Genomic DNA, 69,991 nt, shown 5'->3' with positions numbered 1-69,991 from the left:
TGTGTGTGAACATTGTTTAGCTGGTAAGACTTGTAGGAAGCCTTTTGGAAAGGTTCCTAGAGCATCTTATCATTTAGAGCTAGTCCATTCTGATATTTGTGGACCTATGAATGTGAAGGCACGCCATGACGCCTCTTATTTTCTCACTTTTATAGACGACTACTCATGTTTCAGTCATGTCTATATGATCTCTCATTGCTTTGAAACATTAGATTGTTTCAAGCGCTTTGAGGCTATGATTGAGAATCAGAAAGAAAGAAATTTAAAAATCCTACGAACTGATCGTGGTCGAGAGTACTTGTCTAAAGAGTTTCAGGGAATATGTGAGCAAAAAGGGATACACTGACAATTAACGATTCCTGGCACACCACAACAAAATGGTATTGCAGAAAGGAGAAATCGTACTTTATTAGAAATGGTTTGATCAATGATGGTGCAAGCTAACCTACCAATATCTTTTTGGGGGGATGCTCTTTTAGCTGCTGCCTACATTGAACCGTGTGCCTTCTAAGTCCGTTCCTTCAAACCCATATGAATTATGGAGTGGCGCAAAACCAAATTTGGAACATTTGCGGCCTTGGGGTTCTGCGGGTTATGTTCACACATGTGGCGCCCTCGACCCCCACATGTTATTTTTGTGAAGTTTGTGACACCGGAATGATGACCACACGGATCACGTACCCCAAAGACCAGTGCTCAGAGTGTGTACAACATGCAATAAGTGTACAAAAATAATATTCACAACAGAAAAATAAAAGTATTTTTTTATTAAGTATCAGAATTGTTCAAAACCAATAAAACATTATTACAAGATTTATAGTCATCCGACAGATAAATTAAAGATAAGAAATAATATAAGGGAAACAAATCCCATAACGCTGATCAACATATCAGCAACTCAAACCTCTGACAGAGCTGATCCCTCGGGTTCATACTCGGGCTCTGCATCAGACTCTACAACACCATAAGACGAAACCGTAGGGTAAAACACCACAATGAGATTATAACATCTCAATAAGTAATTAACCAAAACAACATCCAAGAGATTTAAAATACATTATTATAATCACACGTCCTCAAACAGACAAATATGCAAAAAATAAAACCACATTCTTTTTTCAAAAAATACACTTTTAATAACTCACACAAAAAATCCCATTTTGGCCCAATCATAATCATTATTTTATTATGCATGCACCACCGTCTGCATGCCCTGGCTCTCATCGTCATACCATGGGTAACGTCCGTGCATGAGACTTCGCAACGAACGATGCCCAGTTTCGCGTCCTGCGCGTATATGGCCAAGCATCCTTTAACCTTGCCAGCCAAAAGGTCACGGAATCGGTATGAGAGTGTGACTGTCTCGTCCGTTCCTGTCGTCGCCCTGCGACAACTCAGGAGACGCCATGTCAGTCTATTACGCTTCCGAGTGACCAAATGAGCTCCACCGAGATAATGCTTCATCTCGGCTTGGGGTCGTGATATACACGCTCCCACATAATTAGTTTAAATTCCAAACAGACAACATAACTTCACAACAATATTTTATTAAAGACAATGAATATACATTTCAACAGTTATTGGATAACATATTAAATATCTCATTTACAAATTCACAATAATTACAAAAATACAGTTTACAACCAACTACACGCGTAATCCCGTCCTCCAATCCGGCTCAAGGTCCAACATCAACACCAACTACAAATATTCCCAACACTTCAACGGCCCAATGCCCAATTCCAACAAATCAATAGTTTACAATAAAAGCCAATAACGCTATTTTAAAACTCATGAATTTGCGTTGAAAAATTACATACAAGAAAATGGAAAAATTCTAGAAGATCGCTTGAAAGGGGTGTTGTTCAAGGTGGCGGCACAACGATGGTAACAGTGATTCAAGAACAAGACAGTGGCTTTTTTTAGTTTCCCTCAAGGAAAAATTCAGTCTATGAAAAAGGATGGAAAACTCAACTAACGGCAATTACCAAAAAAATTCACAAACGGCAGTGTGAATTTTCACAAACTCTCGGATCACCAACAAAATTTATAGAACAAAACTCTAAACACACAGAGATGCAAAAAGCTTATACGAGAGAGGGAGGAATAAGAACTAAAAGGATTTAATAGAGGAAACCCGTGGCCTATTTATAGGCCAAGTATGGCGGTTTGAGTGCCTGTGTGTGTTGCACGATAGAAGAAGATTAAAACGATAGCACAAGTTGTGGAGGAGATGTGTGGCAGTGACGGTCACGTGGTGAAGTGGTGGCTTGACAATAGTTGAGGGAAGGCGTTGCCGAACGACATGAGGGCAACCATGGGAGCTCGAGGTGGAAAGGGGTGGCCGCATGGAGCAGCAGCTGGACAGCGAGTCCTTGGAGCCACAATCGAGCGACACGGAGCTGCCATGGAAAGGTGGTGGTGGCTCACGACAGCTGCTAGAATAAGAAGAAACCAGAAGAAAGGAGAAGAAAAGAAGAAGGAAGAAGAATGCGAGATGCACGGCGCAAGGGAAACAAGATGGAACCCTAAGTTCCTGACCAAAACGGTGTCGTTTAACACTTAACTTGCACGGGCTGGGCTCAGATCACACGGGTTGGGTTGACTAAAATCACACGGGTTGGGCTTTAGAGCTTTCCTAACTCACACACCCACGGCCCACAACCAGGATCACACAAACACAAGCCAAAAAAAAAACACAACAATTTAAAAAGTCCAACCGAAAATACACCAAATTAAACATAAATAAAATAACACAAATAAAATAATACAAATACAATTAAATAAAAACTAGGGATTTAAAACACATGAAAGTTAAGAATCTCACAACACCACTTTCCATAAATATAAAAAACTTGGCCCTAGAGCAAATAAGTATATCTTCATAAGATATTTAGAGACCTCAAAGGGCTATGTGATGTTTAGTGAACATCCTAACGGAGGAATGACAGAAATAGAGTCACGTGATATCACATTTATCAAGAATGATTTTTCCAATATTGGTGAAGTAAAGAATGATCTTGAACTTTTTGAATTGCAAGAACTCGAGGGAGTTACACAATCTTTAGGCAAGGGTGGAGAATTATCACATCCTAGAATCGCAAAAGATAGTGGAAGTGAATTGCCTCTTAGTGAGAGAATACCACTAGAATGTAACTCACAAGAGTCTCAGTTACGAATAAGTGAACGTGGAACCATTCCTCGTCATCGTTTTGAGATTGAAAGGGAATCTTTCATGTGTCCTCCATGTGACTTTAATGAACATTCTTCTTATGAGGAAGCACTAAGTTCACCTGCTTCAAATAAATGGATGGCTACTATGAAAGATGAGATGAGTTCTATGGCAAAGAACCAAATTTTAGAGTTAGTTGATCTTCCACCTGGGCGCAAATCTATTGGAAACAAATGGGTTCTAAAAATTAAGCGTCAGACAGATGGATCAATTGACAAGTATAAGGCCTGACTCGTGGCGAAGGGCTATACTCAAAGAGAGGGTATAGATTATGAAGAAACATTCTCCCCTGTGGTGAGATTTGCTTCCATTCGCCTTATTCTAGCTATAGTTGCACATCTAGATTTGGAACTTTTCCAAATGGATGTGAAAACTGCATTTATCAATAGAGAACTAGATGAAGAGATCTATATGGATCAACCTGTTGGTTTTGAGGTTGAGGGACAAGAGCGCAAAGTATGCCAGCTGAAATGTTCCATTTATAGCCATAAATAATCGTTTAGACAATGGTACTTCAAATTTCACGAGGCTATTACTTCAATTGGCTTTGAAATGCTAGAAGAAGATCATTGTGTGTATGTCAAACGTACAAGAAAAAGTTTTTTAATTTTGTCTTTTTATGCGGATGACATCTTATTACCTGGAAATGACATGGAGATAATTGTCGCCACAAAAGAATGGTTGTCCTCTACTTTTGAGATGAAGGACATGAGTAAAGCAAATTATGTGATGTGAGTTAAAATTTCAAGGGATCGATCTAGGAAGTTTCTTAGTTTGTCTCAAGAGACTTACATTAAGAAAATTTTAGAACGATTTCGTATGCACAACTCCAAACCCATAGACACTCCAATTGAGAATGGTTATACTTTGAGCCTAGAACATTGTCCTAAGAATGATGAGGAAATGAAAGGAATGACCAGAGTTCCTTATGCAAGTGCAATTAGAAGTCTGATGTATGCTATGTTGTTTACACGACCTAACATTTGCTTTGCGGTTGGATTAGTTAGTCGTTATCAGAGTAACCCAGGACTTATTCATTGGCAAACAGTTAAGAAGATTTTTCGATATTTTTGTGGGACAGCAGACCTTGTTCTTTACTACCAGGGTGGAGACATGAGATTGAAGGGTTATAGCAATGCTGATTGGGCTAGTGACAAAGATGAGCAAAAATCGACTACAGGTTACGCATTTATGCTTAGTGAGGGAGTTATTTCTTGGTGTAGCAAGAAACAATCATGCATTGTTTTGTCCATGATGGAGTCAAAGTACGTTGCTTATTCAGCAGCTGTATAAGAGGCTGTTTGGTTTAAGAGAGTTTTCCAGTGCCTAGAGGTTACGGCTCTTGCAGATGAAGCTGTTAAGATATACAGTAATAGTATGGCAGCTTTGGCATATGCCAAGGATCTCAAATACCATGGCAGAACCGAACACATAGATATTCGTTTTCATTACATTCGAGATGTTGTTACGCGAGGTAAGGTGATCCTACAACATATCTCTACTAACAAGATGGTAGCTGATCCTCTCACTAAGGCTACTAGTAGAAATGTTTTCCAAACTCATGTTAGGAGTTTGAGACTTCATCGGATTTAATATATGTTGTATTAAGGATACTTTAGACTTTATTGTATATTTAACATTGTTAGTATCTATTGCAGTGAGATTATTGTGTTTATCTCATATTATTAAATAATTGATACTAAGTGAAAAACACACATTATAAAGAAGTCACCAGGCAAAGATTAGTCCACTCACATGGATGATCACCTTGGCGCTTGAGTAGCGAGCAAGATGAGACAAGTTGATTACTTTGGCACTTGGAAAGCGAGCTAATAAATATCTTAATGCTTTGGAGTATTTAAGATAAATTTAAAGAATGTCGCCTTAGCTTGGCTAAGATGAGACTTACAAGAGTCGTATATGAAGTATTTGCACAAATTCATAAAGCCTGATTAAAGCGGAATATGAGATCTTAGACAGGCGCTAGATGAGTGACTGTGTTAAAAAACTCAAGTTAGAGCGCCTTTGTAGCGACTAGACTAAGATTCCTACGGCATTTGAACGTGACAAGCCCAATTAAGTGGGAGTTTCGTATCAGCGGGTGGGCTTTTAATTTTACTTCGTCATGTGCTATCTAGTATGGCTTTACATATATTTGCAGTATTGCAGGTTCCTCAATCTATTATTAAAGAATTAAACCGAATGTTGAGCACATTTTTTTGGGGAGAGATTAATGGTAAAAGAAAAAAAAAGTGGGTGGCATGGGAGAGTATTTGTAAGCCAATAGAGAAGGGTGGTCTTGGTTTACGGAATTTGGGGGATATTCAAAAAGCTTTGCACATGAGGTTTGCATGGAATCTTTTGAAAGGAGAATCTCTGTGGGCTAGTTTCTTTAAGGGAAAATATGTGGGAACTTCGAGTTGGTGTCTTATTGATATGAGAAAAGGTACGAGGTTTTGGAAAATGATTGTCAAAAGTATTCCAAGTGTTTTTAATAATGCTAAGTGGAGAGTTAGAGATGGAAATATTTTATTTTGGTATGACAAATGGAGAGATGGGGGTCCTCTAATTGATGAGTTCCAGATAGTGGGTAATCCGATGTTGAAAGTTAAAGAGTGCAAGTTGTCCAATAGTTGGGATGTGGAGTTTTTGAGTACATTGGTTGGTCAGTATAATGTGGACAATATTGTTGAGGCTTTGGCTGGGTGTAAGGGAGGATCTGATGTCTTGATCTGGATGAAGAATGACAGTGGGAATTTTTCGACCAAATCCGCTTGGGATTACATTCGAGTTCAAGGATCTAGTATGGAGTGGCATCCTTGGGTATGGCATAAATTACTTCCACTTAAAGTTTCGGTTTTAATGTGGAAGGTGTGGTACATGGCATTAAGTGTTGATGATCGTCTTCGGCGCATTGGGATCCAGATAGTTTCTCGCTGTGATTGTTGTGATGAAGGTAATTATGAAGATCAAGATCTTGTGCTACTTACAGGTGAGTTTGCATCGGCCTTATGGCATTTTTATGGATCTATTTTTGGTATTCCTATTGGTCGTACTTGGAGGGAGACAGTACAAATTGGTTTCGAAGGGCATATTCTAATTCTCAACTGGGAATAATAGTGGGGATTTTACTGTCTATTATTACTTGGCATCTTTGGATTAGACGTTGTGCTGCTCGTATGGAGGGAAGGTTTCAGTCTATTTTTTCGGTTCAGCTTTCTATTAGTAGATGGATGGGAGTAGTAGTTCGAGATATAAAAAAGGTTAGTAATTGTTCCAGACATGATTCACAGGTATTACAGTCATTGAATATTCCTGTTTTGGTTCCTGTTAGAAAGCATTTAAAGCTAGTGGCTTGGCAAAAGCCAGCTCAAGGGTGGTTTAAATTGAATACAGATGGGAGTAGTCTTGGTAATCCAGGTTCTTCAGGGGTGGGCGGTATCATTAGGAATGATCGTGGTCTTATGGTTTATGCTTTTAATTCTTATATTGGTATCAAAACTAGTAATAGAGCGGAGTTGTTAGCTGTTCTTCAGGGACTCAAAGCCTGTAAGGATTTGGGGATAAATTTTGTGGAAATTGAATTAGATTCGCAAGTGGTGATTTCGTGGTGGAATAGGAGAAGGTGTGGTGTGTGGTATTTAGAAGATTTTTGGGAAGATACATTGGCTCTTATGGATTCTATGGTGTGCGTTGTTCGTCATGTTTTTAGAGAGGGAAATAAAGCTGCGGATTGGTTGGCTCGGAGTGGTGCGTCGGGTCTTAATTCTGAGTGGAGATTTGTTAGGGAGGTGCCTAGGGTGCTTTGTGGTTTAATCCGTTTGGATATTTTGGGATTGCCTTCATTGCGTTGTCGTTAGTGTCGTGTTCATGCGGAATGTTTTTTATTGGTTGTCCGTTTTAGTAGGTTTGTAAGTTTTGTTTGTAATTTTGACATCTGGTAGTATTGTTTGTAATACTAGGTGTCGGTCTGTAACCACGGTATTCCTCCGCCAAAAGTGAGGGCTATTAATAAAATTTGGGAAGGGGTCACTCATGGACAGGTGACTTCGGCTTTTAAAAAAGTGGGAGTTTCGTCATAACATACATTTTATATTGTATGTGCCGTAGACGACCATATGAGGGAGTGATTGGATGAGTTCCTGCTCTATCACTATGTGAGCCCTAATGGATCGTTAAATAATCTATTCATATGCCATTGAACCTGAAACTATGTCATGAAATGAAAACTTGATGTTGCTACTTTAGCATATTTTCTTAGGGCCATGAATAATATGGTCTCGTAGAACATGTCTAGGAAAACAGTCAAGTCTAATTGAATTGACATGAGTGTCTATGAAAGATTGTTTAGATTCTTACTTGTTATTTTATGTCTCATAGCCTGGGCGATTGTGTCGTTTTAACTCGATATAATTATGAGCATATTATATATGTGAGATCAAGAATTGCTTTGAGTTATAAACTTGTGAAGGATTAAGGACACTTGATCTAGTGAGATCAAATCATCCGGGGCATAGACGAGATATAATGAGTGATGTACTATGTTAGTATGATGGTGACTTAATATAGTACTCCTACCATTTGTCTTCTCGTCAAGTCGCACGCTTCATTTTCTGTATGAGAGATAATTGATTGAGAGAACATAAGGAGATTGTTAATGGACATAGCACCCATAGTGGACTAGTGGGAGATGTTGGTAATGGGTAAATCCCATAACCAAGTAGTGTCCACATGGGTAGGGAAGTTATTTGTTAACTCCCCACTACTATCACAACTCAAGGGAAGTTATTTAGCTTCCACATATTTAGGGAAGTTAATTAACTTCTAGGCATGTCTCTTTTAAGATAAGAGGACGTACATCATTTAATTGTATGTGAAAAACAGTCCTACAAGAAGACAAAAAACTCTCCATCTCTCTCTTCATTTTTTCCTAGAAAAATCATCTAGATCTCTTGATCTTGAAGCGTGAAATTTTCTAAGAGACTCTAGTAGTCTCCTAAACGACGTAGAAGTGCAAACAACAAAGTAACGTAGGCTGTAAGACGAGCAATGATCCAACCTTGTAGAAATTTCGCTACTTAAGATAATTCGATTTAACCTTTATTTAACAGTTTGAGAGAGAGAGAGCGAAAATAAACAGTAAAGGCATTCTTTAGAAGAAGAGGAAAGCAAAGAATTTTCAAAAGCTCTCTCAATCAAAATGAACTAGACGAACACACAAATGCATTTCGATTAAGGGCAGCAAAGATACACATACGAGAATACGATGAAGATTTCAAATAATTTACTATCCTAAATGCTTCTTGACAATTCAGAGTGGTAGTCATAACATGGTGACTTCATAGCATTAAAATGCTGTGATGAGCTGTGTAAATCCCAGTATTAAATATTGTGGGTTCATGTATTGAGTCTATAAGAAAATGGATGGAATATCTGTCTCAGAACTGTAGAACTGTTCCGAATAGAAAATTGTAGAAAAAACTAATCCACCAGAACTCTCAGTATCGAGGAGCAATTGTAGCACTAAGTCGTTGAAATCTCCATGGCAAGATCTACATAGGGGAGGGAGAATCTCATCGAATTAAGCAGCCAAGAAAACCCTGCTACCACCAAGAACATGTAGATACAAAGCAAGACACGTGGTAGCAATAAGAAAAGACTTTGCACCAAAATATCTGATAACTTCCAACCCTCTCTCCACAACCTCCACATGAACTACATCAATAATTTTTTTCAAGCCATCTAATAGCTTCCAAAAAAGAAACTCCGCCACGGATCTCACTGTTTCAAATGTCACCGTCCCAGTCACGTCAAGCACAAACTTCCTATTACTGGGCACTGCCAATATAGATGAAACCTTGCCAACCCACCCAGTATCCTGAGTTCCATAAATCGAATTCCCTACTTTCAGCTGCTTTGAAGATTCTTCTCGATCAAAACGCTCATCTTTGATGGCAGTTGTACTAATGCTCTGATCAACATTTGAGCAAGAAGAATTTGAACCCAAACTTGAACTCGTCAATACTTGGTGAGATGTTCTTACAAGTGTCTCCACCGCACCATTACAAACAGTAACCAGAATATCCCTCACTTTGGCTTGATGCTTGGGATTGGTTAATCCGCTAAACATCTCCTCATACAAGTTAATATCCATTGTTTTGTCTAGATAAACAGAAACTGCCATGCTTACAAAAACTTGAATGCAATTTGCTATGAGTTCTTTGCATTTATCAGAGCAGACCGCATTTAGCCATCTGGGCTCGTCTGATAAACTAGAACCGGGTTGGGACACACTAGGACCATCCATGGGTCCGCCACTGGAGTAAAATCCCAAAACCAGGTTTCTCGCAAAGCTTCCAACAACAACTGAAGCAAAACCGGCCCCAGCCGTAGAGAAAAGCCTCTCCAAAACCCTGTCAGCAAAGCTCGAATTCGCCGAACCTGTATCGGGCTCCCTGTCAGTCATCGCCTCGGACTTGGAACCCCGCAAAATCCCAACCGTGAAAGCCTGCGTAACCCTAACCAACGATTCCGAGAACTCCTCTGACCGCGCGATTTTGGAAACCTGCTTCAGACTATGAGGAATTTGGTCGGAATCGGATTGCAGAAACTTCTTCAAGTCCTTGGAGACGATACCAATTGTCTCTGCCGAATCCGCGAGCATCTCAGCCATGGAAAGTAGGGCTCGAAGGAGCTTAACCAGCCTCTTCCTCTTATTGATCACAGAGGGTAAATGATAGACCTTGTAAACTCCATAACCGGAGACGCCTAAAGCGGCAAGAAGAATAAGCCATTTCTTTCTCCTCTTAGAAAAATCGAAGCCCCTCTTCACCAACCCGAGATCCATAAACGGCAAAGCGACCAATCAAAACCTAGAGCTCATAACAAGGTTGAGATAACCAGAAACTGGGAACCGTAGAGCAAGTGAGAAACATTGGACAGTAAAATCTTACAGGGAATCACATCTCATCCTTACAACTTTATCATCTGATTTTCGAGGATAGAGGAATTTAGATACCTGACGGGTTTCGGTTTACGATGCGCGCAAGACTACAGAGAGGGGTTCGGATGCCAAGGTAAAATGGACAAGCTTATCTAATCTGAATATGTATATCTATATTATTAATATATATTTGTTTGTATGCATCTAAAGAAGATAAAATGGCGGAATCTGTGATTTGATGCTTCAAAACTGGAGAAAAAACGGATACAGTAAATTATCCAAGTCTTTGAAGTTTGAAGCATGCATCATAAATTCACAGAAACAGAATAGCATGCATCTTCGCAAGCTGAAAAGGCCTCATTTATTTAAAATAAGGCTTTGTTGTACATCAGGAGATTCGTGTGACAACAAATACAAGGATATTTTCAATGCTTGCACGGTTATCTAACCGAGTCCTCGCACGTTTGTCTTCAGATAAAACAACAAAAATAATTTGATCATCAATGACAACTTGACAACAGCTTTCTATCTTTGCTGAATCACTAGGACTGCGTTTGTACAATTCTCACACAACCAACCAAACATTCAATCATGTACAAAAAATACTTATGTTGTGACAACTCTTGATTATATACTTGGCCTGAGACAGCTGAGGAATTTTCTTGAAGCCCTTGAGTTTTCGCATGTCATGACTGTCCAGCACCATCTTTTGTCCAATCAGCAGAACTTATATGCACAATCGTGGAGTTTCAAAGATTCCTAATCCTTTGAAACCACGCTCTTTGATTTTATGGGTAGACTGCAATACTCATCATCCTCTAGATCGCTAAAAGATATGTCATCCTCATTCCCCACGCAAATGGCAGCTCCACTAAACCTACCAAATTCAGAATCATCCTCTGGCCAGTCATCCTCATCGTCTTCTAAATTCTGTATCTGTAGTTTGGAGGATGGACCAAACAGTAAATCCTTATTCTCGGTGTTAGTTCCCGGATTCTCTGCAATAACAGACTTATCAACAAATTGCAGCTCGGTGCTTTCGACTGGATGCTTCTCAGTCTCAACATCTGTTGCCACAGAGGAGATAGAAGGTTCAAAATAAAATGTGCCCCATGGTATGGGATCAAAATCTTCCTCCAGTATATTAGCATTGTCTTTTGAATAGGAAGTGCTTCTCGCGGACCAGTCAGTATCCACCTTTGTTTGCTTCTGTAGCTCCTGCATCCACATTGCTCTGGCAGCCACAACCTGCAAGAAATAGGTTAAACCATTGAACCTCAAAAATATTATGCAAATGCCTGTGGAAGCAAACCTTATCACCCAAAGATTGCTACAATAGCATTTCAAATATTAGATATAACATTTCGACAAAACAGCAGGGGAAAAAGGGGAAACCCTTGCAAATTTAAAAATGAAACATGCAAAACACTTATAACAAATCATAGACACTGACCTGCAGAACTATCAACAAAAAACCAACATATTTTTCTTCTAATAAGCAATTCATACTTCAAGCAACTACCTTTGACAGGCAGGAATACTTTAAACATTCATTGAAAAAACTATACACGATAGTACACAAAGCAATTGCCAAGCTGCTGCATGCTTCATGAAATTACAGCATACTCCCCCACCCCCCAAAAAAAAAAATAATAATAATAACTATGTAGAACCAAAGCATGCATGTAAATGGATAGCATTTATGTAGATCAAGAAACTTTTTTATTTTTTTTATTGGCACTAGGTGTCCAGAACAGCGTTCCGACTAATCCCGGGGATGTACAGGCCCTTGGCAAGGAGTTTCCTGCAAGTAGATCTCGATTAATTCAAGGGAAAAATCCACCAGTCCGATGGCCCCTAGAGATTATTGGCACCCAAAGGGATTTGAACCTTAGGCCTATGGGGAGCATACCCCTAAGCCCAAGACCAAGAAAAAATGTAAGATCAGATTATCACACTTGATATCTGAAGTGTGACAATCATGATTGTTTACCAACAATCTTACAAGACCCTTAAAAGAGCTTAGAAAGCAGAGGTTTTATGTGCATGCCCATGAACAGAACATCTGGAAAGGTCAGAACAAATGGGTCTACTGAATCCCATTTAAGTAAAATTACAAACTAAGCATACTCTGGTCTGCTATGCAGTAAAGAATGTAAAATTACTGTTTCATAATAATGTAAAATTATGAAAGAAGCCATCAACTGAGGCCCACCATAAAGTGACTGAAGTGGACAATTTATTACCCCATCTCAAAAAAGTAACAAAATAAAATGAAAAAGATTAGGTATAAATCAATCAACTGATGAGGTGCTCAAAATCATCAACAATGACCCTATAAAAGATATATTTATCTCAAATGCAATATACATATAATATATATATATATATATATAACAACAAGAGCTAGCAACAATTCCAAATCGAACTAGAAACTTATTGGGGACTCAACAACATAATGAATAACTACATTGAAAAAAAAACACTTACCTGGGATGTGGACAAGATATCTGCATCGTGTTTATTGAGTCTAGAGTGAAGAAGCACAAAGTAGACTTTCCAAAAATAACTCTCACTCATATGGCAAGGACAAAGTTCAATTCTCAGGGCAGCTAATCTTGGAGCAAGATCTTGGATGGCCAAAGCATGCTCTTGTTGGGCATCAGACATGTGAAAATCTAAAACAAGAAAAAGAAATATAGAAATAATGTAGGATGAATAATCAAAGCATGCACTTAAACTGCTACCACTAAAGCAACTGAAATAGAGCATAGATGAAGATACTGCCAACAAACTCAGATGTATATGGAAATGCAAAGAGGACAATTTCAATTCAATTTAACACAGTTGTGTAATAAATCATATTGAACCAGTGCAACATGGGCTCAGCAAGTTCTTGTATCGATTAATGAAACTGATGTCCTCTGGGAATTCTAATGTTAAAAATCAAAAGCTGGCCTAGGGAAAAATATCCAGGCATTCACTAAACAATGATATGTACTAAAGCTTACCCTGCAAAAAAATAGGAAGGACCTAAGGTATCAGATAATCCACTGTATCAACATCCAAACCATTCATGGCATATAATTCCTAGAATAAAGGTACCAGCTTTCTCTTCTCCAATTACAGCACAAACTTGAAAAGTGCTGGATCAGATGATAACCAAGCAAAAACATATAGAATGAGCTTTTACCTATGTTAAAGCACTAGTTATACAAAATTAACGTCATCATTTACAATGGCTGAAGTCATAATGCAAAAAGCCAGCCATCTGCTTCATAATTGTGAATGACTAATAATCAAGCTTCTTGGCCACTACAGTTATGTTAAGGCATCCTGCGCACCAGGCCGCAGCTAATCTTAAAGGCCTAATCTCCTCAACACCACCAATGGTAGCACAATGCTGCTTGTTCAACATGAACACCTAAGACTCACAACTACGAATGTAAATTTGTAAAGATTGATATTATACAATTCAAAAAGAGAGCAACTTCCTCTCGAGTGTCAAAGTTCCTAATGTTACGGATTCAATTCAGAAGGAATTGAGTAAGGAGATTACGATTCCAATAATTGTAGAGGATAACCATTTGTTTTGCTTTGCAATAAATATGAACTACAACACAATGAATTATGCATAAATATAGGAAAAGTTTGAGTTGCTGAATCAGCCATTGACTAAACAAAGCCCTAATTTCTATTCGAAGGAGGCCAATGTTCACAATCCAAAAGGGTTTAAGAAAACACATTGACACAAAATGCGAATCGCAGAATACGCACATACCATCCAAGTCCTCCTCCTCATCAATTGGAAAATCCAACCACGTCTCGGGATGCATAGCGATATTCCTAGCGAACGCCAAAACCTCCTCGGTAATCCCAACGGCTCCTTCTAAGCCACGCTCCTTCAGTAGTTCCTCATTTCTCTCGGAGCCAAAGGGGAGAAAGTTCGAGGCCATATTGGAGATCTCCGTGACTCCGCTCCTGAAGCTCCCCTCGATCTCCGCGATATCGTTCCGGATCCTGGAGGCCGCATCATCAGACGGATCATCTTCGCCTCCGGACCCGGACTGATCGGACGGCTCGGATTGGCGGAAATGAGAGGGACTGGAGAGTTGCGATGGAGGGGGAGCGAGAAAGGTGGCCATGCCCCAGATTTGGCGAGTGAGGGTTTGTTTGAGCTCGGAGAGGTCGTCTTTGACGCCTCGAGATTGTGCCTCTTCTGATTGGATGTCATTATCTTCGGGTTCGTATTGATCTTCTTGTCGCTGGCGTGATGGTTTGGTGGATGAAGATGGTGCCGGGTCTGGATCGTCAGCTCTGTAAGGTACGACGTCGTAGTCTTTCCCGTCGCCGTCACCGTCGCTGTTATCTTCGTCGAGACGGAGGGAGTTGGCCAGAGAACGAGCTAACCATGACATTTTCTATTTCTCTATTTTTTATTTTTTATATTTTTGGATTTAATGGGAGAAAGTGCCGGAAAAGTGTGAGGGACGTTAGAAAGGCAATTGCGACGATTCACAGACACTGTCAATTCATTTTATTTTATTATTATAATTTTTTTAAATTTTTATATAAAATATAATAAATAATTTAATTTTTTAAAATATTAATAATATTAAAAAATAATATTTTATTCATCACATCTAAAATTATTTTCTCTCTTTAAATTTAATCTCATCTCATCTAACTATCTAAATAAATCATAATTAAACTAACTTCGCCTCTCAATAATTGAGGGAAAAAAACTGTTGGAACTAAAAAAAGAAAAAGTGTAATTGTTAAGTAACATTCAAATTACAAGACAACAAGATAAGAATGTAAAGTCTTACATATTCCGAAATTCAAATTGAATCGGAATTCAAAAAAGATTTCAAAACCCTGCACAAGCTCTTCATGTCGGCCCAAGATCAAATTCTTTAACGTAGTTCAGTCAGAAGTGACCCATTTTAAGTTCCTTCAAAAGCTGAGCCAAGGGCCCAAGCCCATGAATGCTTGGGCCTATTTCACGTATACGGGCCTGCGGCATTATTTAACGTGTTTTCTTTCACTTTGCAACGAACTTTGAATGACATTTTGTGTCTAATGAGTGGGGGTTGATTCAAAGATACGCATATTTAGCTTTGTCTTGTTTCCTGCTCTTCTTTTCAGGTGGACAAGATTTGAGGTTCCTTTTCCTTTCCACGGTCATGGGGTTGGCCGTGTGCACAGAGTCGTGACGACAAAAGTGGACATTGAGGGCCCTTTGAACACCACAAAAAGTTAAAAACACCAAGATATCCTACCCATATTAATCCTTTTCCTACCAATCAAATTACATCTTTTGCAGTGGCAACAAATCTTAACAATTGGGAAGGGAGAGACATGGTCAACGTTCCATGAGAGTATTTATTTATGAAAAATAAATAAATATCCTATGGAAAACACTTCCTACTCTCGCACCCTATATAAAAAAACTGTAGAATGTAAGAATAAATAGTAACTGATGCATAATAAATATATTTTTTCATTCATCAAAGAGTAGGATGATACCCACAAAATTTATTTAAAAAATCTTCACTTGTGAGAGAGAAATAACGAAAACACGAACTCTTTGGCAGTCCCTTTCGCAGCATGAAAAACTCCTACTGGGCATTTTGCACCCAGCTGAGCCAGCCAATCTGGTGCTCTTACATTCAATTACTTGATTCTTTCAGAATATTTACTGTGCTATAGTATAGATATCTTCTAAGTTTGAATTATTCTTCTGCTTGTGAAAATGGTTCGGGCTGGAGCTCAGATGCATCAAGCCAACCTTTTTTCCTTTTTCATGACGCCGTCTTTCCAAAAACAAATGTTCAGACTAATCAGTGCGTAGGGGTGCTCGTATGTTTTGGAGCAATTACAAAAGCTCATTCATTCGGCTCACTTTTCTCTCCGTTCCTGTATGATAATACGAATAAACGAACTCGACAAATGACAAAAGAGTGTCTTTCTTCTCTTTCCACTTGAATAAACAGAGTGTTGGCACCAGACGAACCAAGGAATAGGAGCCCCCATCACCTCTCGTCTCTCTTTCTCTGTCTCAACTTTTGTCACGTTTCATAAACGAACTGACAGGCAAATAGAGAGACAAATACAGAGTTACACAATAAAAATTAGGATGGGAGTGGATAATTCAAGCCCAAGTTATCTTAGTTCTTTTGCAGTTGTCCAAGCTTGGGGAGACTTAATTAAGCGTAGGAAATATAAATGGGTGTACATGGACTTTGTGTTCAATCCTTGGCAACCTTTACAAACTCTAATACAGTGAGATTCAGTAAGACATCCCCCATCAAACGAGTCCCCTGTAATCCTCAGAAGACGAGAAATTACGTTTTTAAACTCATGCCTGTATTCTCAGTTTTTCACATCCTAGCCCCAACTCAACTCCACATAAAATAGACGCCGCTCTCTCGAGGATTGGAGCAATCAGCAACCATTTAAAGGTCGATACTAGAGTATACAAACAGAAATAGCACAATTTGAATGAATACTTTGGAGCTTATTGGCAATATTCAGTAAAAACTGCCGGTTATAGACAAGGATTTATACCTATGCAATAAACGATGTAGAGCTCAATCCACATTTTATGTTACTTGGATTGGAACAAAACTGATAGACACTAATTTCTTAGTATACACAAGAAAGGAAAGGGTGCCTCAGAAACCCAATGAATCTGAGTATCAAATTCAGCTGCTTCCCCAAGTTCTTTGGTACCTTGGTCCATCAGGCCAAAGGGAAAAAGAATTGAGATGTATATCAACAACTTGTCATTATCCTTTCATTGAATCGTTCTTGTAAGCTTACACTTGGAATTGAAGATATTGGCTGTGTGATTTAGACTACACAATTTCAAGAGCTCAGCGGAATGTTGTTTCATAACTGGATTGCAACCACTCTGAATTACAAGTAGCAGCTCAGCTGCCAAACCTGCCTCCACAGCGAGGCACATTCTTCCGCGGCAGCTTGCGAAACAGCCCACAGGATTGACAGTGCAAACCGAGTGCATCTCTCTGAAACCTTCATCATTTCACACCAAAGGGAAAAAGAATTGAGATGTATATCAACAACTTGTCTAATCCGTTCATTGTATCGTTCTTGTAAGCTTGCACTTGGAGATGAAGATGGTAGCTGTGTAATTTACACTACACAATTTCAAGAGCTCAGCAGAACGTTGCTTCATGGCTGGATTGCAACCACTCTGAATTACAAGTAGCAGCTTAGCCGCCAAACCAGCCTCCACAGCTAGTGAGGCACATTCAACTGGGGAAAGCTTACAAACAGCCCACAAGATTGACAGTGCAAACTGAGTGCAGCTCTCTGAAACCTTCATCATTAATCTCACTACATTGGGTATGGTGTTCCGGCAATCCTTTAAAGCCATTCTTCCTTCCGGAAGAGTGGACAGCACCTCTAGAACATAAAGGGACAATTCCAGACACTCATTATTAAAACTAGGCAGGAGCTCAACCACTTGGGGAACTGCCCCAATGCTCACAACAGAGACCCTAACTGATTCATAGGAACAAACCGACTTGAGCAAACTGAGACCGGCGAAGACTCCGTTTGGGTGTCTTTTGTCCTTCACCAACCTCAACAAACCGACCAGAAGACTCAAGCTTGAGATTATCTCTGACCCAAAATCCTTCCCGGTCATCAACGTCTCGATCAACTTCGTGCAATTGATCTTTGTTTCAATGGATCCCTCATTCAGCATATCCACCATTAACGATACCTTCGCGGGTTGCATCAAATTGGCCTTCGACTGCGAGTCGAGATCTAAGTTCACGAGAATCCCAATTACCTCTGACCCAACTGCATGCGAAGTGAAATGGCCCAACAGAGAAGAAACCAAAGATATACCGTTGTTGTCCGCCACAGTCTTCTTCGCCGAATCATGAGCGACCACGACCTGCCTCAGGTCTTTAAGAGCTTGAACTCTAGCTTGGCCCTTAACCTTCTTCAAAGTCTCCAAAAGCTCCAAAGCCCTGCCTTGCACATCTTCCGACCTCTTCTTCATCGCCAAATACTTCTGGGAAAACCAACTGTAAATCAGCTGGTGCAGAGTCGTATTCGGCGTGACCGAACCCTCCCACAGCTCCTGCATCGTGGTGGGGCAAGTGCAGTGGCCCAAAGAGAACCATCTGAGAATGTTGGATCTCTCGTAGGTCTGGCCCGTGCAAAGGGTCACGGGGTCTTGCATCGGCTCCAAAGAGATCGGGCAGATAAACACCGAGGGCACATCTATGGCTTCGAGCTCCGCAATCATCTTCTTCAAATCAAGTTTCTCGGCGACACCGCCACCGAAGAACGCGCCGTCTCCGCCCAAAATGCCATCTTTCACCGCGGTCTTCAGATCTAACACTTGCCCACCACCGTCAGCATCGAACTTCCCGTCTCCCCCATCCCTTCTCCGACTAGACGGCTGGTACATCGGCATTTTTTCGAACACCCTCTACGCAAATGCTCAAATAAAATTTGACACAGAATTACAGATTATCGACAAGAAATAGGAGACAGAGAGACCCTTAAAATTCTAAGAGACCCATCACATACAAAGGAAAAGAAGCGTGTGGGAAAGAGAAAGGAGGAGAGTTGCGTTCTCTCTCTCTCTCACTTTGCCTTTCACTCCCTTACGATATCTCACTCATCGACAATCCACGAGCGCAACAATGCCCGTCAAAGGGGACATCTTTTCTCCACCCTTGGCTTTCTTTTCTCTTTTTTCTCTCTTTACCTGATCTCTCTCTTTCTTTCCCCGGTCAAAAGGGCCACATTCCTCTTCAATACCATCATCCTCATCATCAACAAGGAAATGATGGAGTTGTAATCTTCTTCCCTAATACCAAAGCTCACTTGCTCTTCAAGCTCAAAGAAAAGTGTGAAATCATCAGCCCCAGATCAGTGAGAAAATAAAAACACCATTAAAAAGTGATAAAAAAAAGTGCATCAAATCCACTCATACAATAACAGTATCCACACCTCGGATTACCAATTTGTACAAAACAAAAATAGGACTGATATTCAATGCCCTAGAAATTGTGTTGGGAGGATAAACATTTGATGAAAAGTATATTCTTTTGCTTTTTTGTTTATTCTTTTTCTGGGAGTTGTGGCCACTTGGGGGGTTAATCTAGAGGAGCTGAAGGCGCAGCCCGACTTGGCTGTGACTGTGAGACGGTCAAAGGCTCAAAAGGATAAATTGATGTTCCCCATTCGGCAGTCAAACAAACTACAGAATACGATCCACAAGGCATATTATTTTATATAAGTTAATTACTTAATAATTTTTCTTATCCCTTTTTTTTCAATTTTTTTTTTAATAAAAATTTTCTTTCTGAAACTTGGTCCGGATGTTCTTTCAAAGTACATGCAAGCTCAATTTTTTTTTTTTTTAAAAAAAATGAATATATATTTTTAAAACAAAATTAGCAATTCTCATCCCTCGTGATAAAGAATAACCGTAAGTAATTATGTTTAAATTATTATTATTATTATAAATGGAAATTAGAATGAGGTTTATTTTTTATTGATTTGATTATATAAAATTAAATTATCTCATAATTTCATCACATCTCATTTCATTCAATTATTATAATTTTTTTAAACTCACATATAAAATATAATAATTAATTAATTTTTTAAAATTTTAAAATTTTAAAACAAAAATAATATTAAAATTTAACTTTTAATAATATTTTATTTAATTTTTAATAAAATATTTACTTTCATCTTATCTAAATTACGTAACGAGTGGAAAAAAAATAAAAAAAAAATAAAATCCGATTCCACATTGGTTTTTTGTTGTTTTAATGGGCGTACGATTTCCACGCATTGGAATAGACTTCTGGGACGACTCAACAGATGTTGCGTTTAATGAATCTTTTAGACCATATTAGTAGGGTCATACACTTAAAGCCTTATCTGGGGACAAGTTCTTTTGTGCAACCCTCTTCAAATTTACATCCATTAAATATCAAGGAAAATACTAGATTTTGGTAAATAAAAAATAATTGAATAAAAAATTCTAAAACCTTTATAATTTCGAAAAAGAAAATAAATTTTCAAATCTATATTTAAAATATGTTAACTTTTTACTCGAATTTTATATGAAGTGAGAATTTCATAATCTATATAATCTTATGTGATAAATATGTTAAAAGAACCGGAAAAAAAAATTACCTTGGAATGATGAAATAGACACACTTTCCGAGGTCCCAGCTGCTTTTATAATACGACCAGAAAAAAGGGGCAAAAAAAAATTCCATACTATTGCAATATTTATAACTACAGAAAATAAAGTGCTTAATTTGAATAAACCGGGTAGTCCAAGGCGTAGAAAGGAAGACAGATCAAAAGTGAGGAAAACGCACGGCACCCACTACCACGTGCAAGTGTCTGTCATTGGCCCCTTAAAGCAAGCAATGACTCAATTCCTTCAAATATTTTATATAATTTCAAGATATATATATATAATAATAATACATAAACCTTATATTATTTATTAATAATATAAAGTATATGGATTTTACAAATTATTTTGAAATATAAATTTATAGATATTCTCGTCCCAATATACAGCTCACACTGATTGGTCTAACCAGATAGGATCTTCTTTATTTCACATGAAATATAAAATATTTAAGTTATTTTTAATATAAAGTATTTTCAAAATATTCATATCTTATGCTAAATATTAATAAATATTTTGCAGAACAGTATTCTAGATTTTACGATGGGTACACGCAAGTCAAACATCAGCATTCCAGCAAATCTGGTCAAATGATGCGCTGGCACTTTACGAAAGGAAAGCTCTGAGTAGGCCCACCACACGGGCTTCCGGTCATTACACTTCCTTTTTATGTACATTGTACAATATTCGCCTGTAGCTTTGGAAATTTCTGGAATAAAATATTCGTAATTGAATTGTTGGAAATTAGTTTGCAACTTCCTCTCAAACAGTGGCAATTAAATCCATAATTGGGACAACAGAGTACGACGGGTTACGATTATAATTATTGTTGCGCAGTATTAAAGCCCTAAAAGCCCATGAGGTTCATAAAACCCATTGGGCCCCCACGTGATGAAAAATGGGCCGGAGTCCAATAACTACACATTCTAAGCAACGACCCCACGCGAAATATCCTTCCAACGCGTCTAGAGAGATATGAGAGCATTCCGGATGGATTATGTAAAATAGCCCAAGATATCCATCCAACGGATAATTTTATAACTGATTTCCAATTCATTACATGTATAAATTTTTAATTTATTTCTCTCTCTTCTTTTTAGCTTTTTATTCACTGTCGAAAAGCCACTTTATTTCGTTTCAACCTTGTAAGTTTATTCCACGCCCTCTTCCCTTCCTCACAAGACTGGTTATGCTGCTCGTCGATCTTCTACGGTCACGATTTGCGAAGGGCTTCAAATCTACAACATAGTTCAAGCATCCCGTTATGTGCCTGAGGTAAAGTTTCTAAAAAAATTCTCCCCGTAGCTCCTTATTTTTTGAGTGGGTTTTGGGTTATGCTTCAACCTCTTCTTTCTTAATATCTTGATAATACTTTTTAATAATTATCGAAAATGAATATTTTTGTAATATATTTTGAAAATATTTTTATTATATAATCTTTTATTTTTATTTTTTAAATTAATTTATATTTTGGTCTAACTTATAAATTTAGATTAATTTAAAATAAAACATCATTATATGACATTGTATATAAGGAGATATTGTAAATATCAAAAGATAGGAGGATATCATTAGTAGTTAGAGAAGATATTTGAAATGAATAAAAAATATAATATTTAAATGATATAAAGAAAAAATAGATATGTTAATGTATAGTACACTATAAACAGTCCCTCTTTGAAACAAAGTTTCTGTTCTTACGCTTTTAACGGCAACAAATAATATGCAGACACGTCAGCAATCCACATACAAATCACATGAGCTGCATCACATGGTAGTAAAATCAAATCTATAGAAATCGTGTGAAAATTTTCTTCTGAAAACACAAACCTAATCCACTACCCACATTGCCTCACCTCTCAATCTCCACATCGCCACACCTTTTCAGACTGCCGCACCTCTCCAACCCGTTGCCCCCTTTAGCTCGTAGCACGAATACCATCCATAATCAGTGCACTGCTACCCTCCAGACAACCCACATATAGCATTAATTTGCATCATAGACAATAAAGTTTTTTCATAGGAATTTGCATCAAACAAGAAATTTGCAGTTAACATTAATTTAAAGTTTAGAGGAATTTAAGCGACAAAGGAAGAAGCGACGAAGGCAATACTAGAGATTAAAGGTAAAACGAAGGCGACCGTAGTACGCAATCCACTCATTCCATGAGAATCGATTATGGAGAGCAAGTATTCTACAGAGAGAGAGAGAGAGAGAGAGAGAAGGTATGGGAGATCAAAGCTCGTGGTTTCCAGAGAGAGAGAGAGAGAGAGAGAAGGTATGGGAGATCAAAGCTCGTGGTTTCCAGAGAGAGAGAGAGAGAGAGAGAGAGAGAGAGGGGGGGGCTTGATGGGAGGGAGGGAGGGGCAACCCATCTTAGGGCATTATTTGGGAGAAATCGGTTAAACCAGCTGAAATTAAGGCCTCGTTTGTTTTGAGAAAACACCTCATCTCATCTAATCATTACAACATTTTTAAATTTCAATACAAAATAAAATAAACAATTAAATTTTTTCAAATCTAAAAAAAAAATATTAAAAAATATATTCTAACAATATTTTATTCAATTTTTTAACTTTAATCTCAACTCATCTCATCTCATACAAATGAGCCCTAATCTACTATAAGAGTTAGTATGTAAAGTTAAAAAAATAAATAAATAAATTTTGATGATGTATTTTAAATGATATGATGAATAAGCCATTGAGAATGTTCTTGAGAAAACAATTATAGAAACGAGCATATAAAAGGGGCAACCCATTTTAGGTATAAATATTTTTAGAGAGTACATCTTGGCAACCTTTTTTTATACATATGACTATCATAGGTAAAAAATTAAAAAAATTTATATATTTGGCTTATAAATTCAATTCCTGCATTGTAACACCTCGTCTAATTAATCATTAGGATTAATCTTTAAACGCCCTTAGATTAAGCTTATGATTTTGGGCTTTAAATATTTTTTATTTTTATTTTTATTTTTATTACTATTACTATAATATTATTTTGTTTGTTTATTTTATTTATTTATTTCTATGGAGATAGTTAGATTTATTTAGACCATGACACTTAGTGTTATTAATTATTAAGTCTGAAGGATTAGAGAAGCAAGCCCATTAGAAATCCTATTAAGGTCTCTAGAACTCTAGGACATTTATGGGCTAAGCCTTAAAAGCCTTAAACCAAGCCTCATAGAAGTACAAGTTTTGGTAGGATAACCTTGGCCCAAGTATGAGGAAGGCATAAGGCATTTTGGGCCAAGCATGGTATAGGTTTGATTCATGGCTCAATTATGCCAAGATAAGCCTTGCAAGCCCTATCTTTGTGGATCTTGAGGCATCTCTTAATCCCTCAAAATCTAGAAACAAGGCCTCTCATCCACTCAAACTAAAAGCCAATTGACCATTAACCCACACTCATGGCCCTTTTAAGTCCCCCAAGGCCCAAAATTTTGTTTTGCTTCCATTCACTCTTTAATTTGAAGCCCAATACATCATACAATGAGTTTCCTCAAGCCCATGTCATATCCTAAGTATCCAAATTAAGTTTTGAAATTGGCTTAAGACCATTAATCAACTTAGGGTAGGTTTGGGGGGTGGGATGAGACACAAAATTCTCATCTCATCTCATCATTACACCTTTTTCAAATCTCCATACAAAATATAATAAATAATTTAACTTTTTCAAATCTCAATACAATAATAATACTAAAACATAATATTTTAAATACTAAAACAAAACACAAAATTCTCATCTCATCCCCCAAACCTACCCTTACTTATGATTAGTGATCTTTAAATTATGTTTTAGAATTTGATTTTCTTTCTTAATCTTTTTAGCATTTTTTATCTGAAATTTTCTTGTTTCATCATTCAATTGCATCATTCTTAGATCATATTAAGACCCTAGATAAACCTTCTCACATGTCATTGGAAGAAATGACAAATCAAAACCCCAAACTATACCAATCGGCACACATGTGTGCCCTTTGCGTGTAATAGACTGTTTTGTCCTTAAATTCAATCTTTTTGTGCATTTTTCTCAAGCGTACTATAGTCTTTAAAAACCTCATATGATCCCCTTTAGACCCAGACCAAGCCTTGGACTAATTTGGTTTTTAAAACAAAGAAACCAAACCAAAACACCAAAATTGATTTCACCTTGGGCATTAGTTGGATGGGAACCCAGTTGGTTGAGTTTCAACCCCCATTCTGCCCATGGCTGAGCCACCACCCCACGCCACCTCCATCAACACCTAATCCCCAAGAAGCCCTCATGGTTATCATGAGCTTTCGACCAATTTTTCCCACCCAAAGAAAGCACCAAACCACCTTCATTTCAACATTTGAGCTGCCACTTCATGATCACTTGGCATCCAACCAAGAACCATTTCCTCACCTGGAAAGCCTTCCAGGAATGGCTTATGACCTGCACAAAGCAGCCATGGAGAAAAGACAAGAGGGTGAGTCAAATCCATAATCAAAACCGCCCAAGAAACCACCTTTGAACCCGTCAGCTTCATGCTTGATTTTTGTTTTGTTTTTCTTCTCTTCCTTCTGCACCATGACCTAACCAACACCCTTAAGATCAATGTAGCACCTGAACTGATGAAGTCATGGTGATTTAGGGCACTATTCACTCTGCACAAGTGAAAAAATATGATGAAATGCAAGTAGAAATTTCAGTTTCTTACACCACTGCCCATATCACCCAATCCCTATAGGCTTAAGCCAATGTCTCCTTCTCCTTGGCTGCCTAGCTGCCTATAAAAAGCCCATCCACCCGCTCATTTCTTACACACCTCTTCTCCAAGCTCCTCTTGAGTTGTTAAGAGATCTTCTTCCCTTAGAGTACAAAAGAATAGAAACCGAGTGAGTGTTCTTGAAAGTTTTTGTGTTGGGAGCTGTAGAGGGCCATCAAATTTGTAATTTATCTTGTCCTATATCTTAGTTTACATTTCAAGTTGTGATTTTAAGTGTTGGAGTAATTTTTGGATGAATTTAGAAAAGGTTACCATGCTTAATTCAAAACCGGGTTCATTAAGAATGATTTTTTAAATGTTTAAATTGTTTTAAGTGAAAATTTTAGCTATGGCATGTCTTAGCATATTTTGATATGATTTATTAATGTCTTAGAATGATCATAGAAGGTTTTATTTTTTATTAGAATCATGTCATGATAGGTTTTAATTATATCTTGTGTTGATCATCAAAACATGCATGTGTTTTAAGTAAGTTTGTGATTAAGGCATGAAGTTTGATTTATTCTACCTAGGCTTGATGATTAGGACCCGTTTGTTTTCAGAGATGAGATGAGATGAGATGAGATTAAAGTTAAAAAGTTGAACAAAGTATTGTTAGAATATATTTTTTAATATTATTTATGTTATGGGATTTGAAAAAGTTGAATTTTTTATTTTATTTTGTATTGGAAGTTGGAAAAGTTGCAATGATTAGATGAGATGATATGAGATATTTTCTGAAAACAAACAAGGCCTAAACATTTAGAAAACCTTCTGATTGGAATAAGAATGAAAATACATGTTTTAGGTGAGTTTTGAAAGCATGTCTTTGTAATTTATACTAAGAGCATCAAGCTTGATTAATGGAGGATTAATGAAGATTAAGGATTTTAACCATGATTAAGTATTGGGATGAACTTGTTCACCCAATAATTGTCCTTTATCATATCTTTAAGGACTATAATGATTATTCGTGACTAAAAAAAATTTGCATAAACATGCATTCATAGGGATCGATAGTTGAAATCACTAAAGCATCAACTAGAGTGCATGCTATGGGTTGGGAATGTTTGAGCTAATTATATTTTGAATTTTACAATTATAAAGGTATAGATGGTTTTAGAATATCAAAAATATGAGATCCATGAAATTTGGTTAAATTTGAAATTTGTTTGCAAATAGTGACAAATTTAGAGCCTTAGTGGCAATTTTTTAGAGTTTAGGAGTATTTTTGTAACTACCAATTTTTGAAGCGTTTGATTATGAATATCTTCCATAGTGGTATAAATCCTAACTTAGTATGAATTTGATTTCATCCATTACGACTTTTCAAACTCAAAAAGTTTGTAATTTGGCCTCTAACTTACACATTGATAAGTCATTTATGATTTATTGATAAATGTCACATTCATGTTATAATTGTCATTTTGAGCATAAAATATTATTTTATATGATACATTGAGTGCATACTTACATGACATGTGATATTTTCACCATTTTAGCATATTGCATCTATAAATATCATTTTCACATGAAAACTTGCTATATATGCACATGTCATGAAATACATTTTTCAACATATCATGAAAAATAATTTTTGTCACAACTCCAAAGGCTAGAATGAGAAATTATCCTATTGGAATTCTTTTGTCCACTCTAGAGTGTTTAAGAATGGAGTGGAACCTCTGGGTTGACGAATAACAGTCAACATGTTTCGAATGGGTTTATTTTAAAGAACGCAGGAGCGAAGTCAAATGTTATGAAACCTAAGGCTGGTGGGTATACATGTTATGATGTTATGTTACGTAACCAATGCATTGAGAATAAGTCTGCAGACAACATAGTTTCAACGTGAGTTGTACTGCGGTCACTAGCAGGTATTCACAGTGCATATGAGAAACTATGACAATACTACACGTTATGATGTTACGATTAAGTATGAATTGCTAATAATAATGAAACGTTATGATTATTTTTTCCAGTAAAGTGAAAAATATTCTATGTACGAAAATATGTGTATCAGTTTTTCTGAAAATATTGAAGAATCTGGATGGGTGACACTGATGTTCTGCATTACATACATTTCATATTTATCATTCATCATACATAATTTATCTTTGTGCACATTGATTGTTTAATTTGCTGAGATTTCAACTAAACCTCACCCCTAGACCTACTGTCATTTCACTCGAAATTATAGAAGTTGTGTTAGGACTCGAGGAGTATGGATTGGATGGAAGAGTAGATCCAACTGATTGAGGAGGAGCCAGACCTCGAGAAAAGACTGGACCTTATCCTAATATTTATAGCACTAGCCCTTCCCGCTCTAGAACACATGAAGCAGTTGATCTAGCTTTAGAGACTTTTTATGATGATTGGATGTATTAAGATTATGCTACTATATGATTTGAAATCATGATGGTTATTAATGAATTGGGATGTTTTTAGTTATTCTGGCATAAATTTTATTTTCACTCTTAATCCGCTACGAATATTGCATTCTGCTAGTTGCACTTATAGGATGTATTGCATGTTAAATGTTGTGTACGGGGATATGTAACATTATGTTATATGTCCCAACACTCTAAGTCTTCATTCTATTCTAAGCAGAGGTTGAGGGCGTCACATGCATGGAATCAATAGTTGGCTTAAGGGGAGGGGTGGGGGGATACCCCTTGTCCAAGGACGCTTATAGTTCTCCTTAAGCCTCATTCTCTTGTGTCATCTACTAATGTTTATGTTCTTCATCATCTTCATATTCCTCAAACCATCATCATGATAAAGAGACCCTTCCTTGTTCGTTGGTTTTCCCCTAACAATGGCACCTCTCAAAGTAATTATGGGTCTACTAGTTATGGGGGAGTTTTTCAATCCCATGTTTACTCTTTTGTTGTTGGTTTTTCTTGCTAACTTGGGATGGGTACTAATAATTTGACCAAGTTAAATGCTTTAAAGATTGAACTTAATTTGTTCTATCAATTGAGTGTTCCTAACCTTCTTGTGGAAACATATTATCTTCTTGTGGTGAATTGGTTTAATAATAGTTCTCACCCCTACTAGTATTACTCATGTTTATAGAGAAGAGAACACTTTGGCAGATAGTCTTGCAAATTTTGGAGCTATGGGCAGCACTGCAGTTTCTCTTTCATTTTTAAACTTCCCAAGAATATGTTTGGCCTTTTTACTTTAAATCATGCAGGTATCCCCACTTCCGTCATTAGGTTGTTCTTCATGGTTTTCTTTATATTTCAATATTTTTTCTTTCCTATCAATATTTTATTTTCACAAGATCATGGTTTTGGGATTTCTATCTATTACCCCCTTATTATTTTGGTATTCTCCCGTCACAAGTGAGAGTCTAGTAATAAATATGGAGTTGTCCTCTTCTTTAACACACACACACACACACACACATATATATACACGGAAACGGTCTCAGGTGCGTTAGCCTTAGGATGCACTTGACATAATGATTTAAATAAAAAAAAATAAAAAAGTCAGTTGTTTATTTGTCTGGAAAAGAAATACAAAATTAAAGAAAGACAAAAAATCAAAATTAATAAAAAAATCTAAACTTCAGCAAAGTATGAGCATTGGTCTGCATCCATATTGGATTATCTATTTACTCTCTATATAATAATAAAATATTATTAATTTTTATTTTAAAAAATTGAAAGAAAAATAAATGAAAATGAATACACTGTCAGAACAAAAATTACTTGAAAAAGATACGTCAATTCATGTGCGCCGCGGGGCGCCGGGACTATTAATGGTCTTTTGGTAAAACATGATATTTCGTTAAATTCTACAAGGGAGTTACATGTCAAATAGTTAAGGGTCTTAAGGACTTTTTGGTAAAATATGACTTAACATACTTAACGGAAAAACAACAAAAGTTATTATTCACAGTTAGATAGCCACTTATTATAATAGAATAGATATATATACACACACATATACACTCCCTTTATTGTACATCGTTAAACTGTGCAAGAGTCATACTGACCAATGATACAAATTAGATAATTTTGCGAATGGATAATGTTGTTTGAATCGATAGATGACCGATGGTTGACCGATTTTTGTTTTTGTTTAAATTTTTTTCTTAGTGATTAAATAAGTGAATATTATTGAGTTTATATATTTTTTGTTAAAAAATATTTAAATATGTTAAAAAAATAAAAGAAGAAAAGCAAAAAAAAAATAATAATTCTACTATGTACAGTCGTGGGTAGGAGTCGTCATGCAATTGTATGACCTGAGAAAACATGACGTCAGCATCAATATGAAAAAAAAAAACAATGAGAAGAAGAAGCATACTCGGCCTCGTTTGTTTTTGAAGATGAGATTAAAGTTAAAAAGTTAAATAAAATATTGTTAGAGTATATTTTTTAATATTATTTTTGTTTTGGGATTTAAAAAAGTTAAATTGTTTATTTTATTTTGTATTGGAAGTTAGGAAAGTTGTAATGATTAGATGAGATGAGATGTTTTCCCAAAACAAACGAACGGCAAATCCGATTCCCGTTCTCCTAAATCCAAACTTTCTTCCAGTTCAGTTCGCAAACCACTTTCTTCCACTTCCAATTCGCTTATTACTTAATCTTCAAATCTCTCCCAGTTCACAAAACCGATTTCAATTCTTCCAAACCCAATTTGTAACTTTCTCTCAAATTTCATTTCGCAAATTGCCAAATACCTCGAACAATTTGCAAACCCATATACTTCTTCTAGTTTTAGTTCTAGAGCCAACTGATACATTCCAGATTTTGTGGATGGCTGAAGATAAACCACCACTGTGTAATGTTATGAAATCTAACATCTGATTTAATCCATAAAAAATTAGCTAAACAGATTATAAATATGGGTATGAATTGAAAAATACAAAAAAAATATTTATAAGAAAAAAATTGTTTCTTTTGCTAGGAACGCAATTGCAGATTTCATAAATAAAATCTTCAAAAGCCATCAAAGTCAAACTTTGACAAACACAAAAGAACACACTTGTGGGGTTGGTGTAGAGTGGGCTGAGCAGGTTGGGAAGGTTGAGAAAGCTAAGAAGGAGAGGGAGTTCCAACTCAGTGGCACTGTTGATGACGATCCTCAACGGGTTAGTGGGGTTCAACCGACCCTTGGCGAGTGAAAATCTCAATATTATTGCTCCCACCTAATCTGAGATGAAGAGGGAGAAAGAGAGGTTGAAGAAGAAGGGGGGAGGGGCTCTGGTTATGAAATGTTGTCGTTTTATTAAAATGGCGTGGGCTACGATTGCACCACGATTGCACATGGCACTTGTCTTTAGCTTTTTTCAAAAACAATTAAAATTCTGAAACGCACTTATCAATTGGATTATCTGTAGGTACATCGATCCCTGTAGCATCATCATTTGCGAATTCTTGCACACACGCTGATGTATCAGTGCTGAGTGGCATTGTCATATCAACCAAACCAAATTTGTGATCTTCAACCTTGGAATTCACTTTTCATCTACTCACATTTCACTTTCGAGCAATGTTACAGACAGTCGTAAAATGTGTAAATATCGCATAATTATTTTGAAAAATAATAGAGTACATTGTACACTATTAAAAATATATATAGCTCTCTCTACTTTGAAAAAAATAAATATATACGGGACTCACATAAAAAAAAATTTAATTTTTAATAGTAGACTTCACTTTTTTTCAAAGCGATTGCACGGCACTTACACACTCCACAACTACAAGTAGCGTTAATCATTGAATATACTCTTCATGAAAAATTATTGTTCTGTCTCGCATGCCCCTAACTGACTGACCTTCTTTTAACTTGTTTATCAATTAGAGTCCATAGCCACGTAAAGGATAATCATGTTTGCCCTTCGATTTCTGAAGTATGTTAAAATGACAATCTTAAATATTCATTTTTTATTTTTTTGGATAAATTCATGAGAGTTGATCGAGTAATCAACAACGAATGAATAAAAGAGGTTTTTTTTTTTATTTGGATATCGAATAAAAGAGGTCTTGAAGTGCTTCAAGGTGTTGCCCAATCACATGAACCAATCTCACAGCTCTGCTTAATTCTTTACACAACAGAGTATTCTAAACATGAATTACTACCAGAAACCTCTGCTATTATTTGATCAAGTGCAACATCATTTTTCAGTATCGATGTATGAGAAACCCCAGGAATTCTAATCACCTTAAGGGTTTGATTTTTCTCCTCCGACCACAGCGATTCAAGTGCTAACAAGCTCACCATGTTCACAGTCCCATCTCCATCCCCATAAACAATATCCGGCTGCTCATCGAAATCATTTTTCTCATAGAACAAAGTCTCCGCCGTCCTTACGCCACTCCCAATTATACACGTAACAGGCACTCCAGGTGCTCCTAATTTGTCTGCCAAAGGCAATATCCGAGACTTATATGGATGAACACCTTGCGGAAATCCGATGTCATTAAGAAATTGCACCATGTCGGAGGCCGAGTAGGTTGCGTTTGGGGTGACGACGAGTGGCTTTTCACGCCCAAATAGCTTGGGATTAGGCATGAGCCAGAGGTTGCTTTCAGAGCTCCTTTGTTCTTCTCGCACAAGCAGTGGCTCCACCAGCGGCACTCCGAGCGTATTCCCAGAAGCGAAGGTAAGCATTTCATCGACAGTGCCGCCCCATGGCGCCGAGAGAGCAACAAAGTGTTTTACAAACTTTTTCCGCCAAGAGGGTGGGTTCCGGTTGAGAAGTTGGAGGGCAAAGAGGCCCCCTAAGCTGTGGGAGATGAGGATTACTGGCTTCCCTCCGTTGGAAGTGCTGGCCTTCTCTATCAAATCCTTTAGGTCTTGTAGGAACTTGGAGCCCACATGGGATGGGTGACCCTCTGCAGCTAAACCATATCTAAAATCGTATGGAGCTCCAAAGAGGGTTTCGCCATTGACATATCCAATTTGTTCCAGGGATTCCACTAGAGGTTCCATGTATGCTGTAATGTGCCTGTGAATGTGACCATCACTTGTTAAAAACTGAACTTCCTACTATATGTACCTGAACTATTAATTAGTCATCCATCCGGAATAGGAAGAATGTTTCAAAACGAAATTGAAGAATTTGATTATTGAAATCTATACTCTTCAGTCTCTTTGTTTCAACAGCAGATTGATTACAGTGCAGTTAAATGAACAATTCAATTTTTTTAAATCTTAAAATATAATAAATAATTTAATTTTTTTAAATTTTAAAATAATGATAATATTAAAAAATAATATTCTAATAATATTTTTATTATCTCAACTCAACTTAATTCAACATCCAAATAGCCCGAATGTTCAACTTTTAAAACTAGAGCACGAGTTTTGCCTAGTAAACTATAGTAAGCCTTGAATGATAAAACTCGGCACAAGTTTATAGCACTGGGCCAATGCCTAGCAAAATTTTGGCCAAGAATAAGCTCAAAAGCGGTCTATATTAAAATAGTCAAAATTTTAAAGCTCTACTTTTAAATTACAGTAAACTTATCACTTTTTTTAAATTTAGTCATCCATTATTCATCTCCAAAATAATACTTTATTCTAAAAATATTCTCGATGGCTACTATTGAATAATTAGGTTAATCAAAATATTTTACTCTAATATTTTATAATATTTTTTATTTAATTTTACCTCTCTCATTTTTCAAAATTCAAAAAATACTCAACTCAAACTATCTCACTATTGTTCATAAAATTTTCATCTCATCTCACTTCTCAAACAAGCCCAATCAAATTTTAGACTTACAATGACTAATTGCCTGTTTATTATAGCGAAGATTGATATAATTTAAATGGAAAATGCTACCAATATTTACAATTTTACTTGTATAACCACACTGTTAATTGGTATATATAATATTATGCGTAAAATTACAATATCACTGCTGAACTAAAATTTAATATATATTTTTGTAAAATCTCTCCCCAGCCCAGCAGCCCAAATCAAAATATTCATGAATTGCAGTTAGGCAGTCTTGGCTCTGGAGCAAGAGAATGAACAAACTGGCCTATGCATTTCAATTTTTTACGTAAAAAATCATCTCCGCCATCAACAAGTTATGAATGTTTTTCAAAATCAGAGAATTTCTTACCCTTTCCGTTGTAACAAAATCAAAGCAGCTTCATTGACCACAAACTACGAAGATGATTCAGGAAAGGAGCTTACTTGAGATTGGAGTCAAGGTACAGAAGGGACTGAGTAGAACCGAAGTGAGGAACCCTGGTTTCAACCCCAGGGGCATTACGATAATCATCCAAATCAGAATCATAGTAAAGCATCATGCGCTCGGCAAAGCACTTGGTAAACGGAGCTAAGAGGACACTGGGATCAAACCACAACCTGAACCAACCCTCCTTGTTCTGCGGCGCCACCGGGTTCCACCTTTTGTAACAGTACAAGCTCGAGGGCTTGTAGCCAGCGGTTAGCCGGGCTTCTAGCTGGTTCCCACCATTCCCAGGTATTAGGATCAGAGGGTGGAGGTTGCTGCCTGCGTGGCATGTGTACAACATCACAGCCACTGAAACCAGAGCCAAATTGATGCCCATTAACTTGTCCCTGCTAGCTCCAGCTCCAGCTCCAGTTCCAGCTCCTCTTTGACGCTGTGAATTTTGCGAGAGCAAGAGAAGATGGAAGTAGAGGGATGACCGGATGAGAGACCTTTGGGTTTGGTGGCTTTACGTGGACCGCCAATAGTGGTGCGATGAAAGATACAACATGTGGTGGACAATGCCTTCATGGTAAAAGAGGGGCATTGATGTATTCTTTATAATATTTATTATTTATTATTATTATTTGTATAAAATCACACTAAATACTTAATAATCTTTATAAAAATTTATTTTAAATATCGAACTCTTTTCCTCACAGATTCGAGCGAAAATTTGTGACTCTGATTTTAGTGTTGTTGGCTGAGCACACTGCACAGGCTGCATAGACAAGACAGCGAAATAGTAAATAGTAAATAGTAAATTATTCACTCTCACGTCTACACCTATAACTGATATGATATGTAAATTATAAGATGATAAATAATAACTAATAAAAAGTATTTTTAATTCATATATGCTACTTTGTTAGGACTGATTGCATCATTGGATTTGACTAGGGAAATCCTCCATCCATAGTTCCATTACCATGCAGACTTGGTTTCTAAATTTAAAGCCTTCTTTCCAAGCTTGTCAGCCGCTACATTGGCCTGTCTTCTTGCATGTTTGATAAACCAATTAAAAAGGTAATAATAAAGGTGATAAAAGTTGCAGTTCAATGAAAATAACAAATTAATTTGACGATACTGTGAGTGTATTGCAATACCGAATTGGGGTTTAGTCTGTTTAGAGCATTTGCAATGGTTTAGTTATTGTCAAGTCTAAAATTTGACTAGAATCTTAATTTTTAGCTATAATATCAATTTTTGACTAGGTGAGTCCACATTGGACTAGCCATTATAAAGTTAAAATAATAATATAATAATAATATATATATTTTTTTACAAATACAATTTATATATATCTTAGATCTTCATGCTTTGTAGAAATAATGTGTCTACTCTATCAATCAGTAGAAATAATGTGCATGCCATGCATGTTTTACCATTCAAAGAGAGAGGAAAGTGATGAAATAATTAAATATTACTTTCCATTGTGAATAGTAGCTAGCCATATTTTGAGAGAACTTAAGATTTACTATTCATCAAGTCTTAAGCTTTTGATCATTGACTAGTTCAATGTAGAGGCTTTTTCTCACATCTAGTTAAAGTTTAGACTTATATTAATATTTGGCTAGTCCATTGCCAATGCTCTTAGGTACGTTTTGTTTGGTCCTTCCGAGGTTTTAAGTCCTGGTTTAGACATTTCGGTCATAGCCCATTAGGTCCAATTAAGACAACCTTCCAGCCCATTCAAGAACCTTATTTCTTTTGCCCATTTGATCCACAAAAGCTCAAAGCCCATTACTTAATAGTGAGGGTGGGGAGAACGAGTTTTAGGCAAACATTGAAAATCTAAATAATTTTAAAAGTTAAAAATAGGGAAAAAATATTTGCAATTTTAAATTATGTAACCGTCGTGTAATTATTTAAAAAAATGAATAAAATATTAGACTCACAAGAAAAAAATTAATTTTTTAATAGTGAATCTCACTATTTTTCAAAACGATTATGCGATATTTACACACTTTATAATTATATGTATAATTATTAAAAAAATTATAGATTAAAGCATGAGGCTCAGGGAAAAAAATACTTCCATGAAGTTTGGAACTCGACGACGAATGGAGACCATGCACACTGATGGATTAGCTACTAGAGAGCAAAATATGCTCACAATGGATTAGCTAAATTTCAAATAATTAGAATTTAGCTACAGTAATTTTTAAAAGTTTTTTCAAATTTAAAAGTTACTATATATAAATCTAATATATATTTAGGAGTGTAACGGGTCCGATTTTGGATAAAATCTAGGACCGAACCAGTATGTACCGGTTTTGTATTTTTCAAAATCGATTACGCACCGGTTACCCTCCTAAACCGATACTTTCAGTTTTACCGGTTTCTGGTTCGGTCCGGTCCGGTTTTCCAGTTTTTTTAAAATGTAAGTTTCACAATTTGTCATTAAAATTTTGTTTATACAAAAAAATTAATTTAAAAAATACTGCTTTATACTTTTATTAATATATTAAACTATATAATAGTATTAATATTAGATTATTGGTATAGTTATAAATTATATATTAGTATTAGTTATAAACTTTTAGTGATTTAGTATTAACATTTTATGTTATAATTTACAAATTATAATAAGAAATTATTTCATATATGAATATATATTATATATAAAATTTCACATAAAAAGTTATAATTATACATTATATATAAACTTATATATATTAATATTTAATATATATAATATTTTGTATAAAACTTATATATAAAAATATTATTTTTTATTTTTTTTAATCAACTGGTCTGGTCCAAAAAATCCCGGAACCGGAACCAGCCGGTTTTTACATTTTAAAAACCGGTTCCAAACCGGACTGGTTCAAAACCGGTAAAACCCGTCCGGTCCGGACCAGTTTTCCGGTTTGAGTTTACACCCCTAAATAATAATATATTTGATCATTTATTTCTCTCTCCATTTTTTTCTATCACATATTTTTATCATAATTGATATATTAATTTGAGTTAATGATATATTAATTTAATTAAAATATGATTATTAATTAATATATAATAGGTAGAATAGTAGAATATGATAAAATTAAAAAAAATTAATAATTAAAAAATTAAATATTTTTAAAATTATTAGTTACTAATTACTATATAATTAATAAATGAATAATCCAATATAGAGATTTGATGTGAATAATCAAAATTAAATTCATCTTATATTATTTTCTTATTATATAATAAAAAAATAACTATTTTAATATAAAAATTTATATGAACAGAATAGTTAAAAGTTAAATTTCTCTTATATTCATAAAAAAATATCATTTAATTCTGACTAATCCATTAAAATGCTCGTCGGCGGATTTATAGAAATGTGCCCGTTGAATCATTATCTAACTCCTCCATAGATAACGCGGTGCAACTATCCGATGAGAATCGAATAAATTACATCAACAACTAAGCTTACCAACCTAATAATGACTGATCTCCAATATTTACGTGATTGTATTTGTATATGCTTTCATCACAACTTGTAATGGTCATCAATACTCTGTATATATGTTTTATATATAAAGAGAAATTTTATATTGTAGTTTTACACCACACACATCTACCTAATCAACATATGATTTGTCATTTTTATCATTCTATTTTAATATTTAAATATGTGTGTTTAAATATAATGATAAAAATGACAAATTATATGTTGATTAGGTGGATGTGTGTGGTGTAAGATTTAATTGTAATATTTGTCATATACAAATACACTTCCATCCTAAGTGTTGTGTTACATTCTTTTAAATTTGTTGGAAAAAAAATATAAATGATCATTAAAAGCAATTAAAATTAAAATGAATGCTAAGCTCGAATTGGGGAGGAGATGATTAGTTGTAATAATTACAACCATAAAAATGCATGTAATATTCACATTTGACGCATTCTTGTCTGTATAAGTTTTATACTTCAAGTAATGCACAAGTCTTTTTCTAAAGAAAAATTATTTTTAGACATAATTTTTTTTAATAAAAATAAACTCATATTATTTTGATACTTTATATTGTAAAGTTATTATTAAGAAAAAATTTAATTATAAGCAATTTTATACATCAATACGTGCATTCATTTAATATGATTAGTTAAAAAATAAATTTTATTAAAAATAATATTAATTTAAATTTAAAATATAAAGATAATAATATTAATATATAAATTAATATTCAAATTTATTTGTAGAAAACAAAACTCTTATATTAAATGATATCCTAACGGTATCGTACCATTAAATGAATAATAATTTTTAGCCGTAGCAGCCAATAAAGTTTGGAATTTCAATGCCCAATGTCACGAGCAGAGAATGCTGACATGCCGGCATGTCAGCATGTCAAACCCATGCAAAAGTTGGACACGCTATCAATGAAAACGCAAAAAACATTGCATTGACTAAACGATACCAAAACATATTAAGATCATGATTACATGTAATGTAATAAATGATGAGATCAATACCGAATTGCGAAATAAGTAACGAACATTTGAAATTTTATTTTTTTTAAGATATAAAATAAATAATAAAATTTATTTTTTTTTATTTTATATTCTAATTTTAATAAAAAATATAAGTCTTAAATTCGAATCTTGATTCTATATTCTATCTCATTTAATTAAATATTTTACGTATTGAGCCACCTATTGAAGGGGAGTCTAGTTCACACGTGAGAAATAATGTTAAGATATAAAATAAAAAATAAAATCTATCTCTTTTTATCAATTTAAACTTTTAGAATAAGTGATGATTTCACATTCTCTGTCTTTCTTTTTGTAACCGAGCGCGACTTAATCAAAATAATGTAATTTTCCAAGGTCAGGAGCATGAGCATTTTGGCCCTTGGGAACGTGTATAAGTCATACGTGAATATTATATATATATATATATATATATATATATATATATTATTGTGTGTTTATCGACGAATTTTGACACGCGACTTAGGCAAATATTAGTCTGGTGATATTAATTAATGAGCAACTTGGAGTTTGAAAAATGACTATTGATAGTAACCATTCAGCAGTGACTAGAAACGTCCTTGGCCTTATCCTAGAAAAATAGAAAAATGCGAGGGGCGCCTACAGATTTTCTTGGCAAGATTATCAACGTGTTGAGTTGTGGTTGCTTCTCTGCTTTTAGCCTGGTATCGGTTCCGTGGCAGATGCAGCTTGCTAGACTAATAAGAACAAACTAAAATAGAGAAGTACTGCTATACAGGTGATTATATGTGATAAATTTATTTTATGATAAAATTAATTTTATAATCTGATGTATCAGTTCAAGTTACATAAGTTTGTAAGTTTATTTATATGAAATACCGCACACATGCTTTTGTTTTTTTATTTTCATATATTTTTTTTTTGTATGTAGTGTAAGGATAATGAGTAAAATAATTTTTTTTAATATAATATATTTTGATGAATATTTGTAGGAAAGAATAGGTATTGAGCTCAATCTAATTGGTTGTGACAGAAGATATAGATGTACGTACGTCAAATGCTTAGTATTTTTTTGACTTGAACATCCAGGTTGTATCGTACTATATATAGTTCACACAAATATTTTGCGGCTAAAGTTGGTTTCTGACCTAATATTTCAACAAAACTGATCTAACAAGTAATCTCATATCAATCGAGGCGATTATTTCTTAAAACTTGAGACAATTTTATTTTTTATTGTCAAGGCACCACCATTTTCTTTTTAAATTACACATCAAAATCACTATTAATCAACAATTTTATATCTCAAACCATCATTATTTTTAATATATACACTATAAGCCATTGTGCAATGGATTCATTTTGATCAAGCTCAGTAGATATTGATTCAATCATTTAAAAGAGTAATATTAAGTATAAATCTTAAGTGTATTAATCTCCGTAAATTTTAAAATTCTGTATGACAACTTTAATTAAAATTGTGGACATCATCACTCAAATTCAAAATATCATTGTAATAAATTTTAAAATTATTTAATTAACTATTGATTAAAGAAGAAGGTCTCATTTGTTTATATAAATGAGATGAAATAAAAATTAAATAAAATATTATTAAATATAATTTTATATATTATTTTTATTTTAAAAAATTAAATTATTTATTATATTTTATATAAAAATTTTAAAAAAATTAATGATGAGGTTAGATAGTTGAAAAAGGCAGAAGAATATAAAAAATAAAAAATAAAAAAAAAGAGCAGATTACGTAGTGACTCGTGAGCGGTCGCTCAACCGATGACACGAGAGCAAAAAGTGATTTATCAAAATGTGAAATGTCAAACATTCAAATCAATCATGTTTTTTTTTTAAATTTTTTTTCCTTTTTTATTTAGTAGATAATAGATATCTGGCACGCACACAGCTATGTAATCGTTCTTATCTTTGGTATTTCTAATACGGCGTGCCATGAAGAAAAGTCCAATCCTACCCTGTTCTTGTTTTCCCACCTACCGGCTTATATTCAATTGTACTGCTTCTTCTTCCTTTCCCCTACAAAACCGGTCTCCCACACCCAAATCCATCCTCAACAGCCACCTCCTCCCTCTCTAGATTCGTCGAGAATGTTTTCCTCTTGTAACTCATTAGTCCAACTCACTGGTTTAAACCTTGATTTTGTCGTTTAAGCCTTGAATCTTCGCTCTGCAATCTTCCTGTTTTTCATTTCTGAATTTCGTTTTCACTCTAAGCTTTGATTGTTTTTGTCATCAATCTTTCTTTAGCTTTCATCTTCGCCTCGCTAAGAAGCTAGCGCAAAATGACAAGCAAGGGAAACCAAAACAAGTTCGTGCGGTTCATAACTACTCCCATTAGGATCTTGGGCAAAGCGAGAGACGTTTACGTCCGGAGCATCACGAACTGCGCTACAGGAGTCAGATACGGCCAGAGCACGGGCTGCCCGACCGCGTTACCGAAGAGCTTCAGCGTCAGCTCGTCGAGGTCCAACAACGATGAAGAATTGCGAGAGCTTATCAGAGCTGCCTCTGTTAGGACTTTGATCGAAAGGATTGACATGGAGATGATTATGAAGCAGCAGGCCGGGATGCAGTCCAGGGGATCTAAGGTTTTGCCCAAGTCCTGTAGCGTCGGAATGGGCAGGATAGATGAAGACGGGCCCTGTGATTTTGAAGAAGTCAGCGTTAGCGGGAAGGGCCGGAAGGCGGATTTGTTGTTTCCCAGAAGCAGAAGCTATGCTGTCACAAACAGAAATGCGGCGCCGTTGTGAGCTCCTTTCGAAGACAGCCTTGCCGTGGATTGTCAGGGAAGCATATGGGGGGAATTACTCTTTCATTTGGTTGGTTTGATTTCTTTTGTTGTTTGCAATCTTTGCGTAGAAAGATGAACGAATTGTAATTTCGTTAATTTTAAGGCTAAAAGTGCCATCAACTTTGGGAAGTCATGAAAATGCACATGGAGTTTTGTTTTTGGCGTTTCTTTTTACTTTTTTCCTGGTCAGCATAATCGAGTAGCTTATTGATTGAATTATATTGGAGGACGGTAGGTTCCTAGCCATCTCACTCTTTAACCGTCCCATATATAATACATTGAAGTCTTCCAAGATTTCTCATTTTTTAATCATAATTTTTTTTATTATTATTTATATTTGGTCGGCTGAACACGATGTCTATTATTTGTTTTTTTTTCGTATATTTAATATCAATATAAAAATGATGATTATATATATGAATGTGTATAAAAGAACGTGGATGGGACGGTTTGTCAAAATAATGCTAGTTATAAATTTTAAATGTATAAATTTTATGTAAGCTTATTATTAAAAAAGAGATTTTTATATATAAAAAAAAAAATTCACATATTTTAACGGTAAGATTCAGTTTTTTTTTTAAATTACACTCTACTTTTATTACTTTTACATCATTACTCGTTGGTCGAATAGTCTGGAAGCCTCGGCCGGCCCAATTGTCGGAGTCGTAGGGACCATCAAAATATCCAGCAGTTACATTTTCAATTTCGGCGTCGAGTTATCATACAGTTATTTATTATAAAGTGTTATATATTTATTTTGAAAAATAAATAAAATTTATTATTAAAATATTAATTTTTTTTATATAAATTATATACTTATTATTATTTATTTAAATAAATTTATGATGCTGTCACATATTTTATAATTATAAATATTATTTTTAAAGTTTATTACATAAAAATCTCACATTCTTACACATTATTTAAAAATGAAAAATTCTATTCCTAAGCCTCATACACCACACACCATCTTTTTTATGATTTCTTTAATTTTATTCTCTTATCAAATGTGTGGCATATAGATTATGAATAGAATAATTCAATTATTTTAAGAATAATAAAATTAAAAAAAATTTTTAAAAAATAAAATGTATGGCGTATGGGCTTATGAATAGCAATGCTCATTTAAAAATATATAATTTTATATTTTAAATATAAAATTATATATTTTTAAATAATATATAAAGTGTAAGATTTATGTATAAAAGTTTTTTATCTTTTTTAATTTAGGTATGTTTAGATGTTGAAGCGATTTGAGTTGAGATGATAAAATATTGTTAAAATAGTATTATTATTTTAAAATTTAAAAAAATTAAATTATTTATTATATTTTATATTAAGATTTAAAAAAATTATAATAATTAGTTGAGGTGATATCATTAGATAATATGAAAATAAGAAATTGTAATAATGTATTAGATGAGTTGAAAAAATTAAAAAACAACAGACACCCTTGGACAACGTGGAAATAAGAAATTGTACATGACACCGTGGCAGCGACGTGGCGCACCGTCTCTAGAATCGAATCACCATCCCGCACACAACCTCACCATTAAATTAACCTCATCCATATGGTCGCGCTTCTGTACTACCGCAGCCTGGGAGGTCCAGATCGATCCATTGTCTGGTCCCACCATGGATACAGAGAAGGCGACGAACGTTTCGAACATCGAAGGCGACGACGACCAAGATGAAGAACCCGGGGAAGTGATCGAATCGGCGCCCCCTCTCAAGGTCGGTGAAGAGCGGGAGCTTAGTAGCTCCGGCATCAAGAAGAAGCTCCTCAAGCAAGGCCAAGGATGGGAGACCCCTGAGCTCGGCGATGAAGTCACTGGTACGCTCTAATCACTCAGATTTTTTGAACGTTTTAATCCTAAGACTAAATCATTTCAAATTTTTTGTTTTTAAGAAAATAATTGTATTTGTTGATGGGAATGACTGTTCAATCAAACACGCAGTTCATTATGTTGGTACTTTACTTGATGGTACAACGTTCGAATCCACTAGACAAAGAGACGAGCCCATAACTATAAAGCTTGGTCAAGGTTCGTCGTTGATTATTTGCTTATTTTTGCTATATTCAAGTTTCCGTTTAATTTAGGTTGATTTTACTAGTTAATTAAGGGGCTTGATAGGTCAAGTGGTTAGTGGACTGGACCATGGAATAATTACAATGAAGAAGGGGGAGACCGCGTTGTTCACATTGCCTCCTGAATTAGCCTACGGAAATGCGGGCAACGACATCATTCCGCCCTTTTCGGTCGTTCGGTTTGAAGTCCAACTTGTCTCATGGATCACGGTGGTGGATGTTAGAAAAGACGGCGGAATTATCAAGAAAATAATGGAGAAGGGAGAGGGGAACGAGGGACCCGGTGATTTGGACGAAGTTCTCGGTACTAGAACGTCTTATTCTGTAATTTATTCTGTTTGCTTTTAGTGACCATTTAGGAAAAAAAACATGAGAATTGTGTCAATGTTGTGTTTTATGTTTTTGATTCTGCTTATGGGTGCATATGGTATTCAATTTTGTTTAAGGGTTTTATTTCCTTGTTGATTCCAGTGAAGTACCGAGTGGCGCTGGATGATGGTACTATTGTTGCAGAAACACCTGAAGAAGGAGTTGAATTTTATGTGAAAGATGGTAATCTTTTCGGTAGCAATGAGGGGATGGATAACAATTGTTCTCTTTGTCTGCATATTCATGGTGATTATTTGTTATGTTTCTTGCAGGTCATCTTTGTCCAGCATTGCCAGAAGCAATAAAGACAATGAAAAGAGGAGAGAAGGTCAAATTAGTTGTTCAACCTCAGCGTATGTTTTTGCATCCATGTCATCAGCCTGCCATGTTAGAACCTACGGTATTATTTTCAAGATTGTCAGAGACAAAAAAAGGGTGTTCTCTTAGGTTTCGTTTGAGAAGTGGGATGAAATGAAAATTCTGTGAATAGTAGTGAAATGACTTGTGAATGGTAGTGAAATAGTTTGAGTAAAGATGTTTTATTGAGTTTTGGAAAATGAGAGAAAAAAGTTGAATAAAAATATTATAAAATTAAAATATTGTTAGAATATTATTTTTGTTTTGAAATTTGAAAATTAGTATTTTTTGTGTGTTTTGTTTAGAAATTTGAGAAATTTATAATAATTAGATGAAAAAGTTGAAAATTTGAAATTGAAAAGTGTTTGTGTTTGAGTGATGTTTGTGAAAGAAATTATGAGAAACTTTAAGATGAGATGAGATCATCACACTTCGCAAACAAGCCCTTAGTGTTATAATTGTGTTGAAAGGCAAGGAATAGTGAAATAGAAATCATGAATGGCTACATTTCTGCAAATATATACATTAAGGCCTCGTTTGGTTATGTAATTCAGATGAGATGAGATGAGATGCTTTGTTGAAAGTTGAATAAAATATTGTTAGAATATAATTTTTTAATATTATTTTTATTTTGAGATTTGAAAAAGTTGAATTGTTTATTATATTTTGTGTCAGAGTTTGAGAAAGTTGTAATGATGAGATAAGATGTTTTGTATATCCAAATCGAGCCTAAAACTTGGCGCTTTTACTAGTCTTAAGTTTTGAATTGGTGTGTTGAGAATGATTTGTCTCATCTTCTTCACTTTCATAGAGTCTAAAGTGTGAAGCCTGAGTTGTCCATCACACTCCCACCTACTCAATGCAAACAACATTAATAAATTTAAAAAATTTGTTCACTTGTGGTTGAGTGTAGGTCATGAAAAATAGAATATTTGGTGGAATGAGGAAGTAATGACATGCTTCAAAAATCCTTATCCAAATTAAAAAGTCACAATTCCGGTCCAATATCCACCAATGTGACGAACCTTCCGCATCGAGAAGTGATCACCTCATATCTTAGTAAGCCCACACTTTGTCATTCAAAGATATGTGCATTTTTGCCAAGGGTGAGTTCTTTGATCTTGTTTTGTGGTGCTGGGTATGGTGATCCTTGTCATGCATGTTGCAAAAGCTATAAAAAGTCCTCTCTTCTTCTTTTGTTATTTTAGCTGGGTATTTGACTGATGAAAAAATTTTTAGCTAGGTATTTGCTTCAATTGTTTTTAACCCCTCTCTCCACCCTTAACGACAGCTAGATAAGTTAGTTTATTTTTTCTTGAACTTTCTTGTTTCCTAACTTTTAATTTCAAGGATCCCGTTCTTGGTAAAAAGTCTTAGTACTAAAAATCTTATGCAGATGCCTCTGTAGAGGAGGGGAGGGATGCAAGCAATGGGGTTCATATGCTCCCCCATAGTTCTTTGCTGAACATTGATATTGAGTTGGTATCTTTCAAGCCTGTTATTGATGTTACTGGTGATTTTAAAGTACTTAAGAAGATTTTAAAAGAAGGTGAAGGTGCTCTCATTGCTAATGAAGGCGCAACTGTTACTAGTAAGTACACTGATGTCATGTGCACATCGTATTTTTGAGCAATATTTTAAACTTGGATCTGAACCAGATTTAGAATATCAAGAGCTTTATAAGTATGACGATACTATCCAAATAAAATTTAACTTAAAGAGGCATTCTTTGATACCTAAAATTCTTTATAAAAAAGTCTTTGTTTTTTGTGATAAAGAACATCAGATAAAACAAAAAGATATATCAACTTTAAATCAATTTTTTACTTTATCCTGTTTACATGGGCTTTGCCTATACATTCGTTTCTAATAAAACTTCTTCTTACTTATCAAAAACAAAAAAAATTTTTACTTTATTGTTCGACACACGGGTGGCATCAGCAAAGATTTTCTGGTGAAAAATCTTGAATCTTGTGATTGTCAAGTTAAGCGAGTCTATTGATACATGGACCTGTAAGGTCATAATTTTATATATTATACTATTATAATCACTCCCAACTTTTGCAGTTAGCTATATGGCTAGGCTGGAAGATGGGACCGTATTTGAGAATAAAGGAATTGATGGAGAGAAGCCTTTGGAATTTATAACTGATGAAGGTCATTTTTATTCCTGAACTATCTTGATATCTTCTTTATGTTAGGTATTTTGTTTGTTCGATTATAATGAAGGGAACCATAAGTACTTTGAGTAGCCTTGACCTTGTGTTGTCTATAGAACAAGTGATCTCTGGTCTCGACCGAGCAGTGGCAACAATGAAGAAGGGAGAGCGAGCAATATTGACTATACATCCTGATTTTGGATTTGGAAGCAGTGAAGTAAGGCGGGATCTTGCTGTAGTTCCACCAGCTTCAAATGTAGTGTATGAAGTTGAATTATTAGAACTTATGAAGGTAACAATCATTGTGATGAAATTGTATACTTGAAAATGAGATGTCTCTAGCAGTCTGAAGTTTTCAGATTGTGGGATAATTTGAAATTCATCAATTAGAGAAAAATATAACCAAGGGGAACAATGTTTCTATCTTAGCATTTAGGACTTGAGATATTCATCAAAAAAGCATTTAGGACTTGGGACACATGAAAAAGAAAATGAAGAAAAGAAAAGAAGAACAAGGTTTTGATGATATTTTTTTATGCTTTTCTTTTGAAGCTGCTCCTATTCTAATCCCAGTGTATGCTACTCGACTTAATATCCAAATCCTTCCACTTGGTTCTATAATTCATCTTGCTAGCTACTAATTAGTTTCTACGCCTCTTTGGCAAAAAGGAAAAAGCACAATGGGAAATGAGTAACAGTGAGAAGATTGAGGCAGCTAGGAGAAGGAAAGAAGAAGGCAATCTACTGTTTCAAAATGGGAAGTATCATCGAGCGGGGAAAAAATATGACAAGGTAATACAATATGTGCATGGCTTTGTGTGCGTTTCTAAATCGAGCGTTCATTTGATATGCTTTAAATTTTTGAGTTGCTTTGTTGTGTTTTGTCAGGCTGCAGAATACATTAGTGACGATGAATCCTTTGGGGATGATGAGCAAAAGCTTGCTAAACAATTGCGAGTGTCTTGCTGGTTGAATGGTGCAGCATGTAGCCTCAAACTAAATGACTTTCAAGGAGCAATCATGTTATCTTCCAAGGTAGATTATAGAAGAAGAAACATATTCTGGGGGTGGGGGAGAGAACACTTACTTAGAAGTAAAGCATTGGATCACTTGAAAACTTTTTGCCAGATGGAGAAAACCATCAACTGGCAGAAGATAATAAAAGAAAAACCTATGATAAAGATCATGCAAAATATTAAAAAGCGATTAGCAAAGTGACACAGGGTGGTCCGTGCCAATGCCATACGTGTCTAAATGCACCGCCGACAGGATTCAATTAATGAGATCTCTGAAGGCAATTCAAAATGTTTTAATTGGTGGGTTAACAATGCTGTTCTTCAAACAATATGTTGGTGATCCGAAGTTTGCTAATCTAAATACTTATTTGCCTCGTGGTCTCTATGGGGCTTCGTTCTAGTTTTGAAATTGTTTCTTCTGCAACTGTCATAATCACGATTTTGTCAATGGGCACACGGTAGGGGACATGATGTTACAATAGCATTGCCAATATTTCGCACAGAAGGAATTTATTGATAGTATTATTTCTCTTCATTTTTTCCAGTCAAATGATGGTAATGCCCCTAAAAGTAAATGCTTTGACGTGCACATTATTACTGTCGACAGATTATCTTTATTGAGTAACCATATAGATTGGACATAGCATGACCATCCGTGGAAAATATGACGCGGTGTAACGTCAGGAAACATATCTCATGTTATAAATTCTGATCTCCACCAGGTGCTAGATATTGAGTCCCACAATGTGAAAGCTTTGTATAGGCGGGCACAAGCCTATATGGAAACTGAAGATTTGTTCGCTGCTGAATTAGACATCAAGAGAGCTCTTGGGACTGATCCTCAGAACAGGTAACTGAGGGTTTCAGAGTCTGCTCAGCGGGCACTTAGAAATGATATGTTCAGTCAAGTGATCTGTGGTTCTTTCTCCAGGGAGGTGAAGTTGATTCAGAAAAATTTGAAACAACTTCAAGCTGGCAGCAACAAGAGAGACTCGAAGCTCTATAAAAACATGTTTGCACAAATGACAAGGGACACGCCAGTGTCGACAAAGGTGAGTGGCGTTTCTCTTATTTTGTTGCCAAGAATGGAGTCTGTATACATTTGGTGCCATGGCGAAGCATTTTTTTCCTGCGAGCCATTGTGAAGTTAATGAATTTTAAAATAGTTTTGAATATAGTTTATTTGAATGATTTTCTTTAGTTGTTTATATTGAAATGCTGAATATGATCCCTTGAGTTAGTCTTACGAATTAGTCACAACATCCACTATAACTGTTTAATGTTTATGCGGGCAGAAAATGAAAGTTGAGAAAGTGGAGGAAGAAGAAGAGGTGATGGAAATGGAAACGGAGAAAGTTGCTGAGAATTCACCCACCATGCGTGAACTCACCCACTATCTTCAGTAGAATCGTCACATGAGCCTCAAGCAGCAGTAGAATCGTTCGTGGCATTTTCAATTCACAATAGCATGTCTTCTGAGCATACCAAAACCTGGTTATACGAATTAATTAAAACATTGTAGATCAAACTTGGTTATATGAATAACTTTGAACAAGTGAAAACATACAATAAAAAAGCACTGGCGTGAACCTTAACGTAAAAATTAGAACAACATGACGTGTTTTTGTAACAATTTAGGACAATGAAACCTTATCATTAAACAGTTCTTCTATATACAGTCGTTAGATACAATTGGCGTACAGTCGTCCATATCACGTCAGATTTAAAATGAATTCTTTCTCTCTCATAAGCTCAATTAGCTCGATCTCTCTCTCATCGAGTGTCTTCACATCAGTCACGTTTGCACGCCGTTTACACTAGGCGCTTGCAACAAGTGTTTTTCATCATTAAATGTATCAAATTAATTGATAACCTATATCCTAGGATTATTAAAAAACACTTTGACAACTTAGACTCTTTATCGAGAAATTTATACCCTTATACCAAATTAAAAAAAGAAAAATTTATGTATAAAGTCAAAACTAGTATAGGCCAATGTTTTGAATACCGTTTTGGTTGAGATATTGAAACGAGATATTTCTATACTAGTATCGTTTCGGATACTGTTTGAAAATAATCTATATATGAATAAATTATATATATAAATATATATAAATTATATTCCAAAATAATAATCTATATATGGATAAATTATAAATAATTTAGCCTGAATTAAGAAATTTAAAAATGAATCTATAGTTTGAAGAAATGATAAAAAAAAAAAAAAAAGAAGTAAAAGTCGAAATCTATATATCGGCCGGTACTGGCCGATATGCCCAAAATTCTGTCCGGCATCAAACAAGAGTCTTATATGTACCGGCTACCCGGTAGAAACGAAATTCACAACTTTGGTATAGACTGCACGTGACCCGATAAGTCTAAAACAGCACCCAAACCTGGCCCAAGAATATCCGGGTCAAATACAAACGAACGCCGCGTTTAAGGCCTTAAACCCTCAAAAACCTAACACACCTCGTGATACCTATGCGTCGCCTTCCCTTCCCTTTCTTTCCTTGTTCCCACACTGCCTCTGTGATGCTCTACGACTCTCTTCTCTTATGTCCCTCACTTCTCCCTGCCAATCGCACGCATAAACCGCCATACATATAGCGCTCGACTTTCTTCGGGAGCTTCGTGTTTGGCCACAGAAATGCTCGAGGCTTACAAGAACAGTTCAATCGACTGGAAGCCGTCTCCTATAGTTGCCCTAGCCACCAGCGCCGACGACTCCCAGGTGGCTGCTGCTCGAGAAGACGGTTCGCTTGAGATTTGGCTCGTCTCTCCCGGCTCCGTCGGCTGGCACTGTCAGCTGGTACCCTAAATAATTTTTCCCCATTGGTTCATGTCGTTTTCATGAAATTGTTAACTTATTTATCCGTTTTATATGCAGACCATCCATGGGGACCCTAATTCCAGGGTTTCGTCGCTACTGTGGTGTCGAGCTGGTTCAAAAGGCTTGCCATGTGGTCGGCTATTTTCGTCAAGTATTGATGGTTCGGTTTCGGAGTGGGATCTTTTTGATTTGAAGCAGAAGGTATACTTCTTATTAGTTAAAACTTACCTGCTTATTTTGAATTTTTTGAACTGAAAATGACTTACATTTTATATCTTTTATGTATAGATACATTAAATTATTTTTCCAAGCTTACGACCTTTTCATTTGGAATTTATGTTTGAACAAAATATTAGTAAAAAATTCATCAAAATATTTTATGCTCAGAAAACAAGCTGAGTGTCGCCGAGGGCCTGTGCACCCTAGAATTAGTCGGGACATTGTTTTTGAACAACTAGTGCCAAAAAAAGAAGAAGCTGAGTGGTAATTCTTGGAATGCATGCTACAGCTATAGGTTAGTCCTGAAACAGGTCAGATGCTCTGCAGCGGTTGCGTAGTAGCTGGTGATTGCAGTCATATGGGTCAGATGGCGGTCATTCTATCTAAATGTAGATGTGCAAATCATCTTAATCATAGGCAATACCATGGGGTGGGTCCACTGGTGGTAATGTTGCAATGAATTAGCAAATTGCAAGACGTACCAGCATATAAAAATTTTGATTTGTTTTCCTTTAAGAGTCCTCTATAAGCTGTAATTTATTAGGAAAACCAATTTTGTAGCATGAACCTATTATTTTTAGTAATTTATTGTCAATTTGATGCGTTCAAATCCCTTATTATTCTGAGGGAATTAGATAATGTCTTTGAACTCCTGTATTCGCAGACTGTTTTAAACTCAATTGGAATCTCAATCTGGCCAATGGCAGTAGCACCCTCCAATAATCTTGCACTTGATACAGATTTGATGTGCTTAAACCGTTTATTATTCTGATGAATTATTAGATAATGTCTCTGAACTCCTGTATTTGCAGACTGTTTTAAACTCAATTGGAGTCTCAATCTGGCAAATTGCTGTAGCACCTTCTGATAATGTTGTACTTGGTACAAATCCTACGTCTGAGCATATTGAAAATGGGTATTTAAGTGACAGATTAGGCATGGATGATAATGAAACGAGTGAAGTTGAAGATGATTCTGACTCAGTTGAGCTTCATGAGCAATCTGTTATTGAGCTTCCTCGTGTCGCAATCGCCTGTGACGATGGTTGTGTGCGAATATATAGTATTTCTGACTCAGATGAATTAATTTACACCAAATCATTGCCTAGGGTCAGTGGTGAGATATCTTTTGCTCACCATATATGCTCAACATCTCATTGATTCCTTTGTTTTTATTTATAGTTCTTACATTTTCTCAATCCTGACTGTAGAGATTGTTTGTGGTATTATTATTTTCAGGACGTGTTTTAAGTGTGACTTGGAGTCCTGATGCGAATATGATATATTCCGGGAGTAGTGATGGGTATGTATGTAATCTTCAGCATGTTTTATTGCCAGAGTTCTTGCACATGCTCCGCCCATCAAACTTTCAGTTTCTCTGAACTCAGATAAATCTTTCATTCTTATAGTTGTGATTAAAATTATTAATCACTCTACTTATAAAAAAAATAATATATCATTCTGTGATGGATTTTCTTATCATTCACAGGTTTATAAGATGCTGGGATGCTAAAGCTGGTCTTGAGATGTATAGGATTACAGCTGGACTTGGAGGTTCAGGTGGTAGACCTGAACTTTGTGTATGGTCGTTACTCTCTTTGAGGTAAAAGTAGATGCATCTTTTTGCCAAATTTGTTTTATTCTTTTGTATGTGGCTTATGGGAAGCCGTTTCATTTTGTTTGTTACTAGGCATGGGCATACTTACACTTTTGACGTGGAGTGGTTGTTCATTGTAGGTGTGGGGTCCTTGTTAGTGCAGACAGTACTGGTAGTGTTCAGTTTTGGGACAGCCAGCATGGGACACTTTTGCAGGCACATTCTCTCCACAAAGGTGATGTGAATGCTCTGGCAGCAGCTCCCAGCCATAATAGGGTGTTCTCTGCTGGTTCTGATGGTCAGGTACAGGATGTTGGTCCTATTTAAAGTAGAAAATCAGATACCAAGTTCAGTCTACTCATCCACATTTAACTTGAGTTGTGACATTGTTACTGCTGTTTGAATCATTATCTTCTATTTGAAGCTATTGAAGCGAAAAAAGGCACTCGGCATTATGTTATTGCATGATACTTCCCCTATGAAATGTGCCAGCTAATTTCCCTAAATGTCAACATTTGAAAATTCTCTGCAAAGCAAATGAAAACTGAAAGCATTGTAGAGACTGATTTTCATGACCAGAAAGGCTAGTTGTCAGGTTTTTCTGACTGCGATGATGTGCTGAATATTCAAGAGAGTTATATGATTGTTGATGGGATATGGAAACTGTAAGATGTTTAAATATGGCCAGATGAGGTGATATGTTGAATGGATTTTATGAAACAGTTAGGAGCTTTTGACTGTTGCTTTTGTGCTATTTATTGTCATTTGGCTTAGATTATTGAGATTGGCTTAGATTTTGTTGGTTGGTTAGAGAGTTGAAACTTGAGAGGCTCAATCTCTGCTAAACCTGGTTGACCAAGCCCACTATTGGTAGTTGATACTCTAGTCTAGTAGCTTTAAACTTAAGGTCTATAGCCATTTTCTTGCAAGGTTATGTAAATGTAAAGGCAGTCATACATAGTTTTGAGGGGTTCAGTTTCTAGTCTGCCTAAGCTCTGTGTTGGGATCTTTCTAAACTGGGTGATGTCCATGACCCAAAACTTCTTCGTAACTCTTTAGGAGATATAATAACCCAGAATGTGGAATTATCTTCCGTATGTTGTTTTTTCAGTGGGACATGCTAATGATTTCCCCAAAAAGAGAGATAAAATTATCAACGTCTGGGCTGCTTTTCAACACGAGATTCTGTGCTAGGGATTTTTGGTTTCTGAAACAGTTCCATCAGCTTAAAATCCTTTACAGTTTTTGTGTTATGCAGCTTTTTTCTCCTTCCTGTTCCACTTTATGGCCTTTAATACTTGGTAGACTGATCTGTAGTAATGTTGTTTGTTTGTAGGTTATTCTGTATAAGCTCTCTAGTGAGACAGTGGGGCCTAGTGATGACAAAGCTTCTTCTATAGCAATGAAGAAATGGACCTATGTTGGTTATGTGAGAGCTCATACACATGATATCAGGGCTTTGACACTGGCAGTTCCTATCTGCAGGGAAGGTCTGTCAATGACATTGTTATACATGCTCTTAATATTAATGCCATACACATCCTATATGTAAAGAATATATATGCACGTATGTAACCCATTCTTGACACATTTTGGCTGTTTCTTGGTTCTTAAATTACAATATTCTAATTGGCAGAACCATTTCCGGATGAAAAGGTGAAAAGAATTCGCCGTAAGGAGAAGCCAGTTGAATTTAGTTACCACAAGTGGGCCCACATGGGAGTTCCAATGCTTATCTCAGCAGGTGACGACACAAAGCTTTTTGCGTACTCTGTGAAGGAGTTCACCAAGTTCTCTCCTCATGATGTCAGCCCCGCACCTCAGAGGGTGCCCATTCAGTTGGTGCATGATACGGTTTTCAATAAAACGCCCTTACTTCTAGTCCAAGCTTCCCATTGGTTAGATATTCTCTCCATACGTACTAAAAGTGTTGCCTTTCCTGACATGGCCTGTGGTCCTTCTGGCGGCCTTGCAATGACAGATCTGCTTGCTCGAATTAAGGCTAAGGCATCTCGGAAGATCATTTGCAGTTCTATTTCTAATTCAGGTGAACTTTTTGCATATTCTGATCATGTGAGACCCAGCCTATTTGAATTGAAGATGCTTGGAGCTGGGAAAAGTACATGGACTGTTAATAAAAGGCAACTTCCTCAGAGACTACCATTTGCCCATTCAATGGTTTTTAGTTTTGATTCTTCTCGTTTGATGATAGCTGGGCATGATAAAAAGATATATGTAAGCTTTCCTTTGGCTTTAATGCCCTCTGCATGTTTATATATATATATATATATATATTTTTTTTTTGGTTCCCGTTTTGTGTATTCACAAGGCATATTCCATGTGGTTAGACTCCTTGGGGTTTAATCTTAGTGGCTGAAATCCTTTGAGCAACTTATGTGTTCACAGAACATGTACCCCTTGCCTTGTAGCCTTGCAGCTTGCTCAATACCTTGTAGGACCTGATATGAACCAAGTTAGGTCAATCATTCTTGATGGATTGAGGTTTACGCTGTCTAGTATACATACCATTGCAGTTGGAGAACATGCATTACTGCTTTGCCCCTGGTTTGTGAAAAGTAGTTTCTGTAATTTAACATATAAGATTATGGGGAATACTGAAATTTTTTTACTTACACAAATTCTCAACTTTCACCGTTACCATTTAAAGCCTCCCTTTTTGCTCCTCTGCCCACATGGATGAGTTACCAAAGCAGTGTAAATAGAAGTCTTTTTACAGTTTTGTAAGGTGTAACCCAAAGACTCATCATTTATCTCTCTATAAAATGAGGAAACCTCCCTGACATGCTTTCTGCAAAGCACACTAAATGGAGCAGTTGGCTGATTTTTTTTGTGTGTTTTCGTACGAATTCTTTGTAATTGCTTGTCATAATCTCTTATAAAAAAAAATTGCTTGTCATAATCTCTTATGAATAAAACTTCTTGATTACCTATAAAAAAAAAAATTGCTTGTCATAATGGAGAAGTTTTGGATAAAGGTTTTCTTCCAAACTGGTCTATTAAATTTTCATGCATCCCTTGTGCATGTGAGAAGCACATTTTTTTTTTATAGGATTAATAGAGATTTATTGATCATATAAAAAAAGTATGTGTTTCTTACACGCCCTATTTATCTTATTAAAAAACATGCGCTTCCTACATGGTACTTTAATAGATGGGGTTGGAGGAATCTCCTTAGTTTGGAGGAAACTCTATAAAAAAATTACCCCCTTTTAAATTAAAGATGAGGCTAAAAGTCATGATAATCTTGCTACTGTGGAGGTTCAGTCTCCAGATCCCTGGTTTATATCTAAACTCCATAGTCAATAAAATTTTCTTATTACTTGTCAAAAAGAAAAATATCTAAACAATGTCTCATGACCTTTTTCCTTATGTTACAGGTTGTGGATGTGGGCAGCTCACAACTAGTGCATACCTTCACACCATGCCGCAATTTGCATGATGAGCAATTACAGCCAAGTGAACCTCCTATCACGAAAATGTTTACAAGCTCTGATGGGCAGTGGCTAGCTGCTGTCAACTGCTTTGGTGATGTGTACATATTTAATCTGGAGATTTTGAGGTTCGGAACAACACTTTGTCCAGCATTTTCCAGCTTGGTGTATTTTGGGTTGTTTTTCACGGGCTTTTTGGGTCATTAGGGGCTTCTAATATGGGCAAGGTTTTTCTTGTATACATTCAATGTACTTGGTTACTCCTTTTGATATATATAATATTTTTACTTATAAAAAAAAATTCTATTCAAGCAATCTAGGCATCATTAGAGTCATTCCTTAGGAGAACAGGTGCCTAAGAAGATCCAATTTTTGTAACTGGTTATGATTTTGTTTGCTACTACTGATAAAAAAAAAAAATGATTTTGTTTGCTACTATGTTTCTTGTGTGCTTTTTTGGGAATATCAAGATTGGAATAAACTTTTTTTTTTTATTCTTGTTTATGTTTAATTGTGGACTCTTAACTAGTATTAGAAATTCATCACTCTCTTTATGATTCATGGTCGTGACTGAATGCTTGTGGGAGGACCTGTGTAATCAGGCATGAGGCAGAGAAGATTCAAAAGTCTGATTTTGTCGTGTCACAAAGCACATATCATCCTTTATTCATAGGACTACAACGTTTAAGAATGCCTGTGTGCAGTTAGTTTTCTTTTCTATGAACTCTTTTTTGTTTGTGGAACAGGCAGCACTGGTTCATCTCAAGATTGGATGGTGCCTCTGTTACTGCTGGCGGTTTTCCTCCAAGGAACAACAATGTGCTTATTATTACAACCTCTTCAAATCAGGTCTATGCATTTGATGTTGAGGCCAGACAATTGGGAGAATGGTCTATGCAACACACATTTGTTCTGCCAAAGAGATACCAAGAATTTCCGGGGGAAGTCATTGGGCTTTCTTTCTTGCCCTCATCAAAGTCGTCATCCATTATTGTTTACAGTGCCAGGTGCTCCTCTCTTCTTGTATATTTTGCTGTGGTGTAGTTTTCTCAGGGCTTAAGACCATGGGTAATTGCTAAAGTGATTGAAGCAGATAACAAAAGCTCAACCTGGCAAAAAGAGAAGCAACTAGGCACACCGTTGAATTGATTAATCAATTGAAATTTTGAATTATGTTCTAATAGCAAAATTAAATGCAGTTAATACCATATTAACTGGCACTCCTTTTCCAGCTCAAAAAGTAAAACCAGATTGAATAACATTCAGGTTCATTATTGTAAGAAATTGCACTAGTCTTTTAGATCTTTGTGGTCGAGGACTCCAGAATCTAGTGAATTGTTCTTTTATAGTCAGAATGACTGCTCTGAGCTTAGAGAATTGACACCCCAAGCAGTCGTGAACTTGTTCCCATAAACATGTGATATAATGGATGTGTGTATACAATCTTTCTTGAGAAGAAATGTTTTTACTGCACATTTATAGCATGCAACAATACAGTGGAAAAAATTTTCCAGATTGAATTTTGAAAGTATACTGATACGATAAAAAATATATACTGGCACAAAATGCCTTCAGCTAATCTGGTTGATTGATAAGCTTCCCAATGAGGATGAATTAAATAGTGAATCCATGTTAGTAGGACATGCTGGTATTATTTAACAAACACACTTGATGACCACAGGGCCTTTTCCAGTGAAAGCAAATTTCACTTCATTATGACGGTTTTATGAGAGTGTCCTGGGGATGAACAACATAATAATTCTAATGGCAGAGCTATTTGTTTTATTTACGGTATATATAGGGTCTTTTGTTAACTTTCTATTTCCATTAGCCAAGATATGAAATCAACTTCAGCAAATAAATGCTGAAGCTGAAAATTATTCTCCCTGATGGATTTGTTTGGGAATTGGTTGTCCTTGTTTCTTTCCCGTTATTGTTTTTTTTAAGTAAAGCTGTCATTTAGTGATTTGATCATAATCAATCTTATGGTAGATAAAAAACGTGGTGCTTGTTACTTGCATTGTGTCAGACATTTTATTTAGCAGTGAGTTTTGAGGCTCTTATTTTGAGTGATATCTGACGACAGTTGCATTTTTATTTTATGCTTTAGGGCTATGTGCTTGATTGACTTTGGGATGCCAGTGGATCGAGATGAAAGTGAGTTGGTAAACGGTCAGGATACAGCACCAAGAAATTTACAAAGTACTCCCATCAAAGGGAGACTGAAACGTATACTGAGAGATGGTCAAACAGAGACTAAACTCGGTGGTAGAAAAAATTTTGAGTTTTTTTCTTTCAGAAACCCTGTTTTATTTATAGGACACCTTTCGAAAAATTCCCTGTTGATCATAGACAAACCATGGTTGGAAGTGGTTAAAACTTTCAGTACCTCACCGGTTCATAGACATATATTTGGGACGTGATTGCTGTAATTGCTCGTCAAAAGGGTTTGTTTTACAGGCAGCCATTGGAGCGAGAATTTTCGAAGTGGCGACACTTTCTCCTCGGTCACCTTGGCTCCAAAGCATATGTTTTGTATTGTAAGCCTTGAATAATTCTTGTTAACCCGTTAAAATAGATTTTTTTTGTTTCTTGTCTTGCATAATTCATTTTCAATTTATTTGATCCTTTTCCAGGATTGATGTGTATGTTCGTTCTGAGCACCCTAGTGTCTTAATTTTGTATTTTATTTTGCTACACATTCTCCACAACAGTAGTAAAAGAAAAAAAAAATATTATGTAATTTGTTTTCTTTTTCCCACGGAAACTAGGAAGTTTTAGGGCTCATGGTTAATGGTTTTACACGTTTAAGAGCTTTTGAATATTCATTTCATCCAACGTTTTAATATATTTAATTGTCATAATTGGCTTCCTTCATGGGATGGTCCTATCCCAGTTTTTTGTTACTGTTTAAAGAACAAATTCTACATTGTCACCTACCATTAGGCTACCAAACCGAATGAGGGACGATCGAGATCAAAAGAAAGGTTCAGATCGACCCGACCGACTCACAGAAAGTAAAATTACAGTCCCGTTGCCGTAACAAACTATATATAATAAAGCATTTTGTAATTAATAAGAAGTTTTATATATACGAGTAAAATATTTTATAATTTTATTAATGAACTCTCTCCTGTGTTGAATAAATACACCTCAACAATATTTCTGCTTTCACTAACCGATGATCTTGAGAAAGGGCATACAGGTTTCTTCAGGAAACATCTCCGGACAACAAATGTAAAAAATTATCATTTAAGACGGCACCCTCTTTACAGGATATGAGTAACACGATTTTTTTTCACTTTTGTGCTTTGGTTGTTGTAATAGAGTGTTTGTCGAAAAACTTCACCCACTCTTCATGTATCTCATTTTCTGTTTTTTAATGAAATATTTGCTTGCTTAGGGTTAAAAAAAAAAAAAAATACACCTCAACAAATTATATGAGCATGGCTTTGATATACTGATGATGGTAGAATTAAGCATTTAAGGGAGATCTCACAAACGACAAAGAAACCAATTATTTTCTGCGACCCTTATTAACTCATCAACGATAATAATCAATGAGAATAATCCACTCACTTTGAGAGCCTCCTACGTAATAAGAGCAAGTACAACAGATTCAGGTGAGCTCTCTCTCTCTCTAGGAAGTCATCCGCTCCACAGTTTGAACGTTAGTTCTATCAGCTGGAAACCACTCTTCTATTGGTACATGCCATAATGATCATTGGCGTTGCAAAGTATCCCTCGAGTTAACAACGAAGCAGTTGATCACTTAACGCTGCTCCAATATAGTCCAAAATGTCCTCTTAACCGTTCAATCCAATTGCCCGACAACACTTTTTAAGGGGCGTGCTGTGCACGTGCACATGCAATGAAATGCACTCTCCATTGGCCGGCCGGCGTACCCCACAAAAGGAAGTAAAGAAGATAAAAAATAAAAAAACATCCTGACATTGGTTTAATTAAGGTTCCATATTTACACGCTGCTCAGCAATCAACAAAATCCCTACACCTGAAGGGCAGACCCTGCCTTAAATTTATCAGTGAGAGGGCAAGTCGAGTCAGTTGGCACTTAAGTTCATAGAAAACGAGGAATTTAACTACGCATTCATTGTTTTACTGAGGAATAACGTCTGGAATGATCGGTGAAATTGGTACTCGAGTGTGCAAATTGCATGCACTATAATTCAAACATTCGCTTTCATATTGTTTTTCCGTATGCGAAGCGCCATTAAGCGTACCAATTCATAAAGATCATTAGAATATATATATACACACACACACACACAGCTACTTAAAATCCTACCATAGCTGCTATTTTATGTTTTTTGAAAAGTAAATAAGTACAAGAAAGGAAGATTGACATGATACAGAGGTGGAGGTATTGTCCTTTTCCTGAAATCCAAGTCCTTTTCCAAGATATGGACTAATTCTGAGGATGGGAATCCGTTGTTTATAGATTTCTATGAAATCCCGCCAAGACAAGTTCAATAATTGCAGCACTGTGTGTTGCATGTATGGATCATATTCTCAGTGGGTAGCTATCTAAGAGTGGTGGGGGCACTGCTTTCGGTCCTTTTTGGTGGAAAATGAAGCTTAGCTTTTGGTTCCTCCCATCACAAATAAAAAAAAGTTGTCTGTTTTTGAGTCTGGGATGGTTTTCATACCCACCCAAAGTTGTTGTAAGCTAGGCTGGCAATCCCTGAAGTTGAAAAAGTGAGCCACTGATTGCCATTGGGCCTTCCTATCCTTCCTGACGATGGCCTCTCTCTCTCTCTCTCTCTCTCTCTCTCTCTCTGTGTGTGGGTGCAAGTGGGTGTATCCAGTGGGAAATGCGGACTCTGTTCTTCCAAGGACCACTACTCTTTAATGATGAGCCTTCTTTTGTTTTCTCCAGCCTTGAGGGTAAATGATTTTGCTTCTTATTAAGACTGCTAAGAGAATTCAGTACTTCCCAACATGGTTGAGTAGATATGTCTATTCTCCCCATCTCGACTTCTAAAGTTCCAAGTGTTTCCCCCTTGTTTTCTGGTTAATTATTGGTGCAGATATGAATATGATGATTGGAAAGGTTAATACTTTTTACAAAAATTTTATGTGCAATTATTTTTGTGTACTCCTTGCGTACTCCACTAATGTGATTGGCTGCATTATTTTTTTTTAATATAAAATAACTGTTTTGGCTAATTACATCATAGGTTTGCGTAAAGAATACACAAAAGTGACTGTATGTAACAAAACTCGTACTTTTATTGGCTTATTTATGTCTGCTGTGAAACATATTTATATTTTTACCCAGCAGCAGTTAAGATTTGTTCTAAAACCATGAATATGATAATAGGAAGAAGTAAATTTGATTATTAAATGATACTCTAACATCAACGAACGGATTGTGGATTGTGAATGACAGGACTATAAGTATAAAGAAGGCCCACAGATACAGTGTGTGACAACTATTGATGTTAAAAAAGAAAACACAAGAAAATGAGGACAGGAAAATCTTTTATTTTTTGTGTTCTCAGGTTGTTTCCCACTGCATTGTCAATCACAGGACACAGAGAAAAAGCAGTAAAACTGAAACAAAAACAAAAAGAGAAAAAGGAGAAGAAATATCCTTTTGAGATCTAGTGACATCTTTTACAGCCCTCTCATCTCTCTCACACACTCTCTCTCTCCACAGCAACTGCAGTGCAGCATCCACGACAAAAGATGTCATTTCCAATTTCTTCCACGGAAACCACCTGCCGAGAGAGTAAAACAAAACAACAAAATTTCTACAGTTAGCATCACATACCTTGAAGAAGCATTTCTATTTCCTGTAGAGGACTCAAATCCAAAACACACATGATGGGCCAACCTGGTTCCGCTGAAGCTGGTTTTTCAGCAAAGGACTTAAAGAAAATAAAATTCTCCTGTAATGCAGATTTTCCCTGCAAATGTTAAAAGTACCGCCGCTTAAATTTAATTACAGGAGGACTCTAATGCAGAAAATCTTTCGGGGAAGAGAAGGTACCTCAAATTGTGTTGCAGAGAAATTACCCTGAGAGAAGTTCATTAAATTCTTCATTGAATCTTCATTCCCATAGTGAGTTGTAACCTGCAGATTTGAATGTATTAGAATAATTAGAATATACAAAATGCATATTAATCTATGAACTTGCCTTTGGAAAGTTCAATGCAGGAGAACTGGCAGTATCATCAAGATTTGAATGCTGTCGGTGTCTGCCAGATTCTTTGGCCTTGGCCTTCTTTTTCTTTTTGTTTTTACGGGCCACCTCAGAAGCTGTAGAAGAATAAAGGGGAAACCCATCGTCATGAATGGACTCTTCATCATCTTCATGGTAATGTGACGGCCCAGATGAAGCATCAGAGACCAAGGATAAATCTTCTTCTTTCTCCTCCATTTTTTCTCCTTTTCCTCTATATTCATCCATACCGCCATCTCTGTGGAATTGATTTTCTGAAAGTGAGGATTGGTCTAAGTACCGAGTCCAACCTGATTCGCATCCACTGCTACATTGAGATGCCGAGAAATCCATTTTCAGTAGCCTCTTTAACACTTAAACACTCCAATCACACTCTCCTATATATGTGTGTGTGTGTGTAGGCTCGTTATGACAGAAAGATGTAAGAAGAATGAGGTTGTAAGGAGCCCCTCTCCCCCCTCCCTCTCTGGCTCTATTCTCTATATAAGCAGAAGAGGAGAAGAATAGAGGGAGAAGAAACCCAACGAATCACACTTAAATCCTAGACTACGTTTGTCCTTTGCTCTATCCTTCGCCTTCTTATTTTATCTCTATGTGCATGAATTGAAATTGCCAGTTGGCTTTGTAGTTGGTGTGCGCGTGTATCTGTTTGTGTGTGTGTGTGTGATAGAGAGAGAGAGAGAGAGAGAGATGAAGAAACAACAGCAATATTAACTAACAAAAAAGAAATATTTGTGTTTTGACTGTAACAGGCATAGTGTGTGGTGAGTATCAGGACTCATGTAGCAAAATATGCCAAGGTTTTGCTGTTCTCTTCTCTCGGTGAAAGGTAGAAGTACAGTAGTAATTCACGAACTATAGCATATCTTTCATTGTACTTGGTATATTTTTTTCCAACGTTGTCGTGATCAAGAGTCCATATAGGACAACGAAATCACCCAGCAGCTAGCTTGCCCTCCCCCAAACCACAGATTATTTTTGCCTCTAATCAATGTTAAAGTCCATGATCACTGGAAAGTATCCTTTTTTTTTTTTGGCATTTTAAATGAGTTGGAAAAGTTTCAAGATATCCCAATAAGCCGACTGCAAGGAGTAGAAAATTACAGATTTAAACATGCCCATGATCTGTAATTCCTTTTTCTTGGAAAGGGTTTGCAAAGATTTGATTCAAGTCGATCCAGTTTGTTTAAGGTAAGAAATCACTCTTAATTAGCACATCCAAGATGGGTCCCTGCCATGAAGATTGGCAAGTTCTTCCTTTGAATTCTGATGCATCCAAGCTAAGCTCATGATACAGACACAGACCATGTGGGTTTATATAGATGACTTGGGTCCTGAAACTTTTTAACTAAAAAAAGCTATTGGTGTTCTAATGAAAGTGTCAACAGGTAACATCAATAATTTTGTGAATGAAATTGTCTTCTGCATTTGACTTGGGGACCATATTTTCTGCAGAAAAATCCAAATTAAAGCATCATGCAAAAGAAACAAAACCAACTCTATCATAATATGAGCTGGAGATGAAACACACTGATAATAAATGCCGGAAAAAGGAGGCCCAGATTTATTTTTGGAGGAGCTTAGATTATTAATTGAGGAGATGGAATAACTAATCACTGACCCCAACATGTAGAGAAAAGTCAGTGAGTGGCTGTGACTGCCTTTGGGAGTCAATGATATCTTTGAATTTCATGTTTCCTTAATGGATTATTGGACGGGATTTTGGATGTTCGTGCTATACGAGTCAAATTTGTCCCCCCATTGATTCCCACGTGTGCGACTCCATCATCCATGCGTATAATCTGTGTTGCAGAAACCGTCCATCAATGTAATTGTTATTAAAAAAATTATGATGTGGTACGTTAAATTCTAAAATTGATTTTACTGTAAAGTAAATTTAATGTATCATATAAAATCATAAATTAAAATTTAGTGTGAAATATTGTTAAGATATTTCCAATAGAATCGGTTGAAGAGGGTCCCATATTGCTATCTCCCAAGTTATATAAGCAGCACGTACAGCTAATAGAATCAATATTACATCGTCTTGGATGGCCAGAGCCATCATGAGCTTTCTAATTAAGCAGCTGGCTAGCTGATTGAGGAGCTGGTCCCCCCTTTGCAACAATTCTTAGGTCAAACATTGCAAGTGGCCACTACTCTCTACAGCACCCTCTCTGATCAGATTTCAAACTCTTTGAAAAGATTCTACCTTTCTATCTCCTTAATGAAACGAACAAACAGCACAAGTCCATATCAACCGATGAAATCGTTCCTGTTCTCCAAAGAAAAAAGAGAGAATGCTTACAAAAAAAGGGTACTTGAGCTAGCCATGCGTGAACTCTCTCACTTGTAGCCACATCTTTGACTATTGAAAGCTATAATGCATATCCATACAAATTCTCTCTTGTTGAGGGGTTGAAATTCTGTGAGCTAGGACATCTAAAAAGCTTCAAGAATGATACAGAGAAGACTTTGAGAAGGAATGTGCCACAAATATTATGTTTCTAGTGCTTATAAATGATGTTATCCTCGGTATGGCCGTCCTTGATAGAGGGGCCCTCATAATTTGGTCGGTTCCAGATTGATTTGAACTAAACTGATTCTTTTGTCAAGCTGAGGTCCTGATTTTACTGAAAAATTATATACATATACATATATAGCTTATTTCATTTGTCTAAGGAAAATGTTTTTTTTTTTCTTTTTTTGGAAATATTATGCATTCGATTGGAAGAGAAAAATAAAACGGAAAATTGGACTAAATGAAGCGACGCACAGAGCAATCCACATGCAATTGCAGCAGTATTACGCATCGGTGGACGCTGTTGTACTGCATACAAACCAGTGTCGGTCAGCAGGACGAAAAGCCTAAAAGTGCTGCCGAAAGCTATTCAGGGTTTTGATCTGCTGACGCCATTGAATGTGAATGACAATCCTGATTGTCAATGAAAGAACTAGAAAAGCAAGTTTTCTTTTATATAGATCTCTGTCTTTCCAATAAAAAGTAAGTTTCACTTGGCTCATGAGACTAGGGTGTTAAAAATGTAGAGGAATTACAGTCTCCAGTTATGTTTTCCTGTGTTCTCATTAAACCAGAATCCAACACTCGCAAGAGCAGCAAGTTCATTTGAAAGTGGTTTCTATTCATGACCGATAATATGGGCTGAGCCCCCATATAATTCCAATCCCAAGTTCATTTGAAATGCAAGGCCCTTGCATTTTATAAGAAAGTGGTCTTTAAGTTTATCCGCAAGGAAAAACTATATCACTAATACAGGTTGAAGAGTGAAGACACCATAAAAAAGATCCATCTAGCACGCAGTCGGCAGTTGGGAGTTTCAAATCTAACAACCTCTCACGTCCCGCCATCTGAGGTAGACTAGACCAGCCTGATAGTGTGTATATGCCCCTGCCACAACCAAGACATGAAAAAGCTGGTGGCTGTGTCCAGCAATATCAAACCTGCCAGGCTTCCACCGTTCTGGTATCCTTGTCGCATAAATCAATGCTCCTAATCCATATAAAGCCCCCATTAATATCTCATAGCCGGTGGTTTGGAGGGCCTCTGGCTGATTCCTGTACATTATTAGCTTGTGAACTATAGGTGCCGCACCTGACATGCCCATTCCAAAGAAGAGGGAAGCTCGGAAGTTCCGGAACTTGGGTGTTTGGAAAGCTGGAGACAGAGAGAAAATAATGGTGGCAATCCCTAAAATAGTTATGAAGCTCAAGTAGAGGTTGCAGAAGAAGGGGTTGCACATAAAGGAGTAATAGACAGGAGGGTAAAAGGAAGTTGCAATGAGAGCTGCGATGCCTGCATAGTCAAGTCTGAGCATTATGTAAGAAAGGCGCTTTGAGTGGCAAGAGAGGAGGTGGCATGTACTGCTGGCTAGCAAGCAGAACATGGCCCCACCTAAGAAGGCAAAAAAGGGCCATCTTGTGATTGGCCGGACCATTTGGGGTGCTATCATGTTCATCACATCCTCTTTCACACCATGCTGCAAAAAGGAAACAAGGCATTACTTTCCAAGGGGTAGAACAAGCTAACAGTGAATTCGTAGTAGCATTACAAAAATGCATTTGACATGTACTACCAGAAATTGAGCAACACAAACACTGCCAGAATGAACCTTAGGATGATTTATATTTTTCTTATAAGTAGGATGATGCGTGCTTAAAATTTGAAAAGCATGTGCGTAAGCCATACCAGCAAGAGGGATCGAATTCTCATCAATTTCTCAGTAAATGGAAAACCAATGCAAAACAACGCTCATTCTAATCTTAAATGCAAAATTCCTACACAGCGCACACACATAGAGAGAGAGAGAGAGAGAGAGAGAGAGCAACACCAAAACTCAAAATTTGTTTGCATAAACAAGTTCACAATATTACCTAAAACCAAATAAAAAACAATACTCCTAAGTAGCATCAAAGCAAAATGCAAGGAAATGCTGACACCAAATGCTCATAATTAGCTAGACCAAATATATAACTCGCTCCAAATTCTTTAGTTGGGTGAGCACCAAACATGGGGGGTGACTTGAAAAATAAAAAAGAGTCACTCAACCTGACCTTGATGGAAGTACAAAAAAGAATAGATAAATAGCCCTATAACGCTACAATTCTAACATGCAGCAGTCACCAAGCCATTGCATTCTTCTACACTCACAATGCCAATTGAGGGTGTATTCCTTGCTCGATTCTTTGGGAACAAAAGTACATGTAAATACTGTTTAGTATACATACCACTTCTCTCTGTATTTTTCCCTTTTTTAAAAACATGTAGTTTAAAGTGGCTGACAAAGGAAGTGGATACATCTGGGAGGTCTTCTACCCTTGGTGCATTGGTATGTGGCATTAAGGAACTGCAGTGTAATAAACTTATTTTAGAACACACGAAGTTCAATGGGTAACTGCTTACACATAACCAACTTTAGTATTTCATATACTGTTAAATAAGAATTTCACTTCTTTCTCATAGCTTCAAAACCAACCAGTAAGAATTAAACAATGCAAGAAGCAGCACATCAAAAGAGTACAATCATTTATTTGACAGACCTGGGAGAACTGCTCACGCAAGCAGTTGGAGAGGAGTTGCACAAAATGCCAGCTTGAGAGTGAGGAGAGAAAATCCATAGATGGCAATGATGTCCTTAATTCATCCTTTAACTTATGAAAATCTGGCAAGTTGGGTAGCGAGGGAAGGCAATTCAAGAGTTCTGAACGAATCTGGTGTAAATCAGCTTGTTGGACCATGTCAGGCAAACGTTTGAGGGATGTGAGATCCATGACACTAGGAGCTTGCATTGCCGTGTATATGGTCAGAAAGAGGAAAAGGAAGAATCCAACCAAATGCCTGAAACAAACGTTGTTGATGTTTAAAACTAAAATTAGACATGCTTGTTTTATATTTGTCTTCTTTCTTTTGGGATCATCAAGATAACGCAACATAATGTGCCAAAAGGTATGGACAACAAACACATATTGCATAGTATAGTGTAAGGAAGGAAAACAACAGAATCCTTTTTGCATGAAGAGAATGTACATAAATAATATTGAAAAGCTAAAACTTCAGAGTTTTAGCTTTTCAATATTAAGTCTTTGTACACCATGAGATCGAGCACTCAAGGATCTGACACATTGTGGTGGGTACCTGCAAGAAAAGGTACATTCTTGGTTCACTCTTTCTATAAGTCTTTCACACTGTCACACAATCGCAAAGCACTCATTTTCTATGGAGAAGGATTTGGCGAAATAAAGCGCCTCCCAAAGCAGCATTTTTTGCTTGGACAACTTCTCTGGGTAAGATTTTGACGACGGATAACTTATGGAAACCGCAAGGTGAATATAGTAGATTGGTGTTGTATGTGCAAGAAAAGTGGTGAGCCTATGGATCATCTTTCTACTTCATTGTGAGATGGCTAGAGCATTATGGGAAGATGTATTCTGCAGGTTAGAGCTAGCCTCGGTTATGCCTGCTACAATGGTTGAGCTTTTGGCTAGTTGGACAAATTTAGGAGGTATTCTACAAATCACAACTATGTGGAAGATGGTTCTATTTGTATTTTGGGGTGCTCATGGAAGGAGCGCAATGACTGGACGCTCGAAGACAAGGAGCGCTCATTAGAGGAGCTTAGATTACTTTTTGTTAGAATTTTATTTCTATGGATCAAAGCTGCAGATTTTAATGACCTTAGTTTTCATGATTTTCTTGTTTCCATTTCTTCTTCCTGAATAGGTGTTACCTCTTGTATACCATCTTATGTACTTGGGCTATGTCTATTCTTATTAATACAATTGTTTACTTATAAAAAAGAAAAAGAAATAAAAAAGTAAAGGTAAAACTTCAGATGGAGCTGATTCTTTGAACTAGATCATTTCAATTCCTTCCATAGTTTAAATTTGAAAGATTTTATCAGCTACTTGACAGAACAAAAATATGTAACGTGGGAAAGCCAAACCTATATAACAACTTAACTAAGCATGAATTGTGAAGAGGAAGGAAAAAACGAATAACAGGAGAAAAAAGATACATATATAAACATATATTTCTTTATTTACTTATAAAATATATATATATATATATTTCTTTACATAAATGTTGAGCAAAACAAGAAAAACAAAATATGACATAATCATGCATCTGCTAAATTTTCTCACATAAGAACCCATCAAAAACCAAAATGCAACCCTGAGCAGATAATATAATCTTTTTTGGTTTGCTTAAAAGGCACAACTAACTATACAAGGAATATAGAAGGTGAAAAAAGAAAGATTTTTAAGTTAATACATTTTTTTATAAGTAAAAAATAATTGAATGGAAAATTGTGTTAAGTGAAAACATAATGGGAATTAATTATTAAAAGCTTATAAATATATATACTTATTTTTTATTTTCAGATAAAGTACTTACGTCCAGACATTCAGAGTTTCATTATGAATGGAGAAGATGCTGAGGAGCACCTGCTTCAATGGCCATTCAGATCGGTAATGACCCAGAATAAACTCGTTATCCCTTAAAAATCCTGGCAATGCGTGGTACTCAATAAGTTGATATTTGACTTTCATCCACAGTCTCTTTCCCTTCCTTTCCTTTGAACAGGCTCTATCCCCATCCTTGCATTCAAATATATTGTCTAATGTCTCAGACGAGGCTATCCATTCATCACTTGTCATCTCTGCAACCCAGTAGAGGCAATGAGAAACATTTTTAAGAAAATCATACAAGAGACCATCAAACAAATAAAGTCGATTTCAAGTTCTTGCCTGCATATAGATTTTAAATAAGCTCAAATGCTCAACAGATTCTTTGATTGAACAGGTTAATTTAAATGTTCACAGTTGAGCAAATGACTGAGAAGTTCAAACGCTAAAGAGCCTGTAATTCATGACATAGTGTAGTCTCCCTTAAAAAAAATCATGAAAGGGGAGCATGTTGAAGCTGAAATAATTTTAAGATGCTTGACAATGCTATTAAAAAATCGCTGGCACAAAGATAAGCTGTTTCTCAATTACAAATCTGACAGAATTGACCGTCCCACAATTGTTTTTTGATAAGTAAAGAATATTTCCACAATTTGTTTGTTGAACAAATCTTTATTGTGGAACTGAAGGAATAGTTCCACAATTTACAGCTGAAATATGAAACGTAATGAGCTGTTATTGCTCTCAGAAAACACGAGTGGGTACATGCATCAACTAGCAATAGTCCACATTCAGATTAACCCCACGCCTGTTTAGTTATTGGTATTAAACATACATACTAAAATGAACTTGTGACTTCAGCACGTATCCCTTGCTCCTTGCCATTTAATTACGTACGAGGAATGGAGGAGAAATCTTCAAGTACTCAACTATTATCCTATTTCCTTAACCTCTTTTCGGTTATATATATATATATATATATGCATCTTAGAGCATTCCTCATTTATCCATCATTTAGCGCTGATTTTGGTATTCCACGAGTAATAAAAAGGTCTTAACACTTATCGCAATCACGATAGCATTAGAAGATTTTTTTCTTCCAGCTTCTCGAGTTCTACTTTTAGATTTATCAGGATTTTTATTGAAAATCATGTCCCTCTAAAATGATAGCATGTTTATTGAAATAGATTATATCTGTAAGCTTGTCACAACTAATCAAATTCATTAAGAAGGCAAGGCATAATAAATACACTCTTCACCTGTCCACCAACCAAATTCCACTGCAGAAGGATCATAACCAAACTAAATCAGTCACATTATAAAAAGAAAAAAAGGGGAAAAAAGGTAACTTTGAACTCGTCCGTTGCTAATAACAATAGAGCAGACATTAATTTTGAAAGCCTTTGAAGGATTTGTAGAAGAAGCAAGATCATTCACATAATTAAGCCACTAATTGTGCGAAGCCTGATATCATAGTATCACAATTCACAAGCTCATTTACCGTTTACGACCTAGGCCAGCGAAAATTAAATTAGCAAAAAAAAAAAAAAACCAAAAATCAAACAAGATAGACATACTCTGAATTGCAAAACCGCCAGCTAAACCCAGAAGAGAATTCGACTTATCCGAGTCTCTTCAAAGGAACCCGCCAAGCAAAGTGTCGATAGTAACGATGATCCCGGAAGCTTTCTCTGAAGAAACAGTTGGTGTAGAGGAGAGTCTGATAATACCGAAATAGGGACAGAAAGATAGAGAGATGATGCGGGAGTTTTCACGAAAAACCAAGGGAGCGAGGTGGTAAATGAAAGACGGTCATGGTGGTTGTTATATTTGGAAGAGGACGGCTATTTTGGGTTTTCCGTTAGCCAAGATATTGAAAAACCAACGAGGCAATGGGACGAGTACTTTGAACAAACGTCCCGGATTGTGTTGGCACGTCACCTGCCGAGGAAATGTAAAAGCCATCCCAAAAAAAAATTAAAAAATTTATTCATTATTTCGCACCACACATTTTACATATTTTAAAATTATTTTTTATTTTATTTTATTCTTATTAAACTAATTATATTATTCTATTTCTCATTCATATACTATATATTTATTATAAAAAAATTAAAAAAAAAATAAATATAATGTGTAGTGTATAAAAATAATAAATAAATTTA

At 36.0% G+C, this 69,991-nt stretch overlaps 9 protein-coding genes across 11 annotated transcripts; 3 read left to right on the top strand and 6 right to left on the bottom strand.

Annotated features, from left to right (window-relative positions):
- Nucleotides 1-8,413: 8,413 nt before the first annotated feature.
- LOC109019708 (protein PHLOEM PROTEIN 2-LIKE A10-like) lies at nt 8,414-10,381 on the bottom strand. Its single transcript, XM_019002057.2, has one exon. It carries the CDS (start codon nt 10,077-10,079, stop codon nt 8,814-8,816), a length of 1,266 nt encoding a protein of 421 aa, XP_018857602.2. The 5' UTR covers nt 10,080-10,381; the 3' UTR covers nt 8,414-8,813.
- Nucleotides 10,382-10,487: 106 nt separating this feature from the next.
- LOC109001115 lies at nt 10,488-14,638 on the bottom strand. Its single transcript, XM_018978256.2, has 3 exons — nt 13,957-14,638; nt 12,666-12,853; nt 10,488-11,423 (listed from the first exon to the last, which is right to left on the bottom strand). Exons 1-3 carry the CDS (start codon nt 14,591-14,593, stop codon nt 10,935-10,937), a joined length of 1,314 nt encoding a protein of 437 aa, XP_018833801.1. The 5' UTR covers nt 14,594-14,638; the 3' UTR covers nt 10,488-10,934.
- A 2,310-nt stretch (nt 14,639-16,948) lies between these two features.
- Nucleotides 16,949-19,302, bottom strand: LOC109001114 (U-box domain-containing protein 30-like). The gene has a single exon (XM_018978255.2). It carries the CDS (start codon nt 18,631-18,633, stop codon nt 17,278-17,280), a length of 1,356 nt encoding a protein of 451 aa, XP_018833800.1. The 5' UTR covers nt 18,634-19,302; the 3' UTR covers nt 16,949-17,277.
- Nucleotides 19,303-31,083: 11,781 nt separating this feature from the next.
- Nucleotides 31,084-33,868, bottom strand: LOC109001113 (lecithin-cholesterol acyltransferase-like 1). Its single transcript, XM_018978254.2, has 2 exons — nt 33,298-33,868; nt 31,084-32,097 (listed from the first exon to the last, which is right to left on the bottom strand). Exons 1-2 carry the CDS (start codon nt 33,675-33,677, stop codon nt 31,194-31,196), a joined length of 1,284 nt encoding a protein of 427 aa, XP_018833799.2. The 5' UTR covers nt 33,678-33,868; the 3' UTR covers nt 31,084-31,193.
- Nucleotides 33,869-39,704: 5,836 nt separating this feature from the next.
- On the top strand, nt 39,705-40,774 carry LOC109015906. Its single transcript, XM_035692725.1, has one exon. It carries the CDS (start codon nt 40,098-40,100, stop codon nt 40,563-40,565), a length of 468 nt encoding a protein of 155 aa, XP_035548618.1. The 5' UTR covers nt 39,705-40,097; the 3' UTR covers nt 40,566-40,774.
- A 1,412-nt stretch (nt 40,775-42,186) lies between these two features.
- On the top strand, nt 42,187-48,243 carry LOC109001110 (70 kDa peptidyl-prolyl isomerase-like). Of its 2 annotated transcripts, XM_018978249.2 has the most exons (13): nt 42,187-42,440; nt 42,565-42,651; nt 42,742-42,999; nt 43,167-43,247; nt 43,337-43,417; nt 44,818-45,012; nt 45,489-45,578; nt 45,697-45,872; nt 46,250-46,372; nt 46,469-46,615; nt 47,319-47,446; nt 47,528-47,648; nt 47,892-48,243. In XM_018978249.2, the coding sequence occupies exons 1-13, from the start codon at nt 42,242-42,244 to the stop codon at nt 48,000-48,002; spliced, it is 1,797 nt and encodes a 598-aa protein (XP_018833794.1). In that variant the 5' UTR covers nt 42,187-42,241; the 3' UTR covers nt 48,003-48,243. The 2 variants fall into 2 exon arrangements, with proteins under 2 accessions (XP_018833794.1, XP_018833795.1); XM_018978250.2 differs by lacking the exons at nt 42,187-42,440; nt 42,565-42,651; nt 42,742-42,999; nt 43,167-43,247; nt 43,337-43,417 and adding an exon at nt 43,419-43,464 and having other exon boundaries at nt 47,892-48,242.
- Nucleotides 48,244-49,039: 796 nt separating this feature from the next.
- On the top strand, nt 49,040-57,348 carry LOC109001109 (WD repeat-containing protein PCN). Its single transcript, XM_018978248.2, has 11 exons — nt 49,040-49,408; nt 49,487-49,630; nt 50,461-50,764; nt 50,887-50,950; nt 51,137-51,250; nt 51,385-51,547; nt 52,581-52,734; nt 52,881-53,479; nt 54,643-54,824; nt 55,443-55,703; nt 56,807-57,348. Exons 1-11 carry the CDS (start codon nt 49,247-49,249, stop codon nt 57,117-57,119), a joined length of 2,460 nt encoding a protein of 819 aa, XP_018833793.1. The 5' UTR covers nt 49,040-49,246; the 3' UTR covers nt 57,120-57,348.
- A 2,833-nt stretch (nt 57,349-60,181) lies between these two features.
- Nucleotides 60,182-61,471, bottom strand: LOC109001104 (protein SOB FIVE-LIKE 6-like). Its single transcript, XM_018978242.2, has 4 exons — nt 60,858-61,471; nt 60,710-60,793; nt 60,554-60,626; nt 60,182-60,437 (listed from the first exon to the last, which is right to left on the bottom strand). Exons 1-4 carry the CDS (start codon nt 61,233-61,235, stop codon nt 60,409-60,411), a joined length of 564 nt encoding a protein of 187 aa, XP_018833787.1. The 5' UTR covers nt 61,236-61,471; the 3' UTR covers nt 60,182-60,408.
- Nucleotides 61,472-64,024: 2,553 nt separating this feature from the next.
- Nucleotides 64,025-69,752, bottom strand: LOC109001107 (heptahelical transmembrane protein 4-like). Of its 2 annotated transcripts, XM_018978245.2 has the most exons (4): nt 69,404-69,752; nt 67,816-68,080; nt 65,961-66,258; nt 64,025-64,900 (listed from the first exon to the last, which is right to left on the bottom strand). In XM_018978245.2, exons 2-4 carry the CDS (start codon nt 68,076-68,078, stop codon nt 64,247-64,249), a joined length of 1,215 nt encoding a protein of 404 aa, XP_018833790.1. In that variant the 5' UTR covers nt 68,079-68,080; nt 69,404-69,752; the 3' UTR covers nt 64,025-64,246. The 2 variants fall into 2 exon arrangements, with proteins under 2 accessions (XP_018833790.1, XP_018833792.1); XM_018978247.2 differs by lacking the exons at nt 67,816-68,080; nt 69,404-69,752 and adding an exon at nt 65,649-65,767 and having other exon boundaries at nt 65,961-66,076.
- Nucleotides 69,753-69,991: the final 239 nt, after the last annotated feature.

Source organism: Juglans regia, chromosome 8, assembly GCF_001411555.2.
Source record: "Juglans regia cultivar Chandler chromosome 8, Walnut 2.0, whole genome shotgun sequence".
Lineage (NCBI taxonomy): Eukaryota > Viridiplantae > Streptophyta > Magnoliopsida > Fagales > Juglandaceae > Juglans > Juglans regia.
Note: the sequence above shows the minus strand (reverse complement) of the source record. Positions and strands in the feature narration are given on the sequence as shown.

Coding starts and splice junctions, on each gene's coding strand:
- LOC109001114 (XM_018978255.2), bottom strand. CDS start 18,633: ATGCCGATGTACCAGCCGTCTAGTCGGAGAAGGGATGGGGGAGACGGG.
- LOC109001110 (XM_018978249.2), top strand. CDS start 42,242: ATGGATACAGAGAAGGCGACGAACGTTTCGAACATCGAAGGCGACGAC. Junction 42,652..42,741: donor AACTATAAAGCTTGGTCAAG/GTTCGTCGTTGA, acceptor GGGGCTTGATAG/GTCAAGTGGTTAGTGGACTG. Junction 43,418..44,817: donor ATTAGTTGTTCAACCTCAGC/GTATGTTTTTGC, acceptor AATCTTATGCAG/ATGCCTCTGTAGAGGAGGGG.
- LOC109001104 (XM_018978242.2), bottom strand. CDS start 61,235: ATGGATTTCTCGGCATCTCAATGTAGCAGTGGATGCGAATCAGGTTGG. Junction 60,794..60,857: donor CTGCATTGAACTTTCCAAAG/GCAAGTTCATAG, acceptor TCAAATCTGCAG/GTTACAACTCACTATGGGAA. Junction 60,438..60,553: donor ACCAGCTTCAGCGGAACCAG/GTTGGCCCATCA, acceptor CTCTCTCGGCAG/GTGGTTTCCGTGGAAGAAAT.
- LOC109019708 (XM_019002057.2), bottom strand. CDS start 10,079: ATGGATCTCGGGTTGGTGAAGAGGGGCTTCGATTTTTCTAAGAGGAGA.
- LOC109001115 (XM_018978256.2), bottom strand. CDS start 14,593: ATGTCATGGTTAGCTCGTTCTCTGGCCAACTCCCTCCGTCTCGACGAA. Junction 12,854..13,956: donor TGAGGAGGAGGACTTGGATG/GTATGTGCGTAT, acceptor TTCTTGTTTTAG/ATTTTCACATGTCTGATGCC. Junction 11,424..12,665: donor ATATCTTGTCCACATCCCAG/GTAAGTGTTTTT, acceptor TATTTCTTGCAG/GTTGTGGCTGCCAGAGCAAT.
- LOC109015906 (XM_035692725.1), top strand. CDS start 40,098: ATGACAAGCAAGGGAAACCAAAACAAGTTCGTGCGGTTCATAACTACT.
- LOC109001109 (XM_018978248.2), top strand. CDS start 49,247: ATGCTCGAGGCTTACAAGAACAGTTCAATCGACTGGAAGCCGTCTCCT. Junction 49,409..49,486: donor TCGGCTGGCACTGTCAGCTG/GTACCCTAAATA, acceptor TTTTATATGCAG/ACCATCCATGGGGACCCTAA. Junction 52,735..52,880: donor AGTTCCTATCTGCAGGGAAG/GTCTGTCAATGA, acceptor TCTAATTGGCAG/AACCATTTCCGGATGAAAAG.
- LOC109001113 (XM_018978254.2), bottom strand. CDS start 33,677: ATGGGCATCAATTTGGCTCTGGTTTCAGTGGCTGTGATGTTGTACACA. Junction 32,098..33,297: donor TACCTTGACTCCAATCTCAA/GTAAGCTCCTTT, acceptor TCACATTCACAG/GCACATTACAGCATACATGG.
- LOC109001107 (XM_018978245.2), bottom strand. CDS start 68,078: ATGACAAGTGATGAATGGATAGCCTCGTCTGAGACATTAGACAATATA. Junction 66,259..67,815: donor GAAACTCTGAATGTCTGGAC/GTAAGTACTTTA, acceptor CGTTTGTTTCAG/GCATTTGGTTGGATTCTTCC. Junction 64,901..65,960: donor TGCGTGAGCAGTTCTCCCAG/GTCTGTCAAATA, acceptor TCCTTTTTGCAG/CATGGTGTGAAAGAGGATGT.